The 60,948-nt window shown below is 44.5% G+C and overlaps 3 protein-coding genes across 3 annotated transcripts; all 3 read left to right on the forward strand.

Moving 5' to 3' along the window:
• Positions 1 to 16,500: 16,500 nt before the first annotated feature.
• On the forward strand, positions 16,501 to 18,599 carry LOC130128308 (replication protein A 32 kDa subunit-A-like). Its single transcript, XM_056297947.1, has 8 exons — positions 16,501 to 16,559; positions 16,688 to 16,784; positions 16,897 to 17,010; positions 17,090 to 17,164; positions 17,337 to 17,456; positions 17,567 to 17,683; positions 18,336 to 18,430; positions 18,524 to 18,599. Exons 1-8 carry the CDS (start codon positions 16,501 to 16,503, stop codon positions 18,597 to 18,599), a joined length of 753 nt encoding a protein of 250 aa, XP_056153922.1.
• Positions 18,600 to 33,273: 14,674 nt separating this feature from the next.
• On the forward strand, positions 33,274 to 35,373 carry LOC130128309 (replication protein A 32 kDa subunit-A-like). The gene is made up of 8 exons (XM_056297948.1): positions 33,274 to 33,332; positions 33,460 to 33,556; positions 33,671 to 33,784; positions 33,862 to 33,936; positions 34,109 to 34,228; positions 34,340 to 34,456; positions 35,110 to 35,204; positions 35,298 to 35,373. The coding sequence occupies exons 1-8, from the start codon at positions 33,274 to 33,276 to the stop codon at positions 35,371 to 35,373; spliced, it is 753 nt and encodes a 250-aa protein (XP_056153923.1).
• A 10,183-nt stretch (positions 35,374 to 45,556) lies between these two features.
• On the forward strand, positions 45,557 to 60,281 carry LOC130128310 (replication protein A 32 kDa subunit-like). Its single transcript, XM_056297949.1, has 10 exons — positions 45,557 to 45,615; positions 45,743 to 45,839; positions 46,146 to 46,220; positions 58,366 to 58,464; positions 58,579 to 58,692; positions 58,771 to 58,845; positions 59,018 to 59,137; positions 59,249 to 59,365; positions 60,018 to 60,112; positions 60,206 to 60,281. Exons 1-10 carry the CDS (start codon positions 45,557 to 45,559, stop codon positions 60,279 to 60,281), a joined length of 927 nt encoding a protein of 308 aa, XP_056153924.1.
• Positions 60,282 to 60,948: the final 667 nt, after the last annotated feature.

Genomic DNA, 60,948 nt, shown 5'->3' on the forward strand with positions numbered 1-60,948 from the left:
CCCCCCCAAAAAAAAAAACGTTTATTTACAACAAACAGGTATACAATTACCATACAGAGGAAAAACAAAACAGATTTGTACAGACAAGGGGAGTTCAGTGTCGACTCGTTTTAAGTCCTGTCAGAGTTCATATAAAATGTACTTGATTTAAAATATCACAAGTCTTTATACACACCTTGATTTTCAGTGAAGGTGCCATACTACTGGAGTTCAACAACAAGTGGATGAAAGCAGGGTTTGGAGTCAGACCATTTAGTTTTGTGGATGTGGAATTTACCAAGAATAACTGAAAGCTGAATTATATAAGTAATATTGTTTTCCGTCCCATAAAACACAAAATATAAAATCACATCAAATACATTAATCTGTCCCTTAGTACCCACTTTACCATTTACAAAGTCTTGCATGTCAATCTCGGTAGTAGGCTAAATGTTCAGTTGCAAGTCAAAGCCACATGTGAGATGTCACAAGAACTTGTATTAAAACAGATTAAACGGATCAAAATAAAAAGTAAAGACGGTGTTTCCTTCCCTGTTTTAAAATATACTGCTGCTACACAATATATCAACATGCAAATGAAACTTCGCAAAGGACATGACGCGACCAACACACGTCATAGTGACATGACGCGCACGATCACGTGCAAGTTAAGAGCGGTCATTTTGACCACCCGTGGTCGTTTTAGGTAGATCCTATAGCATTATTTATTTATTTGTTGCAATTGATGTAAAACTCAAATACCAATATATGCAGTTTTAGTAGAATTCAGGGAGCGGCTGGTCTGTATCTTTTTTTCCACAAAGTTTTTAAACTGAATGCGGTTTGCATTCTGAGAGATGGGCCTATTTTTTATTTAACAGAGTCCATTTTAGATCATTTTTCATTTGCATGTTGATGTATTGTGCAGCTGTATATTTTAAAACAGGGAAGGAAACCCTGTCTTTGCATTTTATTATTATTATTTATTGTAAGGGCTGCTATAGCTATCCTGATAAACTAAATAAAAGAGAAGAGCCTTGTGGCTGACACATGTTCCACTTGTCTGTTTGGTCCAAGAATGATTCTTCCTTCGCGTTTTAAGTATTTATTTAAACTTGCTTGAAGACATACAGTGAAATACTGAACTGCACCCAAGAAATAACAACTTTTAACCTGACCTAATACACGTATACACAAGGCACGAATACACGTAGGCTATGAACGGTCAGAAAAACCGTGTGGCTCCACTCTTCCATTCTAGGCAACGCCGCCTTCCGATTACTTCCTCTTCCGGAGTGCGTTAACCCAGGAACACCTTTCTCCAGTTCTTAAAGTGACATGCACCTATCTAAGACTACACAGCAAACTTAATACATACACAAAAAAGCAGTTACCTAAAGTATACGATGTGTAAAAAGTAAGTATTTAAACTAATTATTCTAATTACTAATTAAACCATTAAATATTAAACATTAGGAGACATTTGGCTCCTACATTACCGGCCCCTACTTGTTCTGATAATTCTAAAGCCTAGAACAATTACCACATCCATAACAAATTCCTATTAAATTACATCAATACATACAATGAACAGGCATTTGTATTATCAAACATCTGATGTTACAAAATATGAAAAGGAAGTGCTTGGTAAGCACACTGACCAATATTTCGCCAGTCAGCTGGACAGGTCCGTTTTCTGAAAGAAAAAAGAAACAGAGAGAGAGAGCCAGAGGTTTCCAGCACATGCCTCATCGTAGGAGCTCAGTCTCTACCACCTGCTCATTTAGATTCCATGAGGAGACGGATCTTTGTGATGGGTCTGTCCAAGATGTTGGTCTCTGTCTTGATGCGAACTCTGCGAACAAGCCCCGTCTTGTCTGGAATTGTTTCAGTGACTTTTCCCATAATCCACGAATTTCTTGGAGCACAGTCATCCGTCAGAAGAACCACATCACCTTCTGCAAAGTTTCTTGATGCTGTGGACCATCGTTGCCGCTCCTGGAGTGGAGGTAGGTACTCTTTTATCCATCTCTTCCAAAACAAATATGACACATATTGTACCTGCCTCCATCTATGCCGTGAGTAGAGATCATCCTTGTCGAATAATCCTGGTGGTAATGATGGTTTCACCTTCAGCAGCAGGAGCTGATTGGGCGTCAGTGCCTCCAAGTCATTTGGGTCACTAGATGCCTTTGTGATAGGTCGGCTGTTGATGATCGACTCAACCTCACATAAGACTGTGTGAAGGCTTTCTTCATCAAGGACTTGTTCTCTCACAGTGGAATTCAGCACCTTTCCAACTGATCTTATTAACCACTCCCGCACTCCGCCATGATGAGAAGCTGTGGCTGTCTTCAGCTCACGATTGGCCCCAACAAAGTTTGTCTCATTATCTGAACGAATCTCTTTCACTTGTCCTCTCCTTGCTATAAAGCGCTGGCCTGCGTTTATGCACGAGTCTGTGTCCAATGATGAGGCAAGCTCAATGTAAACTACGCGAACAGCTAAACAAGTGAATATAACGCCAAATCTTTTTGTGAGGCTTCTTCCACGTTTCACCTCAAATGGTCCAAAATAGTCCATCCCAGCTCTGGTGAAGGGTGGATCATCTGGTATCAACCGATCTCGCGGAAGACCATCCATTAGTTGTTTCCCAACTGTTCCATGTAAGCGACGGCATGTAACAAGAGTCTGAGAGAACCTTTGGAATGGCTGTGTTGGCACTAGGGATCCAAAATCCCTACCGCAGTTCGGAGAGCATATGATTGCGGCCTCCATCTCCAGTTTCCTCATGGATCTGTCATAGAACTTCAACAATGGGAAAGTCTCCAGACAGAATGACAGGCTGCTTACAACTTTCTGGCATAGCCACTCGACAGCCTTCCACCAACTCGCAACAGACCATCTTGAAACACAGCGTTCAGCTTTTCTTTTTTTTGTTTACATTTATTTCTGATTATTCCCTTTTTCTCCCAATTTAGTGGCCAATCGATCCCTATTTTAATTCAAACACCCCCCCTCGTACTGCATGCGTTTGCCAACTGCATCTCTCCGGCCGGCAGTCTCGAAGGAGACCGCCTCCCCACTTTCATGACAAGGCGAATCCAGGCCGAACCACTGCTTTTTCCGACACACACAGAGATGCATTCATGTGACGAACACAAGCCGACTCCGCCCCCCTCCCGAAGACAGCGTTGCCAGTTATTGCTGCTTCGTCGAGTCCGGCCATAGTCGGATCTGACGAGACCGGGGTGTGAACCCCAGTCCACAGTGGGCAACTGCATCGACACAAAGCCGATGCTTAGACTGCTACACCACCGTGGACCCTTAGCGTTCAGCTTTTACAAGTGGCTACTGCGCTTCACATTATGTCCCTTGAGAAGAGCTAAAATCTCATCAGAGAACTTCTCTTTCTGACAGAATTTGATCACGTCTTGTCCTGACACATGGGTATGGCTGTTTCATCTGTAGCAACAGCTTTCAGGCAGTCATCCATGTAGACATTTTCAACACTGTCTCTACGACTTCAGCTTTGAACTACCCACTCTGGTCTTCAGCACACTTTCTCAGAGCAAAACTGGCACAGGTAGGTGAAGACGTAGCCCAAAACAACAGTACAGTCACTTTGTGCTCAGTCAAGGCTTGGTTATAGTCATCACCGATCCACCAAAGGAAACTGAGTAAATCAAAGTCTTCATCAGGCTCTCTAACCTGGTGGAACGTTGCTTCCACATCTGCCATGATTGCAACGGGGTCTGAATCGGATTACAACGCCAGTTAGACTACTGGTCATGTCTGGTCCTTGAAGAAGCTGCTCATTTAAGGATGTGCCCTGATAGGGTGCAGCGCAGTCGAACACAAGTCTCAGTTTCTGTTTCACTGGGTGGTATACTGCATGGTGCAGTATATACCACACTTTCCCTTCCATGTCAATTCTTCATTGGACATCTGCACTGCATAGCCCTTTTGAATAGGCTGTTCCATGAAATCTGTTTATTCCTGTTGAAAGCAGGCATTCCTGATGAACTTCCACTGTAAGTTGTGTGCTCGCTGTTCAGCTATCTTACGATTAGTTCTTTGCGCCCCAGACACTCCCACTTTTATTGGCGGTGAATTGGTATTGTTTTAATGTTTTTTGATCTAATGTGATTGGACAATTCTCATGACTGTCAATCATCTTCACACCCACCACGACGCCTCGTCTTGACTGTCAATCATCCACCGTCTACAAACCCTGATAAACTCTATAGGCTACACTGTCCTTCTTAATAACTCTGTGGACATTAAAGCAGTTGTCAGGTGTGCTGCACCAAGGTAAATTGCTGCCCCCCCCTAAAAAAAATAAAGAAATAGCACCAGCCACCGCTGGTTTAAATGCGCTGAGTGATACTGGGGTTTGTGTGACTTTTAAGTGGAAAGTAGTCATTTGGGACCAAGGTAAGATTTAAGAAGACCAGATTAGAAAATGTGCAGCATAAGTTTGGCCTACTAGTTTATGTTTTTTTTTTCAAATTTTCATTGTGTTTTGCTCAGTGGCGTGTGATGTTGTCACAAACTGTAGTTGAAATAGAATACATTTAAGTTTTTTTGACACAGGATACAGGTGCTCAGAAATGGACAAAGAGGATCAACAAGTGGGCAAAAGCAGGCAGACCGGCCAAGAAAGGGAAAGGTGTGTTAGCTGCTGATGAGCACTGACTAATTTCATGGACTATCGATGGTGTTTAGAAAATGAGTTGATATGTCATCTGTGTGGACTGTATGGAAAACGTGATACTTATGACTTGTTCCTGGCACAGAGGGCGACTTCAGATGATGCCGTGCACAGTGTCTCAGCTCCTGTCCACTGCAGAGGTCAATGGTGCTTTCCGTATTGGCGACTTGGAGCTCAACCAGGTAGGAAGAAATGAACAAAAACCTTAAACCTAAACTGCACAATGGCTAAGATCAAGTTGTGTGAACTTGTGAGTGTGTGTGTGAGTGTGTGTGTGTGTGTATGTGTTAAAATAGATATCTGTAGTGGGCGTTGTCAGAAGATGTGTTCCTTCGGAGGTCAAAATCCAGTACTCTGTGGATGACATGACTGGCCCACCTATAGACGTGACACAGTGGGTGAATTCAGAGGCGAGTACTTTCTACAAAGATGTGTCGAGAAATACTGCAAACATCCTTGTTAAACATGTTTTTTTTGTTCCTACCAGGCTCCAGGTGTGCCGTGCAGTTCAGATGTCCTTGGACAATATGTGAAGGTTATAGGACGTCTCAGGAACATTAAGGTAGATGAAGGTAGATTTTAGGTATTAAGTAAATATGAGTACGTCAGTAGTTTTTTTGTTTATTCAAATGATTATCATATGGCCTTGTTCCTGTATTCTACATTGTGCAACAAGTAGAATCTGTCGTACTTTGTTTTTTTAATAACATGGAGTAATTTTCCCTGAGAATTAGGGACAGAGATCACTGCTGGCAGGGAACGTCCGTCATGTTGAGGATCTCAATGAAATCACATCCCACATGTTGGAAGTTGTCCAAGCCCATATGCAGCGTTCCAGAATTGCTCATGAAAGGGTATTGGAGCCTGTGTTCATCTAAAAAGAAATCCTTTGAACTTTTACTTATGTGAAATCACTGACAAATCACTGACAAATGCTGGATGTTTTTTTTTTGTATTATTATTAGGTGGGTGACATGCATACCAACAGGATGGATATACCTGGAACAGTCAACAGTGACAGACGTGTTGATGGTCATTCTGAGGAGAAGGCAGCTTATGGTTTATCCACCATCCAGAGGCAGGTTAGTCCTGTGTTTCAGTTTGATAGGACACTTCTGCTTACATAATAGACACCACAAGGAGACTCAGCAATGGGGGGTCTGGGTGGCGTGGTGGTCTATTCCATTACCTATCAACACGGGGATCGCTGGTTCCAATCCCCGTGTTACCTCCGGCTTGGTCGGGCGTCCCTACAGACCCAATTGGCTGTGTCTGCGGGTGGGGAGCCAGATGTGGGTATGTGTCCTGGTTGCTGCAGTAGCGCCTCCTCTGCTTGGTCGGGGCACCTGTTCGGGCGGGAGGGGGATAGTGTGATCCTCCCATGCGATCCGTCCCCCTGGTGAAACTCCTCATTCTCAGGTGAAAAGAAGCGGCTGGCGACTCCACATGTATCGGAGGAGACGTGGTAGTTTGCAGCCCTTCTCGGATCGGCAGAAGGGGTGGAGCGGTGACCAGCATGGCTCGGAAGAGTGGGGTAATTGTCCGGATACAGCTGGGGAGAAAACCTAGAAATCACACGGGTCATCTTTCCATGTACATTTCCCTCATGGTATTAAGTGATATGCCTGATTTCTAAATTATCGTGATATCACAATTTACTCCCCAGTATTGTCCTGGTTATCTCCTTTTTCTCCCCAGGAGGAGCTGGAGGGCGTTGCTTGGGAGAGGGACGTCTGGAGTGCCCTACTTAGCTTGCTGCCACCGTGACCCGATCCTGGAGAAGCGGCTGATGATGAATGAATGAATGAATGAATGAATGAATATCTCGTTTTTGTTTCACAGATGATGATCTGACATGTTTTATTAATTTCTACAAAGATTATAATCCCATGCCTTTACAAACGTATTGTTTGTAGTTCTTTTTTAAAATATTGTATTATACTGATTTCCAGGAATCCTTACGGTAGTCTTTTGAACATTGTTGGTAGTAGTTGTGCACAACTGTTTTTTTTCCGGACATAAGTTTTTGTTCTATTCCACGAAATAGGAACGGAGTTAAATATATGCGTGGTGAACTGAATCACTAACGAGACTGCACGTGAAGAATGTGTGCAAAGTGTGGGTCAGAGTCTGTGCCTGTCGCGAGCAGGGGCTGATTTGCATCAGAGCTCTTGAACTGACCGGGATTCACACTTGCGTTGTCGTGGAACTCTCTTCTGTAATTCATTGGGTCGCTCCCACAACACATCAAGCGCACCACCGTACGTAGGCCTACCAGTATCTCGGGTTTAAGTTATAGTAAAGAGCTCCAGTTTATTTTATTTGACTGGGTGCACTCATTTTTGGGAATTACTGGTTGATGTTTTAAGATAATATCAATAATATTCAAGGGGTCAGTGTTAAAAGGGTTTCAAAGTTAAGAGAGTTAACATGTTTTTTTTCTTCTTTTCATTGGAAGTGATTTGAGTTGATTAACTATAGACCAATTCAGTGTCTTGTATAGGTAAAACACCTCTCTAATTACAAGAGTCATGGGGTTATTATTTTACTGTATTACAGTCCATCTTGTAAATCACTATACATGTCATTTTTGAGTAACCCAATTCTTTTGTGTTTGAGTTCTATGAGTCAGGTGGTTTATCTAAAACACCTTGTGGGGTTTTAGAAGATATATTCCTGTCACTCTTTTATATCCTGGGAGGCAGTTAGACACATAGTAGTGTTCCTAGTCACTCCAGGTGGAGGCACCGCGCTAAGCATCACTGAGGGTAACACTCTGTCCTCTCAGATTAGAAGGGGCATTGGAAGGGGGTTACATTTTGGAAATATGTACGATGATGTTTGAGCAAAATAAATCATCCATTCAAGAGGACAGTTATGTTGAGGACCTACCTGTGAAGGAGGCTGCCCTTTCACCTGTCCCAAGTGAGCACAGCAGGACCAGTGAGTAGGGGCCTCAGCAGAACAGACGACCTAAGGTCTTCACATGTGATCGACTTGGCTCACCAGCTTGCTGCAGTTTGAGGACACCGCCACATCATACAATCTTTAAGGTGCCATGGACACAGACTGTGCAGCCAGACTACTACCAGCAACCCTGTGGACATGGACGGCAGGAACATTGTTATCACACTCGAGTCACCACACATCGCTGGACTGTGTTAAGTGTATGTAGCTAAATGGAGGCTGTAGGTAACACAGACCAAAAGAGAATGTGAAGGACTCTGGGTATTGACCCATATGAAAGAATGTACCAGAAGAGTTCCAGTCTGTAACCAAACTGCGAAAGTGACTGAAAAGAACTGAATGTATCAAAGGAGTTCCAGTCTGTAAACCAGTGTTTTGTACATGGTTGGTGGTATTCGAGCACTTCAGGTTAAAGGTAATGATGTTGAGGAGAACATTAATGTTGAGGGGTAGTATGTGACCGATGGAATAATGTTCATTACCAGCATTTCATGTTATATTTTATCTTGTGTTTAAAATGTTTGTCGTCAGCTGCAGCAGTTTGAGAACAGCAATTCCTGTTTCCATATGTTTTGTGTTGACAATGTCACCCCAGTCCGACTCGAGTCTTGTTTTTGTGGAATCCTGACTCGACTTGGACTTGAGCACTGATGACTCGGACTCGAACACTGGGGACTCGAGACTCGACTCGGACTCGAGGTTTATTGACTCGACTACAACACTGTCACCCTAACACCAGCAGCACTGAGTAGTTGTAGTTACCAGACGGTTCCAGCAGGGGCAATGTAGCGCTGTTGTGCTCAGTGCCGTCTTGTGGTCAGCGCCGTGTGGTCAGAGAGAGTCTGGCCAACTGTCTACACGGGCGCCATATTGCCTACCAACTGGTAGACGGCGCCATGCGCGCTCTTCAAAATCGGGCTGACTTCATGATCTGTCAAGCTGCTCTTTCAAAGAAATAAGGGAAAACAGAGACGGGTTGCCGGAGAGGTTCTCAGGCGCGGTGGGCGTGGCTATGGTGCGGTAGGCGTGGCAAACGTAGCGGCGGGCATAATGGGAAGGACGCTGGTACCTTTCGAGTGTTGTGAGTGAAGTTGGAGTCAGCGGGAGTGAACTGGACGGTACTGGTGGTAACTAGATATACCTAGAACATGCGATGATCCAGGGGGCGCACCGGACCGACCGTGAATCTTTGTTTCGTCAAACGACGTAACAATGGAGGACACATTGGCCTAGAGCAGTGATACTCAACCCGCGGCTCCTTTAAGACTAATTGTGGATCTTTTAAGTCCTACTTAAAAAATAAATAAAAACTAAAAAATATTGTCAGCAGAATTCATCAACGTTTCATTCTCATTCATTCGCAAGACACATCAATCTATTACGCTCCCACCCCTCAACCACCTGAACTACCAATTAGCCCATTGGAGTATATGGAGATACACACGAAAGCAAACGTTTTTATTTGCAGTAACATGTATTTTATGTTTGACCTCTGACCCTCTATGTCTATTGGTTGTGTATGTTGTATAAATGTCCGCGCGCTACTCTGGTGCGCGCCCTTGGAAGAAGACAGAGCAAGAGGGTCACTCATGTGTTTTCGTGCCTGCTTAACGCAGTCGTTTTGTAATGTTACTACGGTCTAGCAAATAAAAGAGGAAGACCAAGATGCACCTTGATCGTTGTGGTGTAACGTGCATGGATAAGTAGACACGTTGGTCCTTGACTAACGGGTCGGACCCTTTAGTCGACTGGTTAATGTTGTCGCTTGTGGTGTGGGAGACACGGGTTCGCGTCCCGGTTGTGACGACGATATCCCGGACTGCCCCCCCGAATTCGCTACAATATTTCAGTTATCCTGTAGATACACGAGAACAACAGTATAAGTTCCACTTGGGAAAGGGGACAGATAAGCAGCATTAAGAGGAAAGAAATGGAGATATGGCAGAAACGCTGGGCGGAAGACCAGAAAAGTAAGGGGTTGCGGTGATACACATTTGAGGGTAGATTCACCAGGGGCTGCTGCTCCTTTAAGGCAGACATTTCAGAGTGTTGACGTAGGCACTGTTTCCGGTTTCCGGGGTGAGCCATGTTTTGCAGCAGCCTAGCGGTTAGCCGGTTGCCACGGGAGATTGCGCTGTATCGGTGTTGTTTTGTGTGGCGAGTAAACGGAATTGACTCGACTCGATCTCTCCGTCTCCTCATTCCTGCATTCCTGCAGGTTATTACACAATACCAAAATCTGTCACAACAAAGAGCTATAAATAAAGGAAGAGAAGGGAGGAAATCATAGTAACAAGACTGATTGGATCACACAGGATTAAGTGGCACGTTGTTTATAATGGGGAAAAGGGACGGTGGTAAGTGTGAGAACTGTGGAGTTAAAGAAAACGCTGAACATGTAATATTGCGTTATAACATGTATGACGTGGAAAGAGAAAGGTTACAGTCCAAGAGGCGGGACGGGAGTGGAATCTGATGAGGAAACTGGGAACAGAAGGAGAGGCAGAGGGGAGTAAAATCACCAGGAAGGCACTCTTTACTTGCTTAAGTGACACTGCAGATGGGTCTAATTTAAGAAATAAGGTAAAATGACCTGTTGTTACCCACTCTTGTACAGTAGATGGCGGTATGGACGTTAAAGGCGTTTGCGATCAGCTATTATAATGAGAGAAGAAGAAGCAGAAGTAGACGACGTGTCACTTCAGATCAGCTGTTGGTGTTCAGAGGTGTGTTAAATGTGTATATGTGCTCTGGGAAGTATCAGTATTATGTTATATCCGTGTATTGTGGAGTAATGAAGTTAATTACATGACGACGGATAAGCTAACGATGCTAACTTTGTGTAATGCTAACGGCGACGAATTAGCTAACGATGCTAACGTCATGAAATGCTAACCGATTTGTAGTGTGTAGGGGAAACAGAGCGGACACTGTGCTACATCGACCTTTTACGTTATATTCTGTTTGCGTTATTTTCAGACAAGATATAGAATGAGACGGTACCGTTTATATCGATATAGTTTGTTGTGTAAAATACATAACCTGTAAATGACCCTCTAGTGTCATTGGTTGTTTGTGATTTGAGTGACTTTTATTTTGAAAACCGCAAACGGAAGTAGAGACATCAGGCGGGATTCTGTCAGCAATCCTTCGTCATTCAATGAAAATGTGAACGTTTCTCTGAATCTTGTAAGAAGAATTTCCCTCGTTATTACTGGATTGATTACAAGGTATTTACTGTGCCTTTTTTCTGTAATCTGATGGTATTGATTTCGTTTTGTACCTGTTCTATATTTTGCTGGATATAACTCAAATGTTACTCTTTAGAGAGTGGTGATTTCTTTGCTAGTAAACCTGATTTCTAATGCCTGGCTAGGCAACGTCATTCTACATTGGGTACTGCTCTGCGCAGCATGCATGCTCATTGGAAGTTTATTTTTCTGTAGATTGTGGGAAGAGAAGTTGCATCTTATTTTGGTTAGCCCACAGTTGGAGAGAGAGAACAAGGTATGTCATATTGTCTTGTTTTCAGTGGGATAGGATTGTGTATTTGTTCTACTGTAGGCTATTTTTCTATGTAACTGACCTAATTTACTGCACTGTTCAAGAAAAGCCATTAATGCAAAGAAAATTCTATGTTGATGTTTGGATTGTATATTATTATTTATAAGAGATCTAAGAGTATTTTCTGTTTTTTCATCTCAGCTCTTACGTTGTGGATTGTTAAATAAACACATGAAACATCAGTAAAAAAGAGTACGACCATCTGCCTTCTGGGGACGCTACATAACCCGTTTCTAACACGTGGGGCGTCCTGACGGACGACCTAGACGAGGTGGGGCGAGGTTCTTAAAACGTTTCTTGCCATTTTGACCGCCGCTGTTTTTAAACTATATTCTGTCAAGATAGATACCCAGTTGAGATATTAATGCAGTACATATGTTAGTATGTCTGTTAAGGAACTAACTGGCACCAAAATTATCATTTTAACAACTTTTAAAACCGTTTTTCAAACAATTTAAAATGGCCGCCGTCCAACGCCTGTAAGCACTGCAACACCTCGGTGGTTCATGGTGCGTCTGAAATGGCGGCTGTTACCAGACATGTTGGCAATAATCACAAATCAAGTTTAGACCATTTCTCTGTACTGGGGAACGCTAGTGTGTTTCTAGGACAGAGCAGCGAACCCCCCCCCCCCCAAAAAAAAGAAAAAAAGTTTATTTACAATAAACAGGTATACAATTACCATACAGAGGAAAAACAAAACGGATTTGTACAGAAAAGGGGAGTTCAGTGTCGACTCGTTTTAAGTCCTATCAGAGTTCATATAAAATGTACTTGATTTAAAATATCACAAGTCTTTATACACACCTTGATTTTCAGTGAAGGTGCCATACTACTGGAGTTCAACAACAAGTGGATGAAAGCAGGGTTTGGAGCCAGACCATTTAGTTTTGTGGATGTGGAATTAACCAAGAATAACCGAAAGCTGAATTACATAAGTATTATTGTTTTCCGTCCCATAAAACACAAAATATAACATCACTTCAAATACATTAATCTGTCCCTTAGTACCCACTTTACCATTTACAAAGTCTTGCATGTCAATCTCGGTAGTAGGCTAAATGTTCAGTTGCAAGTCAAAGCCACATGTGAGATGTCACAAGAACTTGTATTAAAACAGATTAAACGGATCAAAATAAAAAGTAAAGACGGTGTTTCCTTCCCTGTTTTAAAATATACTGCTGCTACACAATATATCAACATGCAAATGAAACTTCGCAAAGGACATGACGCGACCAACACACGTCATAGTGACATGACGCGCACGATCACGTGCAAGTTAAGAGCGGTCATTTTGACCACCCGTGGTCGTTTTAGGTAGATCCTATAGCTTTATTTATTTATTTGTTGCAATTGATCTAAAACTCAAATACCAATATATGCAGTTTTAGTAGAATTCAGGGAGCGGCTGGTCTGTATCTTTTTTTCCACAAAGTTTTTAAACTGAATGCGGTTTGCATTCTGAGAGATGGGTCTATTTTTATTTAACAGAGTCCATTTTAGATCATTTTTCATTTGCATGTTGATGTATTTTGCAGCTGTATATTTTAAAACAGGGAAGGAAACCCTGTCTTTGCATTTTATTATTATTATTTATTGTAAGGGCTGCTATAGCTATCCTGATAAACTAAAAAAAAGAGAAGAGCCTTATGGCTGACACATGTTCCACTTGTCTCTTTGGTCCAAGAATGATTCTTCCTTCGCGTTTTAAGTATTTATTTAAACTTGCTTGAAGACATACAGTGAAATACTGAACTGCATCCAAGAAATAACAACTTTTAACCTGACCTAATACACGTATACACAAGGCACGAATACACGTAGTCTATGCACGGTCAGAAAAACCGTGTGGCTCCACTCTTCCATTCTAGGCAACGCCCCCTTCCGATTACTTCCTCTTCCGGAGCACGTTAACCCAGGAACACCCTTCTCCAGTTCTTAAAGTGACATGCACCTATCTAAGACTACACAGCAAACTTAATACATACATAAAAAAGCAGTTACCTAAAGTATACGATGTGTAAAAAGTAAATATTTAAACTAATTATTCAAATTACTAACTAAACCATTAAATATTAAACATTAGGAGACATTTGGCTCCTACATTACCGGCCCCTACTTGTTCTGATAATTCTAAAGCCTAGAACAATTACCATATCCATAACAAATTCATATCAAATTACATCAATACGTACAATGAACAGGCATTTGTATTATCAAACATCTGATGTTACAAAATATGAAAAGGAAGGGCTTGGTAAGCACACTGACCAATATTTCGCCAGTCAGCTTGACAGGTCCGTTTTCTGAAAGAAAAAAGAAACAGAGAGAGAGAGCCAGAGGTTACCAGCACATGGCTCATCGTGCGAGCTGTCTTTACCACCTGCTCATTTAGATTCCATGAGGAGACAGATCTTTGTGATGGGTCTGTCCAAGATGTTGGTCTCTGTCTTGATGCGAGCTCTGCGAACAAGCCCCGTCTTGTCTGGAATTGCTTCAGTGACTTTTCCCATAATCCATGAATTTCTTGGAGCACAGTCATCCGTCAGAAGAACCACATCGCCTTATGCAAAGTTTCTTGATGCTGTGGACCATCGTTGCCGCTTCTGGAGTGGAGTTAGGTACTCTTTTATCCATCTCTTCCAAAACAAATCTGACACATATTGTACCTGCCTCCATCTACGCCGTGAGTAGAGATCATCCTTGTCAAATAATCCTGTTGGTAATGATGGTTTCACCTTCAGCAGCAGGAGCTGATTGGGCGTCAGTGCCTCCAAGTCATTTGGGTCACTAGATGCCTTTGTGATAGGTCGGCTGTTGATGATTGACTCACATAAGACTGTGTGAAGGCTTTCTTCATCAAGGACTTGTTCTCTCACAGTGGAATTCAGCACCTTTCCAACTGATCTTTATTAACCACTCCCGCACTCCGCCATGATGAGAAGCTGTGGGAGGGTTAAATGTCCATTTAATCCCATATTGATGAAACAAATGCTGAAATTTGGAGGCGTTCCAGTCAGCAATGGCTGTCTTCAGCTCACGATTGTCCCCAACAAAGTTTGTCTCATTATCTGAACGAATCTCTTTCACTTGTCCCCTCCTTGCTATAAAGCGCTGGACTGCGTTTATGCACGAGTCTGTGTCCAATGATGAGGCAAGCTCAATCTAAACTGCACGAACAGCTAAACAAGTGAATATAACACCAAATCTCTTTGTGAGGCTTCTTCCACGTTTCACCTCAAATGGTCCAAAATAGTCCATCCCAGCTCTGGTGAAGGGTGTATCATCTGGTATCAACCGATCTCGCGGAAGATCATCCATTAGTTGTTTCCCAACTGTTCCATGTAAGCGACGGCATGTAACAGGAGTTTGAGATAACCTTTGGAATGGCTGTGTTGGCACTAGGGATCCAAAATCTCTGCCGCAGTTCGGAGAGCATATGATTGCGGCCTCCATGACCAGTTTCCTCATGGATCTGTCGTAGAACTTCAACAATGGGAAAGTCTCTAGACAGAATGACAGGCTGCTTACAACTTTCTGGCATAGCCACTCGACAGCCTTCCACCAACTCGCAACAGACCATCTTGAAACACAGGGTTCAACTTTTCTTTTTTTTTACATTTATTTCTGATTTTTCCCTTTTTCTCCCAATTTAGTGGCCAATCGATCCCTATTTTAATTCAAACATCCCCCCTCGTACTGCATGCGTTCGCCAACTGCATCTCTCCGGCTGGCAGTCTCAAAGGAGACGCCTCCCCACTTTCATGACAAGGCGAATCCAGGCCGAACCACTGCTTTTTCCGACACACAGAGATGCATTCATGTGACGAACACAAGCCGACTCCGCCCCCCTCCCGAAGACAGCGTTGCCAATTATTGGTGCTTCGTTGAGTCCGGCCATAGTCGGATCTGACGAGACCGGGGTATGAACCCCGGTCCCCAGTGGGCAACTGTATCGACACAAAGCCGATGCTCAGACTGCTACACCACCGTGGACCCTTAGGGTTAAGCTTTTACAAGTGGCTACTGCGCTTCACATTTTGTCCCTTGAGAAGAGCTAAAATCTCATCAGAGAACTTCTCTTTCTGATAGAATTTGATCACGTCCTGTCCTGACACATGGATATGGCTATTTCATCTGTAGCAACAGATTTCAGGCAGTCATCCATGTACAAATTTTTCAACACTGTCTCTACTACTTCAGCTTTGAACTACCTACTCTGGTCTTCAGCACACTTTCTTAGAGCAAAACTGGCACAGGTAGATGAAGACGTAGCCCAAAACAACAGTACAGTCACTTTGTGCTCAGTCAAGGCTTGGTTATAGTCATCACCGATCCACCAAAGGAAACTGAGTAAATCAAAGTCTTCATCAGGCTCTCTAACCTGGTGGAACGTTGCTTCCACATCTGCCATGATTGCAACGGAGTCTGAATCGGATTACAACGCCAGTAAGACTACTGGTCATGTCTGGTCCTTGAAGAAGCTGCTCATTTAAGGATGTGCCCTGATAGGGTGTAGCGCAGTCGAACACAAGTCTCAGTTTCTGTTTCACTGGGTGGTATACTGCATGGTGCGGTATATACCACACTTTCCCTTCCGTGTCAATTCTTCATTGGACAACTGCACTGCATAGCCCTTTTGAATAAGCTGTTCCATGAAATCTGTGTATTCCTGTTGAAAGCAGGCATTCCTGATGAACTTCCACTGTAAGTTGTGTGCTCGCTGTTCAGCTATCTTGCGATTAGTTCTTTGCGCCCCAGACACTCCCACTTTTATTGGCGGTGAATTGGTATTGTTTTAATGTTTTTTGATCTAATGTGATTGGACAATTCTCATGACCGTCAATCATCTTCACACCCACCACGACGCCTCGTCTTGACTGTCAATCATCCACCATCTACGAACCCTGATAAACTCTATAGGCTACACTGTCCTTCTTAATAACTCTGTGGACATTAAAGCAGCTGTCAGGTGTGCTGCACCAAGGTAAATTGCTGCCCCCCCCCCAAAAAAAATAAAAAAATAGCACCAGCCACCGCTGGTTTAAATGCGCTGAGTGATACTGGGGTTTGTGTGACTGTTAAGTGGAAAGTAGTCATTTGGGACCAAGGTAAGGTTTAAGAAGACCAGAGGAGAAAATGTGCAGCTACTAGTTTATTATATATTTCTTCAAATTTTCATTGTGTTTTGCTCAGTGGCGTGTGGTGTTGTCACAAACTGTAGTTGAAATAGAAAACATTTAAGATTTTTTGACACAGGATACAGGTGCTCAGAAATGGACAAAGAGGATCAACAAGTGGGCAAAAGCAGGCAGAGCGGCCACGAAAGGGAAAGGTGTGTTAGCTGCTGATGAGCACTGACTAATTTCATGGACTATCGATGGTGTTTAGAAAATGAGTTGATATTTCATCTGTGTGGACTGTATGGGAAAACGTGATACTTATGACTTGTTCCTGGCACAGAGGGCGACTTCAGATGATGCCGTGCACAGTGTCTCAGCTCCTGTCCACTGCAGAAGTCAATGGTGCTTTCCGTATTGGCGACTTGGAGCTCAACCAGGTAGGAAGAAATGAACAAAAACCTCAAACCTAAACTGTGCAATGGCTAAGATCAAGTTGTGTGAACTTGTGAGTGTGTGTGTGAGTGTGTGTGTGTGTATGTGTTAAAATAGATATCTGTAGTGGGCGTTGTCAGAAGATGTGTTCCTTCGGAGGTTAAAATCCAGTACTCTGTGGATGACATGACTGGTCCACCTATAGACGTGACACAGTGGGTGAATTCAGAGGCGAGTACTTTCTACAAAGATGTGTCGAGAAATACTGCAAACGTCCTTGTCAATAATCTTTTTTTTTTGTTCCTACCAGGCTCCAGGTGTGCCGTGCAGTTCAGTTGTCCTTGGACAATATGTGAAGGTTATAGGACGTCTTAGGAACATTCAGGTAGATGAAGGTAGATTTTAGGTATTAAGTAAATATGAGTACGTCAGTAGTTTTTTTTGTTTATTCAAATGATTATCATATGGCCTTGTTCCTGTATTCTACATTGTGCAACAGTAGAATCTGTCGTACTTTGTTTTTTTAATAACATGGAGTAATTTTCCCTGAGAATTAGGGACAGAGATCACTGCTGGCAGGGAACGTCCGTCATGTTAAGGATCTCAATGAAATCACATCCCACATGTTGGAGGTTGTCCAAGCCCATATGCAGCGTTCCAGAAATGCTCATGACAGGGTATTGGAGCCTGTGTTCATCTAAAAAGAAATCCTTTGAACTTTTACTTATGTGAAATCACTGACAAATCACTGACAAATGCTTGATGTTTTTTTTTGTATTATTATTAGGTGGGTGACATGCATACCAACAGGATGGATATACCTGGAACGGTCAACAGTGACAGACGTGTTGATGGTCATTCTGAGGAGAAGGCAGCTTATGGTTTATCCACCATCCAGAGGCAGGTTAGTCCTGTGTTTCAGTTTGATAGGACACTTCTGCTTACATAATAGACACCACAAAGAGACTCAGCAATGGGGGGTCTGGGTGGCGTGGTGGTCTATTCCATTACCTATCAACACGGGGATCGCTGGTTCCAATCCCCGTGTTACCTCCGGCTTGGTCGGGCGTCGCTACAGACCCAATTGTTTGTGTCTGCGGGTGGGGAGCCAGATGTGGGTATGTGTCCTGGTTGCTGCAGTAGCGCCTCCTCTGCTTGGTCGGGGCACCTGTTCGGGCGGGAGGGGGATAGCGTGATCCTCCCATGCGATCCGTCCCCCTGGTGAAACTCCTCATTCTCAGGTGAAAAGAAGCGGCTGGCGACTCCACATGTATCGGAGGAGACGTGGTAGTTTGCAGCCCTTCTCGGATCGGCAGAAGGGGTGGAGCGGTGACCAGGATGGCTCGGAAGAGTGGGGTAATTGTCCGGATACAGCTGGGGAGAAAAAGGGGGGAGTGCTCAGCAATCACCTGTCAATACCAGCTGCCCTGAGGATTCAATGTTACCATAAGCATCAACTGGCAATCCCCCACCACTAGCTCCTCTGGAGTAGAAATGAAAACTGCTCCATAAATGTGTTGGACTGGAATTTGACTTTTTTTCTTGCCTTTTGTAAGGTACGGATGGTGATAAAGAGTTGCTCCCTCCAAGATGGCATCAGTTTCATGGACTTGAGCATGGAGCTTGGGTTCCTCAGCAGGACATCCATCAGGTATCCTCTTAGCTGAACACTGATATTTTTGATTTTCATCCAAACGTTAGAACAAAATGCTTCAACTGCTGAGTTTTGCCTGTTCTCATGCAGAAGGACCTTGCAGTTTCTCCTCCATGAAGGTCTCATCTATTCAACTATTGATGAGGACCACTTCAAGTCCATTTGATAACCTAGAGATCACACAGGTAATGTTTCCATGTACCTTTCCCTCATGGTATTAAGTGATATGCCTGATTTCTAAATTATCGTGATATCACGTTTTACTCCCCAGTATTGTCCAGGTTATCTTGTTTTTCTCCCCAGGAGGAGCTGGAGGGCGTTGCCGGGGAGAGGGACGTCTGGAGTGCCCTGCTTAGCTTGCTGCCAGCCTGACCCGATCTTGGAGAAGCGGCTGATGATGAATGAATAAATGAATGAATGAATGAACATCTCGTTTTTGTTTCACAGATGATGATCTGACATGTTTTATTAATTTCTACAAAGATTATAATCCCATGCCTGTACAAACGTATTGTTTGTAGTTCTTTTTTTAAATATTGTATTATACTGATTTCCAGGCATCCTTACGGTAGTCTTTCAAACATTGTTGGTAGTAGTTGTGCACAATTCCTGTTTTTTTTCCGGACATAAGTTTTTGTTCTATTCCACGAAATAGGAACGGAGTTAAATATATGCGTGGTGAACTGAATCACTAACGAGACTGCACGTGAAGAGTGCGTGCAAAGTGTGGGCCAGAGTCTGTGCCTGTCGCGAGCAGGGGCTGATTTGCATCAGAGCTCTTGAACTGACCGGGATTCACACTTGCGTTGTCGTGGAACTCTCTTCTGTAATTCATTGGGTCGCTCCCACAACACATCAAGCGCACCACCGTACGTAGGCCTACCAGTATCTCGGGTTTAAGTTATAGTAAAGAGCTCCAGTTTATTTTATTTGACTGGGTGCACTCATTTTTGGGAATTACTGGTTGATGTTTTAGGATAATGTAAATAATATTCAAGGGGTCAGTGTTTAAAGGGTTTCAAAGTTTAGAGAGTTAACATGTTTCTTTTCTTTACTTTGGAAGTGATTTGAGTTGATTAACTATAGACCAATTCAGTGTCTTGTATAGGTAAAACACCTCTCTAATTACAAGAGTCATGGGGTTATTATTTTACTGTATTACAGTCCATCTTGTAAATTACTATACATGTCATTTTTGAGTAACACAATTCTTTTGTGTTTGAGTTCTATGAGTCAGGTGGTTTATCTAAAACACCTTGTGGGGTTATAGAAGATATATTCCTGTCACACTTTTATATCCTGGGAGACAGTTAGACACATAGTAGTGTTCCTAGTCACTCCAGGTGGAGGCACCGCGCTAAGCATCACTGAGGGTAACACTCTGTCCTCTCAGATTAGAAGGGGCATTGGAAGGGGGTTACATTTTGGAAATATGTACGATGATGTTTGAGCAAAATAAATCATCCATTCAAGACGACAGTTATGTTGAGGACCTACCTGTGAAGGAGGCTGCCCTTTCACCTGTCCCAAGTGAGCACAGCAGGACCAGTGAGTAGGGGCCTCAGCAGAACAGACGACCTAAGGTCTTCACATGTGATCGACTTGGCTCACCAGCTTGCTGCAGTTTGAGGACACCGCCACATCATACAATCTTTAAGGTGCCATGGACACAGACTGTGCAGCCAGACTACTACCAGCAACCCTGTGGACATGGACGGCAGGAACATTGTTATCACACTCGAGTCACCACACATCGCTGGACTGTGTTAAGTGTATGTAGCTAAATGGAGGCTGTAGGTAACACAGCCCAAAAGAGAAGGTGAAGGACTCTGGGTATTGACCCATATGAAAGAATGTACCAGAAGAGTTCCAGTCTGTAACCAAACTGTGAAAGTGACTGAAAAGAACTGAATGTATCAAAGGAGTTCCAGTCTGTAAACCAGTGTTTTGTACATGGTTGGTGGTATTCGAGCACTTCAGGTTAAAGGTAATGATGTTGAGGAGAACATTAATGTTGAGGGGTAGTATGTGACCGATGGAATAATGTTCATTACCAGCATTTCATGTTATATTTTATCTTGTGTTTAAAATGTTTGTCGTCAGCTGCAGCAGTTTGAGAACAGCAATTCCTGTTTCCATATGTTTTGTGTTGACAATGTCACCCCAGTCCGACTCGAGTCTTGTTTTTGTGGAATCCTGACTCGACTTGGACTTGAGCACTGATGACTCGGACTCGAACACTGGGGACTCGAGACTCGACTCGGACTCGAGGTTTATTGACTCGACTACAACACTGTCACCCTAACACCAGCAGCACTGAGTAGTTGTAGTTACCAGACGGTTCCAGCAGGGGCAATGTAGCGCTGTTGTGCTCAGTGCCGTCTTGTGGTCAGCTCCGTGTGGTCAGAGAGAGTCTGGCCAACTGTCTACACGGGCGCCATATTGCCTACCAACTGGTAGACGGCGCCATGCGCGCTCTTCAAAATCGGGCTGACTTCATGATCTGTCAAGCTGCTCTTTCAAAGAAATAAGGGAAAACAGAGAAGGGTTGCCGGAGAGGTTCTCAGGCGCGGTGGGCGTGGCTATGGTGCGGTAGGCGTGGCAAACGTAGCGGCGGGCATAATGGGAAGGACGCTGGTACCTTTCGAGTGTTGTGAGTGAAGTTGGAGTCAGCGTGAGTGAACTGGACGGTACTGGTGGTAACTAGATATACCTAGAACATGCGATGATCCAGGGGGCGCACCGGACCGACCGTGAATCTTTGTTTCGTCAAACGACGTAACAATGGAGGACACATTGGCCTAGAGCAGTGATACTCAACCCGAGGCTCCTTTAAGACTAATTGTGGATCTTTTAAGTCCTACTTAAAAAATAAATAAAAACTAAAAAATATTGTCAGCAGAATTCATCAACGTTTCATTCTCATTCATTCGCAAGACACATCAATCTATTACGCTCCCACCCCTCAACCACCTGAACTACCAATTAGCCCATTGGAGTATATGGAGATACACACGAAAGCAAATGTTTTTATTTGCAGTAACATGTATTTTATGTTTGACCTCTGACCCTCTATGTCTATTGGTTGTGTATGTTGTATAAATGTCCGCGCGCTACTCTGGTGCGCGCCCTTGGAAGAAGACAGAGCAAGAGGGTCACTCATGTGTTTTCGTGCCTGCTTAACGCAGTCGTTTTGTAATGTTACTACGGTCTAGCAAATAAAAGAGGAAGACCAAGATGCACCTTGATCGTTGTGGTGTAACGTGCATGGATAAGTAGACACGTTGGTCCTTGACTAACGGGTCGGACCCTTTAGTCGACTGGTTAATGTTGTCGCTTGCGGTGTGGGAGACACGGGTTCGCGTCCCGGTTGTGACGACGATATCCCGGACTGCCCCCCCGAATTCGCTACAATATTTCGGTTATCCTGTAGATACACGAGAACAACAGTATAAGTTCCACTTGGGAAAGGGGACAGATAAGCAGCATTAAGAGGAAAGAAATGGAGATATGGCAGAAACGCTGGGAGGAAGACCAGAAAAGTAAGGGGTTGTGGTGATACACATTTGAGGGTAGATTCACCAGGGGCTGCTGCTCCTTTAAGGCAGACATTTTAGAGTGCTGACGTAGGCACTGTTTCCGGTTTCCGGGGTGAGCCATGTTTTGCAGCAGCCTAGCGGTTAGCCGGTTGCCACGGGAGATTGCGCTGTATCGGTGTTGTTTTGTGTGGCGAGTAAACGGAATTGACTCGACTCGATCTCTCCGTCTCCTCATTCCTGCATTCCTGCAGGTTATTACACAATACCAAAAACTGTCACAACAATGAGCTATAAATAAAGGAACAGAAGGGAGGAAATCATAGTGAGACTGATTGGATCACACAGGATTAAATGGCACGTTGTTTATAATGGGGAAAGGGACGATGGTAAGTGTGAGAACTGTGGAGTTAAAGAAAACGCTGAACATGTAATATTGCGTTATAACATGTATGAAGTGGAAAGAGTGTGGTGACCCACATCTATATATCGAGAGACATTCACCTAAGAGGACGGTGTACCTTTAAGGGAAGAGGCGAGGGGTCAGATAATGCACTTCCGCTTCCGGTTCACAGTCAGTTCAGTGTCGTTGTCGAACGTATGACATGCAAAGTTGGAGCTAGTAAACTACCTCGACTACGTCTACTCTCACGTCTCCTGTCTCGTTGTTTTCTAACTCCACATTGGTGACCCCGACGTGATCGAACTACTAATACGAGTATGTCTGACAACGACGACGCCGGTGCTAACAACATGGCTATTGCTAACGCTAGCATTTACACCACTACTGTGAAGCTACCAGACTTTTGGCAGCATAATCCACGGTCGTGGTTTCAACATGTGGAAGCCCAGTTCCAGCTGAGAGGGATAACGCAGGATGCAACGCAGTACTTCCACGTAGTGGCGGCGTTAGACGCATCGACAACGGCGCGAGCAATGACGCTGTTGGAAGCTCCGCCAGCTGCTGGCAAGTACGATGCTATAAAGACATTCCTCCTGAAACTATTTGAACTGTCGGAGCTGGAGAAGGCAGACCGTTTACTGTCCCCGAATGGCCTCGGCGACGGCAAACCGTCTGAGTTAATGGAAAAAATGCTGTCTGTGCTGGGATCGGCTGATCCGGCCTTTCTTTTCACACACATTTTTCTGAGGCAGCTCCCCGCACCTGTACGCACAGCACTGGCCAGTTCTCCTCTCGCCGCCTCCAAGGACTACCGTTCTCTGGCTGCTGAAGCAGACAGGGTTTTCCTGGCCAACCGGCAACAGTTTGTGCATGCCCTGCTACCCCACCAGACCGCCCCACCACCACCTGTGTACGACTATATGGACACCGCGGCTGCGGTGACAGCCCGCCGCCAACCTGACGACGGGCTCTGTTATTACCATGCCAGGTTTGGGGCAAAAGCAAAACGGTGTCGCAAACCCTGCAGTTACAGGGTTCAGGGAAACGCCAAGGCCGGCGCTCGTTAACGGCTATGGGCGCCGGTCGTGACTGCAAGCTGTTGTTCATCAGAGACTCCTTGTCGGGCCGGCGGCTGCTGGTTGACTCTGGCGCTCAACGCAGCATACTACCAGCACAAGCTGTGGACACGATGACCGACAGTCACGGCCCCCAGATGGACGCCGCCAACGGCACGTCCATTCGGACGTACGGTATCAGACATGTGGACGTGTGTTTTGGCGGCCGACGTTTCGGCTGGGACTTTGTGATGGCTGCTGTATCCACCCCGCTCCTAGGTGCGGATTTCCTCTGTGCTTTCAACCTGCTGGTGGATGTTAAAAACTGTCGCGTGATTGATGCCGTCTCTTTTGCGTCATACCCCTGCACGCTTGGGGGCGCTGGAGCGCTGTGCCTCGCTAACACACTCTCCACCGGGGATCCATACCAACGCCTGCTCGCAAATTTCCCCGAGCTCACCACACCCACCTTCTCCTCGGCGGTGGCCAAGCACGGCGTGGAACATCATATCACCACAGTGGGCCCCCCAGTTTACGCCCGGGCCCGACGCCTCGACTCGGCCAAGCTCGCAATAGCCAGGGAGGAGTTTTCGACTATGGAGCGCCTCGGCATTGTCCGCCGTTCTGACAGCCCGTGGGCTTCCCCTCTTCACATGGTTACTAAGGCCGACGGGGGTTGGCGCCCGTGCGGGGACTACCGTCGCCTAAACAATGCCACGACCCCCGACCGGTACCCCATACTGCACATACAAGATTTCTCTACCCACCTGGCGGGCGCTGCCATCTATTCCAAAATCGACTTAGTGCGGGGGTATCACCAAGTGCCGGTCCACCCACTGGATGTCCCAAAAACGGCTGTCATCACACCCTTTGGGCTCTTTGAGTTCTTACGTATGCCTTTCGGTCTTAAAGGGGCGGCGCAGACGTTTCAACGCCTTATGGATTCTGTGCTCCGCGACATGCCATTTTTGTTTGTGTACTTAGACGACATCCTCGTGGCCAGCGCGTCGGCGGAGGAACACATGACGCACCTCAGACAGCTGTTCGACAGGCTCAGCGAACACGGCCTCATCATCAACCCAGCTAAGTGTCAGTTCGGGGAGTCGTCCATCACCTTCCTCGGGCACCACATCACTCCACAGGGGGCCGTTCCCCTCCCTGCCAGGGTTGAGGCTGTCACCATGTTCCCCCGCCCCCGCACTGTACAGTCGCTGCAGGAATTCCTGGGCATGGTGAACTTTTATAACCGTTTCCTGCCCCGTGCCGCCCACATCATGCGTCCCCTGTATGAGGCCCTGCGGGGTAAGAAGTCTAAGGACGAGCTGGACTGGTCTTCGGGGATGGACGAGGCTTTTGTGGCCGCCAAGACCGCGCTGGCCAACGCTGCGCTGCTAGCTCACCCGTCGCCTGCCGCCCCCATAGCCCTTACAACGGATGCCTCCGACTACGCCGTGGGGGCCGTGTGTGAGCAGTGGGTGGAGGGGGGTTGGCAGCCGTTGGCGTTCTTCAGTAAACAACTCCGTGAGAGCGAGCGCAAATACAGCACCTTTGATAGGGAACTACTGGGTCTCTTCCTCGCAACCAGACACTTTAGGTTTCTATTGGAGGGCCGACAGTTCACCGCTTTCGTGGACCACAAACCGCTGACGTTCTGTATGGCCAAAACCTCAGAACCGTGGTCTGGGCGTCAGCAGCGCCATCTCGCGGCGGTTTCCGAGTTTACCACGGACATACAACACGTGTCGGGCAAGGATAACTTCGTCGCCGACTGCCTTTCACGGGCAGTTGTTAACGCCGTTCACTTGGGACTCGACTACGCCGCTATGGCAGCGGACCAAGCCAAGGACGCGACCGTTCAAGACTACCGGTCGACCCCTACGGCGCTACGGCTGGAGGAAGTGACGTTCGACGCGGCCAACACCACCCTCCTCTGTGACATCTCCACCGGTCAACCGCGCCCCCTGGTGCCTACTTCCTGGCGGCGCCGAGTTTTCGACACCGTCCATGGCCTTTCCCACCCGGGAGTGAAGGCCTCGACCAAGCTGGTGAGCGTCAAGTTCGTTTGGCCTGGGCTCCGTAAGGATGTTAGAGCCTGGGCCGGCTCGTGTGTGGCGTGCCAACGCGCCAAGGTGCACCGCCATACCAAGGCCCCTTTGGCGCCGTTTGTGGTTCCAGAGAGGCGGTTTGACCACGTCAATGTTGACCTGGTGGGTCCCCTGCCCCCCTCCCGTGGTTATACGTTCCTCCTCACTATTGTGGACAGGGCCACCAGGTGGCCAGAGGCTATTCCCTTGTCCTCCACGACGGCAGCAGAGGTAGCGCGGGCGTTCATCGGCTGCTGGGTGGCCCGTTTCGGCACGCCTGGTGACATCACAAGCGACCGGGGCTCCCAGTTTACCTCGGAGCTCTGGACGGCGGTCGCTGAGCACCTGGGGATGAAGATCCACCGCACTACGGCGTACAACCCGCAGAGCAACGGACTTTGTGAGCGGTTCCATCGGGACATGAAAGCCGCTCTGCGGGCAAGCCTCACTGGCTGCGACTGGATGGACCGGCTCCCGTGGGTCATGCTCGGCCTGCGTTCGGCCCCGAAGGAAGACCTCCAGACCTCCTCCGCTGAGCTGGTGTATGGCCAGCCCCTGCGGGTTCCGGGGGAGTTTCTTCCGGATGCTACGGCTCCCTGGTCGGCCGCCTCTCACCTCAGTGCGTCCCGGAGCGCTGCCGGTGCCTTCGCTCCCGTTCCGATGTCTCAACACTGCCTCCCCCGGTCCTACGTCCCCAAGGATCTGCCATCGGCGAGGTACGTCTTCATTAGGCACGACAGCCATCGGTCCCCGCTGCAGCCCCCATACGACGGGCCCTTCCGCGTCCTGGAGGCGGGGGATAAGAACTTTGTGGTGGACATGGGGGGCAGGCCGGAGCGGGTCGCTATAGACCGTCTCAAGCCCGCTCACTTGGACATTGGGGAGCCAATGCAGTTGGCCCTACCCCCGCGGCGGGGGCGCCCTCCTAGGTCGGCCCCGGCACCTGCCTCTGTTCCTGCTTCGGCCCCGCCTATGGCCCGGGTTTCGGCCCCATCTGTTTCCCCTCCTGTGAAGCGCAGCCGTTATGGTCGCAGGGTCCGCCCTCCGACTCGTCACCTGTTTTCCCCGTGACTTTGCACTATGTCATTGACTGTTCTGTTGTAGAGTCTATTTTTATGTTCATGACTTGCACTTTTGCTGTTTTGCATTGTTTTGTTTAGGTGAATTCTGGGGGAGCCTGTGTGGTGACCCACATCTATATATCGAGAGACATTCACCTAAGAGGACGGTGTACCTTTAAGGGAAGAGGCGAGGGGTCAGATAATGCACTTCCGCTTCCGGTTCACAGTCAGTTCAGTGTCGTTGTCGAACGTATGACATGCAAAGTTGGAGCTAGTAAACTACCTCGACTACGTCTACTCTCACGTCTCCTGTCTCGTTGTTTTCTAACTCCACAAGAGAAAGGTTACAGTCCGAGAGGCGGGACGGGAGTGGAATCTGATGAGGATACTGGGAACAGAAGGAGAGGCAGAGGGGAGTAAAATCACCCGGAAGGCACTCTTTACTTTCTTAAGTTACACAAGGTTGATGGGAAGAAATAGGGTGAAATGACGTGAAGGTTACACACTCTTGTACAGTAGGTGGCGGTATGCACCTTAATGCTGTTTCCGAGCCACCATTACACCGAGAGAAGAAGAAGAAGCAGAAGCAGACGACATATCACTTCAGATCAACTGTTGGTGTTCACAGGTATATTAAATGTGTATATGTGCTCTGGGAAGTATCAGTATTATGGTATATCCGTGTATTGTGGAGTAATGACGGATAAGCTAACGATGCTAACGTCATGAAATGCTAACCGATTTGTTGTGTGGAGGGAAACAGAGCGGACACTGTGGTACATCGACCTTTTACGTAATATTCTTTTTGCGTTATTTTTAGAGAAGATATAGGATGAGACGGTACCGTTTATATCGATATAGTTTGTTGTGTAAAATACGTAACCTGTAAATGACCCTCTAGTGTCATTGGTTGTTTGTGATTTGAGGGACTTTCATTTTGAAAACCGCAAACGGAAGTAGAGACATCAGGCGGGATTCTGTCAGTAATCCTTTGTCATTCAATGAAAATGTGAACGTTTCTCTGAATCTTGTAAGAATAATTTCCCTCGTTATTAGTGGATTGATTACAAGGTATTTAATGTGCCTTTTTTCTGTAATCTGATGGTATTGATTTCGTTTTGTACCTGTTCTATATTTTGCTGGATATAACTCAAACGTTACTCTTTAGAGAGTGGTGATTTCTTTGCTAGTAACCCTGACTTCTAATGCCTGGCTAGGTAACGTCATTCTGTACATTGGGTACTGCTCTGCGCAGCATGCATGCTCATTGGAAGTTTATTTTTCTGTAGATTGTGGGAAGAGAAGTTGCATCTTATTTTGGTTAGCCCCCAGTTGGAGAGAGAGAACAAGGTATGTCATATTGTCTTGTTTTCAGTGGGATAGGATTGTGTATTTGTTCTACTGTAGGCTATTTTTCTGTGTGACTGACCTAATTTACTGCACTGTTCAAGAAAAGCCATTAATGTAAAGAAAATTCTATGTTGATGTTTGGATTGTATATTGTTATTTATAAGAGATCTAAGAGCATTTTCTGTTTTTTCATCTCAGCTCTTACGTTGTTGATTGTTAAATAAACACATGTAACATCAGTAAAAAAGAGTACGACCATCTGCCTTCTGGGGACGCTACATAACCCGTTTCTAACACGAGGGGCGTCCTGATGGACGACCTAGACGAGGTGGGGCGAGGTTCTTAACACGTTTCTTGCCATTTTGACCGCCGCTGTTTTTAAACTATATTCTGTCAAGATAGATACCCAGTTGAGATATTAATGCAGTACATATGTTAGTATGTCTGTTAAGGAACTAACTGGCACCAAAATTAACATTTTAATAACTTTTAAAACCGTTTTTCAAACAACTTAAAATGTCCGCCGTCCAACGCCTGTAAGCACTGCAACACCTCGGTGGTTCATGTTGCGTCTGAAATGGCGGCTGTTACCAGACATGTTGGCAATAATCACAAATCAAGTTTAGACCATTTCTCTGTACTGGGGAACGCTAGTGTGTTTCTAGGACAGAGCAGCGAACCCCCCCCCCCCAAAAAAAGAAACCCAAACGTTTATTTACAAAAAACAGGTAGACAATTACCATACAGAGGGGAAAAAAACAAAGCAAATGTGTACAGACAAGGGGAGTTCAGTGTCGACTCGTTTTAAGTCCTGTCAGAGTTCATATAAAATGTACTTGATTTAAAATATCACAAGTCTTTATACACACCTTGATTTTCAGTGAAGGTGCCATACTGCTGGAATTCAACAACAAGTGGATGAAAGCAGGGTTTGGAGCCAGACCATTTAGATTTGTGGATGTGGAATTTACCAAGAATAACTGAAAGCTGAATTATATAAGTATTATTGTTTTCCGTCCCATAAAACACAAAATATAACATCACATCAAATACATTAATCTGTCCCTTAGTACCCACTTTACCATTTACAAAGTCTTGCATGTCAATCTCGGTAGTAGGCTAAATGTTCAGTTGCAAGTCAAAGCCACATGTGAGATGTCACAAGAACTTGTATTAAAACAGATTAAACGGATCAAAATAAAAAGTAAAGACGGTGTTTCCTTTCCTGTTTTAAAATATACTGCTGCTACACAATATATCAACATGCAAATGAAACTTCGCAAAGGACATGACGCGACCAACACACGTCATAGTGACATGACGCGCACGATCACGCGCAAGTTCCGAGCGGTCATTTTGACCACTCGTGGTCGTTTTAAGTAGATCCTATAGCATTATTTATTTATTTGTTGCAATTGATCTAAAACTCAAATACCAATATATGCAGTTTTAGTAGATTTCAGGGAGCGGCTGGTCTGTATCTTTTTTTCCACAAAGTTTTTAAACTGAATGCGGTTTGCATTCTGTGAGATGGGCCTATTTTTATTTAACAGAGTCCATTTTAGATCATTTTTCATTTGCATGTTGATGTATTGTGCAGCTGCATGTTTTAAAACAGGGAAGGAAACACTGTCTTTGCATTTTATTATTATTATTTATTGTAAGGGCTGCTATAGCTATCCTGATAAACTAAATAAAAGAGAAGAGCCTTATGGCTGACACATGTTCCACTTGTCTGTTTGGTCCAAGAATGATTCTTCCTTCGTGTTTTAAGTATTTATTTAAACTTGCTTGAAGACATACAGTGAAATACTGAACTGCATCCAAGAAATAACAACTTTTAACCTGACCTAATACACGTATACACAAGGCATGAATACACGTAGGCTATGCACGGTCAGAAAAACCGTGTGGCTCCACTCTTCCATTCTAGGCAACGCCCCCTTCCGATTACTTCCTCTTCCGGAGCGCGTTAACCCAGGAACACCCTTCTCCAGTTCTTAAAGTGACATGCACCTATCTAAGACTACACAGCAAACTTAATACATACATAAAAAAGCAGTTACCTAAAGTATACGATGTGTAAAAAGTAAATATTTAAACTAATTATTCAAATTACTAATTAAACCATTAAATATTAAACATTAGGAGACATTTGGCTTCTACATTACCGGCCCCTACTTGTTCTGATAATTCTAAAGCCTAGAACAATTACCACATCCATAACAAATTCATATCAAATTACATCAATACATACAATGAACAGGCATTTGTATTATCAAACATCTGATGTTACAAAATATGAAAAGGAAGTGCTTGGTAAGCACGCAGTCCAATATTTCGCCAGTCAGCTTGACAGGTCCGTTTTCTGAAAGAAAAAGGAAACAGAGAGAGAGAGCCAGAGGTTTCCAGCACATGGCTCATCGTGGGAGCTCAGTCTCTACCACCTGCTCATTTAGATTCCATGAGGAGACAGATCTTTGTGATGGGTCTGTCCAAGATGTTGGTCTCTGTCTTGATGCGAACTCTGCGAACAAGCCCCGTCTTGTCTCGAATTGCTTCAGTGACTTTTCCCATAATCCATGAATTTCTTGGAGCACAGTCATCCGTCAGAAGAACCACATCGCCTTCTGCAAAGTTTCTTGATGCTGTGGACCATCGTTGCCGCTCCTGGAGTGGAGGTAGGTACTCTTTTATCCATCTCTTCCAAAACAAATATGACACATATTGTACCTGCCTCCATCTACGCCTTGAGTAGAGATCATCTTTGTCGAATAATCCTGGTGGTAATGATGGTTTCACCTTCAGCAGCAGGAGCTGATTGGGCGTCAGTGCCTCCAAGTCATTTGGGTCACTAGATGCCTTTGTGATAGGTCGGCTGTTGATGATCGACTCAGCCTCACATAAGACTGTGTGAAGGCTTTCTTCATCAAGGACTTGTTCTCTCACAGTGGAATTCAGCACCTTTCCAACTGATCTTATTAACCACTCCCGCACTCCGCCATGATGAGAAGCTGTGGGAGGGTTAAATGTCCATTTAATCCCATATTGATGAAACAAATGCTGAAATTTGGAGGCGTTCCAGTCAGCAATGGCTGTCTTCAGCTCACGGTTGTCCCCAACAAAGATAGTCTCATTATCTGAACGAATCTCTTTCACTTGTCCCCTCCTTGCTATAAAGCGCTGGACTGCGTTTATGCACGAGTCTGTGTCCAATGATGAGGCAAGCTCAATGTAAACTGCACGAACAGCTAAACAAGTGAATATAACACCAAATCTCTTTGTGAGGCTTCTTCCACGTTTCACCTCAAATGGTCCAAAATAGTCCATCCCAGCTCTGGTGAAGGGTGTATCATCTGGTATCAACCGATCTCGCGGAAGATCATCCATTAGTTGTTTCCCAACTGTTCCATGTAAGCGACGGCATGTAACAAGAGTCTGAGAGAACCTTTGGAATGGCTGTGTTGGAACTAGGGATCCAAAATCTCTGCCGCAGTTCGGAGAGCATATGATTGCGGCCTCCATGACCAGTTTCCTCATGGATCTGTCGTAGAACTTCAACAATGGGAAAGTGTCAAGACAGAATGACAGGCTGCTTACAACTTTCTGGCATAGCCACTCGACAGCCTTCCACCAACTCGCAACAGACCATCTTGAAACACAGGGTTCAGCTTTTCTTTTCTTTTTTTACATTTATTTCTGATTTTTCCCTTTTTCTCCCAATTTAGTGGCCAATCGATCCCTATTTTAATTCAAACATCCCCCCTCGTACTGCATGCGTTCACCAACTGCATCTCTCCGGCCGGCAGTCTCGAAGGAGACGCCTCCCCACTTTCGTGACAAGGCGAATCCAGGCCGAACCTTTTCCGACACACTCAGAGACGCATTCATGTGACGAACACAAGCCGACTCAGCCCCCCTCCCGAAGACAGCGTTGCCAGTTATTGCTGCTTCGTCGAGTCCAGCCATAGTCGGATCTGACGAGACCGGGGTGTGAACCCCAGTCCACAGTGGGCAACTGCATCGACACAAAGCCGATGCTTAGACTGCTACACCACTGTGGACCCTTAGGGTTCAGCTTTTACAAGTGGCTACTGAGCTTCACATTTTGTCCCTTGAGAAGAGCTAAAATCTCATCAGAGAACTTCTCTTTCTGACAGAATTTGATCACGTCTTGTCCTGACACATGGGTATGGCTGTTTCATCTGTAGCAACAGCTTTCAGGCAGTCATCCATGTAGACATTTTCAACACTGTCTCTACGACTTCAGCTTTGAACTACCCACTCTGGTCTTCAGCACACTTTCTCAGAGCAAAACTGGCACAGGTAGGTGAAGACGTAGCCCAAAACAACAGTACAGTCACTTTGTGCTCAGTCAAGGCTTGGTTATAGTCATCACCGATCCACCAAAGGAAACTGAGTAAATCAAAGTCATCATCAGGCTCTCTAACCTGGTGGAACGTTGCTTCCACATCTGCCATGATTGCAACGGGGTCTGAATCGGATTACAACGCCAGTTAGACTACTGGTCATGTCTGGTCCTTGAAGAAGCTGCTCATTTAAGGATGTGCCCTGATAGGGTGCAGCGCAGTCGAACACAAGTCTCAGTTTCTGTTTCACTGGGTGGTATACTGCATGGTGCAGTATATACCACACTTTCCCTTCCGTGTCAATTCTTCATTGGACAGCTGCACTGCATAGCCCTTTTGAATAAGCTGTTCCATGAAATCTGTGTATTCCTGTTGAAAGCAGGCATTCCTGATGAACTTCCACTGTAAGTTGTGTGCTCGCTGTTCAGCTATCTTACGATTAGTTCTTTGCGCCCCAGACACTCCCACTTTTATTGGCGGTGAATTGGTATTGTTTTAATGTTTTTTGATCTAATGTGATTGGACAATTCTCATGACTGTCAATCATCTTCACACCCACCACGACGCCTCGTCTTGACTGTCAATCATCCACCGTCTACAAACCCTGATAAACTCTATAGGCTACACTGTCCTTCTTAATAACTCTGTGGACATTAAAGCAGTTGTCAGGTGTGCTGCACCAAGGTAAATTGCCCCCCCCCAAAAAAAAATAAAGAAATAGCACCAGCCACCGCTGGTTTAAATGCGCTGAGTGATACTGGGGTTTGTGTGACTTTTAAGTGGAAAGTAGTCATTTGGGACCAAGGTAAGATTTAAGAAGACCAGAGTAGAAAATGTGCAGCATAAGTTTGGCCTACTAGTTTATGTTTTTTTTTTCAAATTTTCATTGTGTTTTGCTCAGTGGCGTGTGATGTTGTCACAAACTGTAGTTGAAATAGAATACATTTAAGTTTTTTTGACACAGGATACAGGTGCTCAGAAATGGACAAAGAGGATCAACAAGTGGGCAAAAGCAGGCAGACCGGCCAAGAAAGGGAAAGGTGTGTTAGCTGCTGATGAGCACTGACTAATTTCATGGACTATCGATGGTGTTTAGAAAATGAGTTGATATGTCATCTGTGTGGACTGTATGGAAAACGTGATACTTATGACTTGTTCCTGGCACAGAGGGCGACTTCAGATAATGCCGTGCACAGTGTCTCAGCTCCTGTCCACTGCAGAGGTCAATGGTGCTTTCCGTATTGGCGACTTGGAGCTCAACCAGGTAGGAAGAAATGAACAAAAACCTTAAACCTAAACTGCACAATGGCTAAGATCAAGTTGTGTGAACTTGTGAGTGTGTGTGTGAGTGTGTGTGTGTGTGTATGTGTTAAAATAGATATCTGTAGTGGGCGTTGTCAGAAGATGTGTTCCTTCGGAGGTCAAAATCCAGTACTCTGTGGATGACATGACTGGCCCACCTATAGATGTGACACAGTGGGTGAATTCAGAGGCGAGTACTTTCTACAAAGATGTGTCGAGAAATACTGCAAACATCCTTGTTAAACATGTTTTTTTTGTTCCTACCAGGCTCCAGGTGTGCCGTGCAGTTCAGATGTCCTTGGACAATATGTGAAGGTTATAGGAAGTCTCAGGAACATTCAGGTAGATGAAGGTAGATTTTAGGTATTAAGTAAATATGAGTACGTCAGTAGTTTTTTTGTTTATTCAAATGATTATCATATGGCCTTGTTCCCGTATTCTACATTGTGCAACAAGTAGAATCTGTCGTACTTTGTTTTTTTAATAACATGGAGTAATTTTCCCTGAGAGTTAGGGACAGAGATCACTGCTGGCAGGGAACGTCCGTCATGTTGAGGATCTCAATGAAATCACATCCCACATGTTGGAAGTTGTCCAAGCCCATATGCAGCGTTCCAGAATTGCTCATGAAAGGGTATTGGAGCCTGTGTTCATCTAAAAAGAAATCCTTTGAACTTTTACTTATGTGAAATCACTGACAAATCACTGACAAATGCTTGATGTTTTTTTTTTGTATTATTATTAGGTGGGTGACATGCATACCAACAGGATGGATATACCTGGAACAGTCAACAGTGACAGACGTGTTGATGGTCATTCTGAGGAGAAGGCAGCTTATGGTTTATCCACCATCCAGAGGCAGGTTAGTCCTGTGTTTCAGTTTGATAGGACACTTCTGCTTACATAATAGACACCACAAAGAGACTCAGCAATGGGGGGTCTGGGTGGCGTGGTGGTCTATTCCATTACTTATCAACACGGGGATCGCTGGTTCCAATCCCCGTGTTACCTCCGGCTTGGTCGGGCGTCCCTACAGACCCAATTGGCTGTGTCTGCGGGTGGGGAGCCAGATGTGGGTATGTGTCCTGGTTGCTGCAGTAGCGCCTCCTCTGCTTGGTCGGGGCACCTGTTCGGGCGGGAGGGGGATAGTGTGATCCTCCCATGCGATCCGTCCCCCTGGTGAAACTCCTCATTCTCAGGTGAAAAGAAGCGGCTGGCGACTCCACATGTATCGGAGGAGACGTGGTAGTTTGCAGCCCTTCTCGGATCGGCAGAAGGGGTGGAGCGGTGACCAGCATGGCTCGGAAGAGTGGGGTAATTATCCGGATACAGCTGGGGAGAAAAAGGGGGGGGATGCTCAGCAATCACCTGTCAATACCAGCTGCCCTGAGGATTCAATGTTACCATAAGCATCAACTGGCAATCCCCCACCACTAGCTCCTCTGGACTAGAAATGAAAACTGCTCCATAAATGTGTTGGACTGGAATTTGACTTTTTTTCTTGCCTTTTGTAAGGTATGGACGGCGATAAAGACTTGCTCCCTCCATGATGGCATCAGTTTCATGGACTTGAGCATGGAGCTTGGGTTCCTCAGCAGCACATCCATCAGGTATCCTCTGAGCTGAACACTGATATTTTTGATTTTCATCCAAACGTTAGAACAAAATGCTTCAACTGCTGAGTTTTGCCTGTTCTCATGCAGAAGGACCTTGCAGTTTCTCCTCCATGAAGGTTTCATCTATTCAACTATTGATGAGGACCACTTCAAGTCCATTTGATAACCTAGAGATCACACAGGTAATGTTTCCATGTACCTTTCCCTCATGGTATTAAGTGATATGCCTGATTTCTAAATTATCGTGATATCACCATTTACTCCCCAGTATTGTCCCGGTTATCTCGTTTTTCTCCCCAGGAGGAGCTGGAGGGCGTTGCTGGGGAGAGGGACGTCTGGAGTGCCCTACTTAGCTTGCTGCCACCGTGACCCGATCCTGGAGAAGCGGCTGATGATGAATGAATGAATGAATGAATATCTCGTTTTTGTTTCACAGATGATGATCTGACATGTTTTATTAATTTATACAAAGATTATAATCCCATGCCTTTACAAACATATAATTTGTAGTTCTTTTTTAAAATATTGTAATATACTGATTTCCAGGCATCCTTACGGTAGTCTTTTGAACATTGTTGGTAGTAGTTTTGCACAATTCCTGTTTTTTTCCGGAGATACGTTTTTGTTCTATTCCACAAAATATGAACGGAGTTAAATATATGCGTGGTGAACTGAATCACTAACGAGACTGCACGTGAAGAGTGCGTGCAAAGTGTGGGCCAGAGTCTGTGCCTGTCGCGAGCAGGGGCTGATTTGCATCAGAGCTCTTGAACTGACCGGGATTCACACTTGCGTTGTCGTGGAACACTCTTCTGTAATTCATTGGGTCGCTCCCACAACACATCAAGCCCACCACCGTACGTAGGCCTACCAGTATCTCGGGTTTAAGTTATAGTAAAGAGCTCCAGTTTATTTTATTTGACTGGGTGCACTCATTTATGGGAATTACTGGTTGATGTTTTAGGATAATATCAATAATATTCAAGGGGTCAGTGTTAAAAGGGTTTCAAAGTTAAGAGAGTTAACATGTTTTTTTTCTTCTTTTCATTGGAAGTGATTTGAGTTGATTAACTATAGACCAATTCAGTGTCTTGTATAGGTAAAACACCTCTCTAATTACAAGAGTCATGGGGTTATTATTTTACTGTATTACAGTACATCTTGTAAATCACTATACATGTTATTTTTGAGTAACCCAATTCTTTTGTGTTTGAGTTCTATGAGTCAGGTGGTTTCTCTAAAACACCTTGTGGGGTTTTAGAAGATATATTCCTGTCACACTTTTATATCCTGGGAGACAGTTAGACACATAGTAGTGTTCCTAGTCACTCCAGGCGGAGGCACCGCGCTAAGCATCACTGAGGGTAACACTCTGTCCTCTCAGATTAGAAGGGGCATTGGAAGGGGGTTACATTTTGGAAATATGTACGATGATGTTTGAGCAAAATAAATCATCCATTCAAGAGGACAGTTATGTTGAGGACCTACCTGTGAAGGAGGCTGCCCTTTCACCTGTCCCAAGTGAACACAGCAGGACCAGTGAGTAGGGGCCTCAGCAGAACAGACGACCTAAGGTCTTCACATGTGATCGACTTGGCTCACCAGCTTGCTGCAGTTTGAGGACACCGCCACATCATACAATCTTTAAGGTGCCATGGACACAGACTGTGCAGCCAGACTACTACCAGCAACCCTGTGGACATGGACGGCAGGAACATTGTTATCACACTCGAGTCACCACACATCGCTGGACTGTGTTAAGTGTATGTAGCTAAATGGAGGCTGTAGGTAACACAGCCCAAAAGAGAATGTGAAGGACTCTGGGTATTGACCCATATGAAAGAATGTACCAGAAGAGTTCCAGTCTGTAACCAAACTGTGAAAGTGACTGAAAAGAACTGAATGTATCAAAGGAGTTCCAGTCTGTAAACCAGTGTTTTGTACATGGTTGGTGGTATTCGAGCACTTCAGGTTAAAGGTAATGATGTTGAGGAGAACATTAATGTTGAGGGGTAGTATGTGACCGATGGAATAATGTTCATTACCAGCATTTCATGTTATATTTTATCTTATGTTTAAAATGTTTGTCGTCAGCTGCAGCAGTTTGAGAACAGCAATTCCTGTTTCCATATGTTTTGTGTTGACAATGTCACCCCAGTCCGACTCGAGTCTTGTTTTTGTGGAATCCTGACTCGACTTGGACTTGAGCACTGATGACTCGGACTCGAACACTGGGGACTCGAGACTCGACTCGGACTCGAGGTTTATTGACTCGACTACAACACTGTCACCCTAACACCAGCAGCACTGAGTAGTTGCAGTTACCAGACGGTTCCAGCAGGGGCAATGTAGCGCTGTTGTGCTCAGTGCCGTCTTGTGGTCAGCGCCGTGTGGTCAGAGAGAGTCTGGCCAACTGTCTACACGGGCGCCATATTGCCTACCAACTGGTAGACGGCGCCATGCGCGCTCTTCAAAATCGGGCTGACTTCATGATCTGTCAAGCTGCTCTTTCAAAGAAATAAGGGAAAACAGAGACGGGTTGCCGGAGAGGTTCTCAGGCGCGGTGGGCGTGGCTATGGTGCGGTAGGCGTGGCAAACGTAGCGGCGGGCATGATGGGAAGGACGCTGGTACCTTTCGAGTGTTGTGAGTGAAGTTGGAGTCAGCGGGAGTGAACTGGACGGTACTGGTGGTAACTAGATATACCTAGAACATGCGATGATCCAGGGGGCGCACCGGACCGACCGTGAATCTTTGTTTCGTCAAACGACGTAACAATGGAGGACACATTGGCCTAGAGCAGTGATACTCAACCCGAGGCTCCTTTAAGACTAATTGTGGATCTTTTAAGTCCTACTTAAAAAATAAATAAAAACTAAAAAATATTGTCAGCAGAATTCATCAACGTTTCATTCTCATTCATTCGCAAGACACATCAATCTATTACGCTCCCACCCCTCAACCACCTGAACTACCAATTAGCCCATTGGAGTATATGGAGATACACACGAAAGCAAATGTTTTTATTTGCAGTAACATGTATTTTATGTTTGACCTCTGACCCTCTATGTCTATTGGTTGTGTATGTTGTATAAATGTCCGCGCGCTACTCTGGTGCGCGCCCTTGGAAGAAGACAGCAAGAGGGTCACTCATGTGTTTTCGTGCCTGCTTAACGCAGTCGTTTTGTAATGTTACTACGGTCTAGCAAATAAAAGAGGAAGACCAAGATGCACCTTGATCGTTGTGGTGTAACGTGCATGGATAAGTAGACACGTTGGTCCTTGACTAACGGGTCGGACCCTTTAGTCGACTGGTTAATGTTGTCGCTTGCGGTGTGGGAGACACGGGTTCGCGTCCCGGTTGTGACGACGATATCCCGGACTGCCCCCCCGAATTCGCTACAATATTTCGGTTATCCTGTAGATACACGAGAACAACAGTATAAGTTCCACTTGGGAAAGGGGACAGATAAGCAGCATTAAGAGGAAAGAAATGGAGATATGGCAGAAACGCTGGGCGGAAGACCAGAAAAGTAAGGGGTTGCGGTGATACACATTTGAGGGTAGATTCACCAGGGGCTGCTGCTCCTTTAAGGCAGATATTTCAGAGTGCTGACGTAGGCACTGTTTCCGGTTTCCGGGGTGAGCCATGTTTTGCAGCAGCCTAGCGGTTAGCCGGTTGCCACGGGAGATTGCGCTGTATCGGTGTTGTTTTGTGTGGCGAGTAAACGGAATTGACTCGACTCGATCTCTCCGTCTCCTCATTCCTGCATTCCTGCAGGTTATTACACAATACCAAAAACTGTCACAACAATGAGCTATAAATAAAGGAAGAGAAGGGAGGAAATCATAGTGAGACTGATTGGATCACACAGGATTAAGTGGCACGTTGTTTATAATGGGGAAAGGGACGATGGTAAGTGTGAGAACTGTGGAGTTAAAGAAAACGCTGAACATGTAATATTGCGTTATAACATGTATGAAGTGTAAAGAGAAAGGTTACAGTCCGAGAGGCGGGACGGGAGTGGAATCTGATGAGGAAACTGGGAACAGAAGGAGAGGCAGAGGGGAGTAAAATCACCCGGAAGGCACTCTTTACTTTCTTAAGTTACACAAGGTTGATGGGAAGAAATAGGGTGAAATGACGTGAAGGTTACACACTCTTGTACAGTAGGTGGCGGTATGCACCTTAATGCTGTTTCCGAGCCACCATTACACCGAGAGAAGAAGAAGAAACAGAAGCAGACGACATATCACTTCAGATCAACTGTTGGTGTTCACAGGTGTGTTAAATGTGTATATATGCTCTGGGAAGTATCAGTATTATGGTATATCCGTGTATTGTGGAGTAATGACGGATAAGCTAACGATGCTAACGTCATGAAATGCTAACCGATTTGTTGTGTGGAGGGAAACAGAGCGGACACTTAGGTACATCGACCTTTTACGTTATATTCTTTTTGCGTTATTTTTAGAGAAGATATAGGATGAGACGGTACCGTTTATATCGATATAGTTTGTTGTGTAAAATACGTAACCTGTAAACGACCCTCTAGTGTCACTGGTTGTTTGTGATTTGAGGGACTTTTATTTTGAAAACCGCAAACGGAAGTAGAGACATCAGGCGGGGTTCTGTCAGTAATCCTTCGTCATTCAATGAAAATGTGAACGTTTCTCTGAATCTTGTAAGAAGAATTTCCCTCGTTATTACTGGATTGATTACAAGGTATTTAATGTGCCTTTTTTCTGTAATCTGATGGTATTGATTTCGTTTTGTACCTGTTCTATATTTTGCTGGATATAACTCAAACGTTACTCTTTAGAGAGTGGTGATTTCTTTGCTAGTAAACCTGATTTCTAATGCCTGGCTAGGCAACGTCATTCTACATTGGGTACTGCTCTGCGCAGCATGCATGCTCATTGGAAGTTTATTTTTCTGTAGATTGTGGGAAGAGAAGTTGCATCTTATTTTGGTTAGCCCCCAGTTGGAGAGAGAGAACAAGGTATGTCATATTGTCTTGTTTTCAGTGGGATAGGATTGTGTATTTGTTCTACTGTAGGCTATTTTTCTGTGTGACTGACCTAATTTACTGCACTGTTCAAGAAAAGCCATTAATGTAAAGAAAATTCTATGTTGATGTTTGGATTGTATATTGTTATTTATAAGAGATCTAAGAGCATTTTCTGTTTTTTCATCTCAGCTCTTACGTTGTTGATTGTTAAATAAACACATGTAACATCAGTAAAAAAGAGTACGACCATCTGCCTTCTGGGGACGCTACATAACCCGTTTCTAACACGTGGGGCGTCCTGACGGACGACCTAGACGAGGTGGGGCGAGGTTCTTAACACGTTTCTTGTCATTTTGACCGCTGCGGTTTTTAAACTATATTCTGTCAAGATAGATACCCAGTTGAGATATTAATGCAGTACATATGTTAGTATGTCTGTTAAGGAACTAACTGACACCAAAATTAACATTTTAACAACGTTTAAAACCGTTTTTCAAACAATTTAAAATGGCCACCGTCCAACACCTGTAAGCACTGCAACACCTCGGTGGTTCATGGCGCGTCTGAAATGGCGGCTGTTACCAGACATGTTGGCCATAATCACAAATCAAGTTTAGACCATTTCTCTGTACTGGGGAACGCTATTGTGTTTTTAGGACAGAGTAGCGAACCCCCCCCCCCAAAAAAAAGAAACCCAAACGTTTATTTACAAAAAACAGGTATACAATTACCATACAGAGGGGAAAAAAACAAAGCTAATGTGTACAGAAAAGGGGAGTTCAGTGTCGACTCGTTTTAAGTCCTGTCAGAGTTCATATAAAATGTACTTGATTTAAAATATCACAAGTCTTTATACACACCTTGATTTTCAGTGAAGGTGCCATACTACTGGAGTTCAACAACAAGTGGTTGAAAGCAGGGTTTGGAGTCAGACCATTTAGATTTGTGGATGTGGAATTTACCAAGAATAACCGAAAGCTGAATTATATAATTAATATTGTTTTCCGTCCCATAAAACACAAAATATAACATCACATCTAATACATTAATCTGTCCCTTAGTACCCACTTTACCATTTACAAAGTCTTGCATGTCAATCTCGGTAGTAGGCTAAATGTTCAGTTACAAGTCAAAGCCACATGTGAGATGTCACGAGAACTTGTATTAAAACAGATTAAACGGATCAAAATAAAAAGTAAAGACGGTGTTTCCTTCCCTGTTTTAAAATATACTGCTGCTACACAATATATCAACATGCAAATGAAACTTCGCAAAGGACATGACGCGACCAACACACGTCATAGTGACATGACGCGCACGATCACGTGCAAGTTAAGAGCGGTCATTTTGACCACCCGTGGTCGTTTTAGGTAGATCCTATAGCATTATTTATTTATTTGTTGCAATTGATCTAAAACTCAAATACCAATATATGCAATTTTAGTAGAATTCAGGGAGCGGCTGGTCTGTATCTTTTTTTCCACAAAGTTTTTAAACTGAATGCGGTTTGCATTCTGAGAGATGGGTCTATTTTTATTTAACATAGTCCATTTTTCATTTGCATGTTGATGTATTTTGCAGCTGTATATTTTAAAACACGGAAGGAAACCCTGTCTTTGCATTTTATTATTATTATTTATTGTAAGGGCTGTTATAGCTATCCTGATAAACTAAATAAAAGAGAAGAGCCTTGTGGCTGACACATGTTCCACTTGTCTGTTTGGTCCAAGAATGATTCTTCCTTCGCGTTTTAAGTATTTATTTAAACTTGCTTGAAGACATACAGTGAAATACTGAACTGCACCCAAGAAATAACAACTTTTAACCTGTCCTAATACACGTATACACAAGGCACGAATACACGTAGGCTATCCACTGTAAGAAAAACCGTGTGGCTCCACTCTTCCATTCTAGGCAACGCCCCCTTCCGATTACTTCCTCTTCCGGAGCGCGTTAACCCAGGAACACCCTTCTCCAGTTCTTAAAGTGACATGCACCTATCTAAGACTACACAGCAAACTTAATACATACATAAAAAAGCAGTTACCTAAAGTATACGATGTGTAAAAAGTAAATATTTAAACTAATTATTCAAATTACTAACTAAACCATTAAATATTAAACATTAGGAGACATTTGGCTCCTACATTACCGGCCCCTACTTGTTCTGATAATTCTAAAGCCTAGAACAATTACCACATCCATAACAAATTCATATCAAATTACATGAATGAACAATGAACAGGCATTTGTATTATCAAACATCTGATGTTACAAAAGATGAAAAGGAAGTGCTTGGTAAGCACGCAGTCCAATATTTCGCCAGTCAGCTTGACAGGTCCGTTTTCTGAAAGAAAAAAGAAACAAAGAGAGAGAGCCAGAGGTTTCCAGCACATGGCTCATCGTGCGAGCTGTCTTTACCACCTGCTCATTTAGATTCCATGAGGAGACAGATCTTTGTGATGGGTCTGTCCAAGATGTTGGTCTCTTGTCTTGATGCGAACTCTGCGAACAAGCCCCGTCTTGTCTGGAATTGCTTCAGTGACTTTTCCCATAATCCATGAATTTCTTGGAGCACAGTCATCCGTCAGAAGAACCACATCACCTTCTGCAAAGTTTCTTGATGCTGTGGACCATCGTTGCCGCTCCTGGAGTGGAGGTAGGTACTCTTTAATCCATCTCTTCCAAAACAAATATGACACATATTGTACCTGCCTCCATCTACGCCGTGAGTAGAGATCATCCTTGTCGAATAATCCTGGTGGTAATGATGGTTTCACCTTCAGCAGCAGGAGCTGATTGGGCGTCAGTGCCTCCAAGTCATTTGGGTCACTACATGCCGTTGTGATAGGTCGGCTGTTGATGATTGACTCAGCCTCACATAAGACTGTGTGAAGGCTTTCTTCATCAAGGACTTGTTCTCTCACAGTGGAATTCAGCACCTTCCAACTGATCTTTATTAACCACTCCCGCACTCCGCCATGATGAGAAGCTGTGGGAGGGTTAAATGTCCATTTAATCCCATATTGATGAAACAAATGCTGAAATTTGGAGGCGTTCCAGTCAGCAATGGCTGTCTTCAGCTCACGATTGTCCCCAACAAAGTTTGTCTCATTATCTGAACGAATCTCTTTCACTTGTCCTCTCCTTGCTATAAAGCGCTGGCCTGCGTTTATGCACGAGTCTGTGTCCAATGATGAGGCAAGCTCAATGTAAACTACGCGAACAGCTAAACAAGTGAATATAACGCCAAATCTTTTTGTGAGGCTTCTTCCACGTTTCACCTCAAATGGTCCAAAATAGTCCATCCCAGCTCTGGTGAAGGGTGGATCATCTGGTATCAACCGATCTCGCGGAAGATCATCCATTAGTTGTTTCCCAACTGTTCCATGTAAGCGACGGCATGTAACAAGAGTCTGAGAGAACCTTTGGAATGGCTGTGTTGGCACTAGGGATCCAAAATCCCTACCGCAGTTCGGAGAGCATATGATTGCGGCCTCCATCTCCAGTTTCCTCATGGATCTGTCATAGAACTTCAACAATGGGAAAGTCTCAAGACAGAATGACAGGCTGCTTACAACTTTCTGGCATAGCCACTCGACAGCCTTCCACCAATTCACAACAGACCATCTTGAAACACAGGGTTCAGCTTTTCTTTTTTTTTACATTTATTTCTGATTTTTCCCTTTTTCTCCCAATTTAGTGGCCAATCGATCCCTATTTTAATTCAAACACCCACCCTCGTACTGCATGCGTTCACCAACTGCATCTCTCCGGCCGGCAGTCTCGAAGGAGACCGCCTCCCCACTTTCATGACAAGGCGAATCCAGGCCGAACTACTGCTTTTTCCGACACACACAGAGATGCATTCATGTGACGAACACAAGCCGACTCCGCCCCCCTCCCGAAGACAGCGTTGCCAGTTATTGCTGCTTCGTCGAGTCCGGCCATAGTCGGATCTGACGAGACCGGGGTGTGAACCCCAGTCCACAGTGGGCAACTGCATCGACACAAAGCCGATGCTTAGACTGCTACACCACTGTGGACCCTTAGGGTTCAGCTTTTACAAGTGGCTACTGAGCTTCACATTTTGTCCCTTGAGTAGAGCTAAAATCTCATCAGAGAACTTCTCTTTCTGACAGAATTTGATCACGTCTTGTCCTGACACATGGGTATGGCTGTTTCATCTGTAGCAACAGCTTTCAGGCAGTCATCCATGTAGACATTTTCAACACTGTCTCTACGACTTCAGCTTTGAACTACCCACTCTGGTCTTCAGCACACTTTCTCAGAGCAAAACTGGCACAGGTAGGTGAAGACGTAGCCCAAAACAACGGTACAGTCACTTTGTGCTCAGTCAAGGCTTGGTTATAGTCATCACCGATCCACCAAAGGAAACTGAGTAAATCAAAGTCGTCATCAGGCTCTCTAACCTGGTGGAACGTTGCTTCCACATCTGCCATGATTGCAACGGGGTCTGAATCGGATTACAACGCCAGTTAGACTACTGGTCATGTCTGGTCCTTGAAGAAGCTGCTCATTTAAGGATGTGCCCTGATAGGGTGCAGCGCAGTCGAACACAAGTCTCAGTTTCTGTTTCACTGGGTGGTATACTGCATGGTGCAGTATATACCACACTTTCCCTTCCATGTCAATTCTTCATTGGACATCTGCACTGCATAGCCCTTTTGAATAAGCTGTTCCATGAAATCTGTTTATTCCTGTTGAAAGCAGGCATTCCTGATGAACTTCCACTGTAAGTTGTGTGCTCGCTGTTCAGCTATCTTACGATTAGTTCTTTGCGCCCCAGACCCTCCCACTTTTATTGGCGGTGAATTGGTATTGTTTTAATGTTTTTTGATCTAATGTGATTGGACAATTCTCATGACTGTCAATCATCTTCACACCCACCACGACGCCTCGTCTTGACTGTCAATCATCCACCGTCTACAAACCCTGATAAACTCTATAGGCTACACTGTCCTTCTTAATAACTCTGTGGACATTAAAGCAGTTGTCAGGTGTGCTGCACCAAGGTAAATTGCTGCCCCCCCCCCCAAAAAAATAAAGAAATAGCACCAGCCACTGCTGGTTTAAATGCGCTGAGTTATACTGGGGTTTGTGTGACTTTTAAGTGGAAAGTAGTCATTTGGGACCAAGGTAAGATTTAAGAAGACCAGAGTAGAAAATGTGCAGCATAAGTTTGGCCTACTAGTTTATGTTTTTTTTTTCAAATTTTCAATGTGTTTTGCTCAGTGGCGTGTGATGTTGTCACAAACTGTAGTTGAAATAGAATACATTTAAGTTTTTTTGACACAGGATACAGGTGCTCAGAAATGGACAAAGAGGATCAACAAGTGGGCAAAAGCAGGCAGAGCGGCCAAGAAAGGGAAAGGTGTGTTAGCTGCTGATGAGCACTGACTAATTTCATGGACTATCGATGGTGTTTAGAAAATGAGTTGATATGTCATCTGTGTGGACTGTATGGAAAACGTGATACTTATGACTTGTTCCTGGCACAGAGGGCGACTTCAGATGATGCCGTGCACAGTGTCTCAGCTCCTGTCCACTGCAGAGGTCAATGGTGCTTTCCGTATTGGCGACTTGGAGCTCAACCAGGTAGGAAGAAATGAACAAAAACCTTAAACCTAAACTGCACAATGGCTAAGATCAAGTTGTGTGAACTTGTGAGTGTGTGTGTGAGTGTGTGTGTGTGTGTATGTGTTAAAATAGATATCTGTAGTGGGCGTTGTCAGAAGATGTGTTCCTTCGGAGGTCAAAATCCAGTACTCTGTGGATGACATGACTGGCCCACCTATAGACGTGACACAGTGGGTGAATTCAGAGGCGAGTACTTTCTACAAAGATGTGTCGAGAAATACTGCAAATATACTTGTCAAACATGTTTTTTTTTGTTCCTACCAGGCTCCAGGTGTGCCGTGCAGTTCAGATGTCCTTGGACAATATGTGAAGGTTATAGGACGTCTCAGGAACATTAAGGTAGATGAAGGTATATTTTAGGTATTAAGTAAATATGAGTACGTCAGTAGTTTTTTTGTTTATTCAAATGATTATCATATGGCCTTGTTCCCGTATTCTACATTGTGCAACAAGTAGAATCTGTCGTACTTTGTTTTTTTAATAACATGGAGTAATTTTCCCTGAGAATTAGGGACAGAGATCACTGCTGGCAGGGAACGTCCGTCATGTTGAGGATCTCAATGAAATCACATCCCACATGTTGGAAGTTGTCCAAGCCCATATGCAGTGTTCCAGAAATGCTCATGAAAGGGTATTGGAGCCTGTGTTCATCTAAAAAGAAATCCTTTGAACTTTTACTTATGTGAAATCACTGACAAATCACTGACAAATGCTTGATGTTTTTTTTTGTATTATTATTAGGTGGGTGACATGCATACCAACAGGATGGATATACCTGGAACGGTCCACAGTGACAGACATGTTGATGGTCTTTCTGAGGAGAAGGAAGCTTATGGTTTATCCACCATCCAGAGGCAGGTTAATCCTGTGTTTCAGTTTGATAGGACACTTCTGCTTACATAATAGACACCACAAAGAGACTCAGCAATGGGGGGTCTGGGTGGCGTGGTGGTCTATTCCATTGCCTATCAACACAGGGATCGCTGGTTCCAATCCCCGTGTTACCTCCGGCTTGGTCGGGCGTCCCTACAGACCCAATTGGCTGTGTCTGCGGGTGGGGAGCCAGATGTGGGTATGTGTCCTGGTTGCTGCAGTAGCGCCTCCTCTGCTTGGTCGGGGCGCCTGTTGGGCGGGAGGGGGATAGCGTGATCCTCCCATGCGCTCCGTCCCCCTGGTGAAACTCCTCATTCTCAGGTGAAAAGAAGCGGCTGGCGACTCCACATGTATCGGAGGAGACGTGGTAGTTTGCAGCCCTTCTCGGATCGGCAGAAGGGGTGGAGCGGTGACCAGCATGGCTCGGAAGAGTGGGGTAATTGTCCGGATACAGCTGGGGAGAAAAAGGGGGGGGATGCTCAGCAATCACCTGTCAATACCAGCTGCCCTGAGGATTCAATGTTACCATAAGCATCAACTGGCAATCCCCCACCACTAGCTCCTCTGGACTAGAAATGAAAACTGCTCCATAAATGTGTTGGACTGGAATTTGACTTTATTTCTTGCCTTTTGTAAGGTATGGACGGCGATAAAGACTTGCTCCCTCCATGATGGCATCAGTTTCATGGACTTGAGCATGGACCTTGGATTCCTCAGCAGTACATCCATCAGGTATCTTCTGAGCTGACCACTGATATTTTTGATTTTTATCCAAAAATTTAGAATAAAATGCTTCAACTGCTGAGTTTTGCCTGTTCTCATGCAGAAGGACCTTGCAGTTTCTCCTCCATGAAGGTTTCATCTATTCAACTATTGATGAGGACCACTTCAAGTCCATTTGATAACCTAGAAATAACACGGGTAATGTTTCCATGTACCTTTCCCTCATGGTATTAAGTGATATGCCTGATTTCTAAATTATCGTGATATCACAATTTACTCCCCAGTATTGTCCCGGTTATCTCCTTTTTCTCCCCAGGAGGAGCTGGAGGGCGTTGCTGGGGAGAGGGACGTCTGGAGTGCCCTACTTAGCTTGCTGCCACCGTGACCCGATCCTGGAGAAGCGGCTGATGATGAATGAATGAATGAATGAATGAATGAACATCTCGTTTTTGTTTCACAGATGATGATCTGACATGTTTTATTAATTTCTACAAAGATTATAATCCCATGCCTTTACAAACGTATTGTTTGTAGTTCTTTTTTAAAATATTGTATTATACTGATTTCCAGGCATCCTTACGGTAGTCTTTTGAACATTGTTGGTAGTAGTTGTGCACAACTGTTTTTTTCCGGACATAAGTTTTTGTTCTATTCCACGAAATAGGAACGGAGTTAAATATATGCGTGGTGAACTGAATCACTAACGAGACTGCACGTGAAGAATGTGTGCAAAGTGTGGGTCAGAGTCTGTGCCTGTCGCGAGCAGGGGCTGATTTGCATCAGAGCTCTTGAACTGACCGGGATTCACACTTGCGTTGTCGTGGAACTCTCTTCTGTAATTCATTGGGTCGCTCCCACAACACATCAAGCGCACCACCGTACGTAGGCCTACCAGTATCTCGGGTTTAAGTTATAGTAAAGAGCTCCAGTTTATTTTATTTGACTGGGTGCACTCATTTTTGGGAATTACTGGTTGATGTTTTAAGATAATATAAATAATATTCAAGGGGTCAGTGTTTAAAGGGTTTCAAAGTTAAGAGGGTTAACATGTTTTTTTTTCTTCTTTTCTTTGGAAGTGATTTGAGTTGATTAACTATAGACCAATTCAGTGTCTTGTATAGGTAAAACACCCCTCTAATTACAAGGGTCATGGGATTATAATTTTACTGTATTACAGTACATCTTGTGAATCACTATACATGTTATTTTTGAGTAACCCAATTCTTTTGTGTTTGAATTCTATGGGTCAGGTGGTTTCTCTAAAACACCTTGTGGGGTTATAGAAGATATATTCCTGTCACACTTTTATATCCTGGGAGGCAGTTAGACACATAGTAGTGTTCCTAGTCACTCCAGGCGGAGGCACCGCGCTAAGCATCACTGAGGGTAACACTCTGTCCTCTCAGATTAGAAGGGACATTGGAAGGGGGTTACATTTTGGAAATATGTACGATGATGTTTGAGCAAAATAAATCATCCATTCAAGAGGACAGTTATGTTGAGGACCTACCTGTGAAGGAGGCTGCCCTTTCACCTGTCCCAAGTGGGCACAGCAGGACCAGTGAGTAGGGGCCTCAGCAGAACAGACGACCTAAGGTCTTCACATGTGATCGACTTGGCTCACCAGCTTGCTGCAGTTTGAGGACACCGCCACATCATACAATCTTTAAGGTGCCATGGACACAGACTGTGCAGCCAGACTACTACCAGCAACCCTGTGGACATGGACGGCAGGAACATTGTTATCACACTCGAGTCACCACACATCGCTGGACTGTGTTAAGTGTATGTAGCTAAATGGAGGCTGTAGGTAACACAGACCAAAAGAGAATGTGAAGGACTCTGGGTATTGACCCATATGAAAAAATGTACCAGAAGAGTTCCAGTCTGTAACCAAACTGTGAAAGTGACTGAAAAGAACTGAATGTATCAAAGGAGTTCCAGTCTGTAAACCAGTGTTTTGTACATGGTTGGTGGTATTCGAGCACTTCAGGTTAAAGGTAATGATGTTGAGGAGAACATTAATGTTGAGGGGTAGTATGTGACCGATGGAATAATGTTCATTACCAGCATTTCATGTTATATTTTATCTTATGTTTAAAATGTTTGTCGTCAGCTGCAGCAGTTTGAGAACAGCAATTCCTGTTTCCATGTGTTTTGTGTTGATAATGTCACCCCAGTCCGACTCGAGTCCTGAATTTCTGGACTCGTGACTCGACTTGGACTTAAGCACTGATGACTCGGACTCTGTTGTGCTCGATCCAATACACCACAGACTCGAACACTGGGGACTCGACTCGGACTCGAGGTTTAGTGACTAGACTACAACACTGGTGTGTGTGTACATGCTTGCGAGTGCATTAGTTTGGCTATTACGTCACAACGTAAATAAACTCCCTCTGAAGTGGTGACAGCTGTGTCAGTTTTGTTTAATGTAGACCTTTTTTATTTGTATGTCAGCTGTTTTACGGTGCCAGAGTAGCGCACTGGTGCCCATGTTGGAACTCGACTCAGATTCAACCTTGATGACTCGGACTCAGACTGGGGTAATGGGGCCTGACTCGAATTAGACTCGGAACCGATCTGGAACACTGGGGACTCGAGACTCGATTCGGACTCGAGGTTTAGTGACTCGACTACAACACTGTCACCCTAACACCAGCAGCACTGAGTAGTTGTAGTTACCAGACGGTTCCAGCAGGGGCAATGTAGCGCTGTTGTGCTCAGTGCCGTCTTTTGTGCAGCGCCGTGTGGTCAGAGAGAGTCTGGCCAACTGTCTACATCGGCGCCATATTGCCTACCAACTGGTAGACGGCGCCATGCGCGCTCTTCAAAATCGGGCTGACTTCATGATCTGTCAAGCTGCTCTTTCAAAGAAATAAGGGAAAACAGAGACGGGTTGCCGGAGAGGTTCTCAGGCGCGGTGGGCGTGGCTATGGTGCGGTAGGCGTGGCAAACGTAGCGGCGGGCATAATGGGAAGGACGCTGGTACCTTTCGAGTGTTGTGAGTGAAGTTGGAGTCAGCGTGAGTGAACTGGACGGTACTGGTGGTAACTAGATATACCTAGAACATGCGATGATCCAGGGGGCGCACCGGACCGACCGTGAATCTTTGTTTCGTCAAACGACGTAACAATGGAGGACACATTGGCCTAGAGCAGTGATACTCAACCCGAGGCTCCTTTAAGACTAATTGTGGATCTTTAAGTCCTACTTAAAAAATAAATAAAAACTAAAAAATATTGTCAGCAGAATTCATCAACGTTTCATTCTCGTTCATTCGCAAGACACATCAATCTATTACGCTCCCACCCCTCAACCACCTGAACTACCAATTAGCCCATTGGAGTATATGGAGATACACACGAAAGCAAATGTTTTTATTTGCAGTAACATGTATTTTATGTTTGACCTCTGACCCTCTGTGTCTATTGGTTGTGTATGTTGTATAAATGTCCGCGCGCTACTCTGGTGCGCGCCCTTGGAAGAAGACAGAGCAAGAGGGTCACTCATGTGTTTTCGTGCCTGCTTAACGCAGTCGTTTTGTAATGTTACTACGGTCTAGCAAATAAAAGAGGAAGACCAAGATGCACCTTGATCGTTGTGGTGTAACGTGCATGGATAAGTAGACACGTTGGTCCTTGACTAACGGGTCGGACCCTTTAGTCGACTGGTTAATGTTGTCGCTTGCGGTGTGGGAGACACGGGTTCGCGTCCCGGTTGTGACGACGATATCCCGGACTGCCCCCCCCGAATTCGCTACAATATTTCAGTTATCCTGTAGATACACGAGAACAACAGTATAAGTTCCACTTGGGAAAGGGGACAGATAAGCAGCATTAAGAGGAAAGAAATGGAGATATGGCAGAAACGCTGGGCGGAAGACCAGAAAAGTAAGGGGTTGTGGTGATACACATTTGAGGGTAGATTCACCAGGGGCTGCTGCTCCTTTAAGGCAGATATTTCAGAGTGCTGACGTAGGCACTGTTTCCGGTTTCCGGGGTGAGCCATGTTTTGCAGCAGCCTAGCGGTTAGCCGGTTGCCACGGGAGATTGTGCTGCATCGGTGTTGTTTTGTGTGGCGAGTAAACGGAAGTGACTCGACTCGATCTCTCCGTCTCCTCATTCCTGCATTCCTGCAGGTTATTACACAATACCAAAATCTGTCACAACAATGAGCTATAAATAAAGGAACAGAAGGGAGGAAATCATAGTGAGACTGATTGGATCAGACAGGATTAAATGGCACGTTGTTTATAATGGGGAAAGGGACGATGGTAAGTGTGAGAACTGTGGAGTAAAAAAAACGCTGAACATGTAATATTGCGTTATAACATGTATGAAGTGGAAAGAGAAAGGTTACAGTCCGAGAGGCGGGACGGGAGTGGAATCTGATGAGGATACTGGGAACAGAAGGAGAGGAAGAGGGGAGTAAAATCACCAGGAAGGCACTCTGTAATTTCTTAAGTTACACAAGGTTGATGGGAAGAAATAAGGTGAAATGACATGATATTACCCACTCTTGTACAGTAGGTGGCGGTATGCACCTTAAAGCTGTTTCCGAGCCACCATTACACCGAGAGAAGAAGAAGAAGCAGCAGCCGATAACATATCACTTCAGATCAACTGTTGTTGTTCACAGGTGTGTTAAATGTGTATATGTGCTCTGGGAAGTATCAGTATTATGGTATATCCGTGTATTGTGGAGTAAAGACGGATAAGCTAACGATGCTAACGTCATGAAATGCTAACCGATTTGTTGTGTGGAGGGAAACAGAGCGGACACTGTGCTACATCGACCTTTTACGTTATATTCTTTTTACGTTATTTTCAGACAAGATATAGGATGAGACGGTACCGTTTATATCGATATAGTTTGTTGTGTAAAATACATAACCTGTAAACGACCCTCTAGTGTCACTGGTTGTTTGTGATTTGAGGGACTTTTATTTTGAAAACCGCAAACGGAAGTAGAGACATCAGGCGGGGTTCTGTCAGTAATCCTTTGTCATTCAATGAAAATGTGAACGTTTCTCTGAATCTTGTAAGAAGAATTTCCCTCGTTATTACTGGATTGATTACAAGGTATTTAATGTGCCTTTTTTCTGTAATCTGATGGTATTGATTTCGTTTTGTACCTGTTCTATATTTTGCTGGATATAACTCAAACGTTACTCTTTAGAGAGTGGTGATTTCTTTGCTAGTAAACCTGATTTCTAATGCCTGGCTAGGCAACGTCATTCTACATTGGGTACTGCTCTGCGCAGCATGCATGCTCATTGGAAGTTTATTTTTCTGTAGATTGTGGGAAGAGAAGTTGCATCTTATTTTGGTTAGCCCCCAGTTGGAGAGAGAGAACAAGGTATGTCATATTGTCTTGTTTTCAGTGGGATAGGATTGTGTATTTGTTCTACTGTAGGCTATTTTTCTGTGTGACTGACCTAATTTACTGCACTGTTCAAGAAAAGCCATTAATGTAAAGAAAATTCTATGTTGATGTTTGGATTGTATATTGTTATTTATAAGAGATCTAAGAGTATTTTCTGTTTTTTCATCTCAGCTCTTACGTTGTTGATTGTTAAATAAACACATGTAACATCAGTAAAAAAGAGTACGACCATCTGCCTTCTGGGGACGCTACATAACCCGTTTCTAACACGAGGGGCGTCCTGATGGACGACCTAGACGAGGTGGGGCGAGGTTCTTAACGCGTTTCTTGCCATTTTGACCGCCGCTGTTTTTAAACTATATTCTGTCAAGATAGATACCCAGTTGAGATATTAATGCAGTACATATGTTAGTATGTCTGTTAAGGAACTAACTGGCACCAAAATTAACATTTTAATAACTTTTAAAACCGTTTTTCAAACAAATTAAAATGTCCGCCGTCCAACGCCTGTAAGCACTGCAACACCTCGGTGGTTCATGTTGCGTCTGAAATGGCAGCTGTTACCAGACATGTTGGCAATAATCACAAATCAAGTTTAGACCATTTCTCTGTACTGGGGAACGCTAGTGTGTTTCTAGGACAGAGCAGCGAACCCCCCCCCCCCCAAAAAAAAGAAAAAAAGTTTATTTACAATAAACAGGTATACAATTACCATACAGAGGAAAAACAAAACGGATTTGTACAGAAAAGGGGAGTTCAGTGTCGACTCGTTTTAAGTCCTATCAGAGTTCATATAAAATGTACTGGATTTAAAATATCACAAGTCTTTATACACACCTTGATTTTCAGTGAAGGTGCCATACTACTGGAGTTCAACAACAAGTGGATGAAAGCAGGGTTTGGAGTCAGACCATTTATTTTTGTGGATGTGGAATTTACCAAGAATAACCGAAAGCTGAATTACATAAGTATTATTGTTTTCCGTCCCATAAAACACAAAATATAACATCACATCAAATACATTAATCTGTCCCTTAGTACCCACTTTACCATTTACAAAGTCTTGCATGTCAATCTCGGTAATAGGCTAAATGTTCAGTTGCAAGTCAAAGCCACATGTGAGATGTCACGAGAACTTGTATTAAAACAGATTAAACGGATCAAAATAAAAAGTAAAGACGGTGTTTCCTTCCCTGTTTTAAAATATACTGCTGCTACACAATATATCAACATGCAAATGAAACTTCGCAAAGGACATGACGCGACAAACACACGTCATAGTGACATGACGCGCACGATCACGTGCAAGTTCCGAGCGGTCATTTTGACCACTCGTGGTCGTTTTAAGTAGATCCTATAGCATTATTTATTTATTTGTTGCAATTGATCTAAAACTCAAATACCAATATATGCAGATTTAGTAGATTTCAGGGAGCGGCTGGTCTGTATCTTTTTTTCCACAAAGTTTTTAAACTGAATGCGGTTTGCATTCTGTGAGATGGGTCTATTTTTATTTAACAGAGTCCATTTTAGATTATTTTTCATTTGCATGTTGATGTATTTTGCAGCTGTATATTTTAAAACAGGGAAGGAAACCCTGTCTTTGCATTTTATTATTATTATTTATTGTAAGGGCTGTTATAGCTATCCTGATAAACTAAATAAAAGAGAAGAGCCTTGTGGCTGACACATGTTCCACTTGTCTGTTTGGTCCAAGAATTATTCTTCCTTCGCGTTTTAAGTATTTATTTAAACTTGCTTGAAGACATACAGTGAAATACTGAACTGCACCCAAGAAATAACAACTTTTAACCTGACCTAATACACGTATACACAAGGCACGAATACACGTAGGCTATGCACGGTCAGAAAAACCGTGTGGCTCCACTCTTCCATTCTAGGCAACGCCCCCTTCCGATTACTTCCTCTTCCGGAGTGCGTTAACCCAGGAACACCCTTCTCCAGTTCTTAAAGTGACATGCACCTATCTAAGACTACACAGCAAACTTAATACATACACAAAAAAGCAGTTACCTAAAGTATACGATGTGTAAAAAGTAAGTATTTAAACTAATTATTCTAATTACTAATTAAACCATTAAATATTAAACATTAGGAGACATTTGGCTCCTACATTACCGGCCCCTACTTGTTCTGATAATTCTAAAGCCTAGAACAATTACCATATCCATAACAAATTCATATCAAATTACATCAATACGTACAATGAACAGGCATTTGTATTATCAAACATCTGATGTTACAAAATATGAAAAGGAAGGGCTTGGTAAGCACACTGACCAATATTTCGCCAGTCAGCTTGACAGGTCCGTTTTCTGAAAGAAAAAAGAAACAGAGAGAGAGAGCCAGAGGTTACCAGCACATGGCTCATCGTGCGAGCTGTCTTTACCACCTGCTCATTTAGATTCCATGAGGAGACAGATCTTTGTGATGGGTCTGTCCAAGATGTTGGTCTCTGTCTTGATGCGAGCTCTGCGAACAAGCCCCGTCTTGTCTGGAATTGCTTCAGTGACTTTTCCCATAATCCATGAATTTCTTGGAGCACAGTCATCCGTCAGAAGAACCACATCGCCTTATGCAAAGTTTCTTGATGCTGTGGACCATCGTTGCCGCTTCTGGAGTGGAGTTAGGTACTCTTTTATCCATCTCTTCCAAAACAAATCTGACACATATTGTACCTGCCTCCATCTACGCCGTGAGTAGAGATCATCCTTGTCAAATAATCCTGTTGGTAATGATGGTTTCACCTTCAGCAGCAGGAGCTGATTGGGCGTCAGTGCCTCCAAGTCATTTGGGTCACTAGATGCCTTTGTGATAGGTCGGCTGTTGATGATTGACTCAGCCTCACATAAGACTGTGTGAAGGCTTTCTTCATCAAGGACTTGTTCTCTCACAGTGGAATTCAGCACCTTTCCAACTGATCTTTATTAACCACTCCCGCACTCCGCCATGATGAGAAGCTGTGGGAGGGTTAAATGTCCATTTAATCCCATATTGATGAAACAAATGCTGAAATTTGGAGGCGTTCCAGTCAGCAATGGCTGTCTTCAGCTCACGATTGGCCCCAACAAAGTTTGTCTCATTATCTGAACGAATCTCTTTCACTTGTCCCCTCCTTGCTATAAAGCGCTGGACTGCGTTTATGCACGAGTCTGTGTCCAATGATGAGGCAAGCTCAATCTAAACTGCACGAACAGCTAAACAAGTGAATATAACACCAAATCTCTTTGTGAGGCTTCTTCCACGTTTCACCTCAAATGGTCTGAAATAGTCCATCCCAGCTCTGGTGAAGGGTGGATCATCTGGTATCAACCGATCTCGCGGAAGATCATCCATTAGTTGTTTCCCAACTGTTCCATGTAAGCGACGGCATGTAACAGGAGTTTGAGATAACCTTTGGAATGGCTGTGTTGGCACTAGGGATCCAAAATCTCTGCCGCAGTTCGGAGAGCATATGATTGCGGCCTCCATGACCAGTTTCCTCATGGATCTGTCGTAGAACTTCAACAATGGGAAAGTCTCTAGACAGAATGACAGGCTGCTTACAACTTTCTGGCATAGCCACTCGACAGCCTTCCACCAACTCGCAACAGACCATCTTGAAACACAGGGTTCAGCTTTTCTTTTCTTTTTTTACATTTATTTCTGATTTTTCCCTTTTTCTCCCAATTTAGTGGCCAATCGATCCCTATTTTAATTCAAACACCCCCCCTCGTACTGCATGCGTTCGCCAACTGCATCTCTCCGGCCGGCAGTCTCGAAGGAGACGCCTCCCCACTTTCATGACAAGGCGAATCCAGGCCGAACCTTTTCCGACACACTCAGAGACGCATTCATGTGACGAACACAAGCCGACTCCGCCCCCCTCCCGAAGACAGCGTTGCCAATTATTGCTGCTTCGTCGAGTCCGGCCATAGTCGGATCTGACGAGACCGGGGTGTGAACCCCGGTCCCCAGTGGGCAACTGCATCGACACAAAGCCGATGCTTAGACTGCTACACCACCGTGGACCCTTAGGGTTCAGCTTTTACAAGTGGCTACTGCGCTTCACATTTTGTCCCTTGAGAAGACCTAAAATCTCATCAGAGAACTTCTGTTTCTGACAGAATTTGATCACGTCCTGTCCTGACACATGGATATGGCTGTTTCATCTGTAGCAACAGCTTTCAGGCAGTCATCCATGTAGAAATTCTTCAACACTGTCTCTACTACTTCAGCTTTGAACTACCCACTCTGGTCTTCAGCACACTTTCTCGGAGCAAAACTGGCACAGGTAGGTGAAGACGTAGCCCAAAACAACAGTACGGCCACTTTGTGCTCAGTCAAGGCTTGGTTATAGTCATCACCGATCCACCAAAGGAAACTGAGTAAATCAAAGTCGTCATCAGGCTCTCTAACCTGGTGGAACGTTGCGTGCACATCTGCCATGATTGCAACGTAGTCTGAATCGGATTACAACGCCAGTTAGACTACTGGTCATGTCTGGTCCTTGAAGAAGCTGCTCATTTAAGGATGTGCCCTGATAGGGTGCAGCGCAGTCGAACACAAGTCTCAGTTTCTGTTTCACTGGGTGGTGTACTGCATGGTGCAGTATATACCACACTTTCCCTTCCGTGTCAATTCTTCATTGGACAGCTGCACTGCATATCCATTTTGAATAAGCTGTTCCATGAAATCTGTGTATTCCTGTTGAAAGCAGGCATTCCTGATGAACTTCCACTGTAAGTTGTGTGCTCGCTGTTCAGCTATCTTGCGATTAGTTCTTTGCGCACCAGACACTCCCACTTTTATTGGCGGTGAATTGGTATTGTTTTAATGTTTTTTGATCAAATGTGATTGGACAATTCTCATGACTGTCAATCATCTCCACACCCACCACGACGCCTCGTCTTGACTGTCAATCATCCACCGTCTACGAACCCTGATGAACTCTATAGGCTACACTGTCCTTCTTAATAACTCTGTGGACATTAAAGCAGCTGTCAGGTGTGCTGCACCAAGGTAAATTGCACCCCCTCTCCTCAAAAAATAAAAAAATTAGCACCAGCCACCGCTGGTTTAAATACGCTGAGTGATACTGCGGTTTGTGTGACTGTTAAGTGGAAAGTAGTCTTTTGGGACCAAGGTAAGGTTTAAGAAGACCAGAGGAGAAAATTAGCAGCATAAATTCGGCCTACTAGTTTATGTTTTTTTTTTCATTGTGTTTTGCTCAGTGGTGTGTGGTATTGTCACAAACTGTAGTTGAAATAGAAAACATGTAAGTTTTTTTGACACAGGATACAGGTGCTCAGAAATGGACAAAGAGGATCAACAAGTGGGCAAAAGCAGGCAGACTGGCCAAGAAAAGGAAAGGTGTGTTAGCTGCTGATGAGCACTGACTAATTTCATGGACTATCGATGGTGTTTAGAAAATGAGTTGATATGTCATCTGTGTGGACTGTATGGAAAACGTGATACTTATGACTTGTTCCTGGCACAGAGGGCGACTCTTCTGATGATGCCGTGCACAGTGTCTCAGCTCCTGTCCACTGCAGAGGTCAATGGTGCTTTCCGTATTGGCGACTTGGAGCTCAACCAGGTAGGAAGAAATGAACAAAAACCTTAAACCTAAACTGCACAATGGCTAAGATCAAGTTGTGTGAACTTGTGAGTGTGTGTGTGAGTGTGTGTGTGTGTGTATGTGTTAAAATAGATATCTGTAGTGGGCGTTGTCAGAAGATGTGTTCCTTCGGAGGTCAAAATCCAGTACTCTGTGGATGACATGACTGGCCCACCTATAGACGTGACACAGTGGGTGAATTCAGAGGCGAGTACTTTCTACAAAGATGTGTCGAGAAATACTGCAAACATACTTGTCAAACATGTTTTTTTTTGTTCCTACCAGGCTCCAGGTGTGCCGTGCAGTTCAGATGTCCTTGGACAATATGTGAAGGTTATAGGAAGTCTCAGGAACATTAAGGTAGATGAAGGTATATTTTAGGTATTAAGTAAATATGAGTACGTCAGTAGTTTTTTTGTTTATTCAAATGATTATCATATGGCCTTGTTCCCGTATTCTACATTGTGCAACAAGTAGAATCTGTCGTACTTTGTTTTTTTAATAACATGGAGTAATTTTCCCTGAGAATTAGGGACAGAGATCACTGCTGGCAGGGAACGTCCGTCATGTTGAGGATCTCAATGAAATCACATCCCACATGTTGGAAGTTGTCCAAGCCCATATGCAGTGTTCCAGAAATGCTCATGAAAGGGTATTGGAGCCTGTGTTCATCTAAAAAGAAATCCTTTGAACTTTTACTTATGTGAAATCACTGACAAATCACTGACAAATGCTTGATGTTTTTTTTTTGTATTATTATTAGGTGGGTGACATGCATACCAACAGGATGGATATACCTGGAACGGTCCACAGTGACAGACATGTTGATGGTCTTTCTGAGGAGAAGGAAGCTTATGGTTTATCCACCATCCAGAGGCAGGTTAGTCCTGTGTTTCAGTTTGATAGGACACTTCTGCTTACATAATAGACACCACAAAGAGACTCAGCAATGGGGGGTCTGGGTGGCGTGGTGGTCTATTCCATTGCCTATCAACACGGGGATCGCTGGTTCCAATCCCCGTGTTATCTCCGGCTTGGTCGGGCGTCCCTACAGACCCAATTGACTGTGTCTGCGGGTGGGGAGCCAGATGTGGGTATGTGTCCTGGTTGCTGCAGTAGTGCCTCCTCTGCTTGGTCGGGGCGCCTGTTGGGCGGGAGGGGGATAGCGTGATCCTCCCATGCGATCCGTCCCCCTGGTGAAACTCCTCATTCTCAGGTGAAAAGAAGCGGCTGGCGACTCCACATGTATCGGAGGAGACGTGGTAGTTTGCAGCCCTCCCCGGATCGGCAGAGAGGGTGGAGCGGTGACCAGGATGGCTCGGAAGAGTGGGGTAATTGTCCGGATACAGCTGGGGAGAAAAAGGGGGGGGGGATGCTCAGCAATCATGTCAATACCAGCTGCCCTGAGGATTCAGTGTTACCATAAGCATCAACTGGCAATCCCCCACCACTAGCTCCTGTGGACTAGAAATGAAAACTGCTCCATAAATGTGTTGGACTGGAATTTGACTTTTTTTCTTGCCTTTTGTAAGGTATGGACGGCGATAAAGAGTTGCTCCCTCCATGATGGCATCCGTTTCATGGACTTGAGCATGGAGCTTGGGTTCCTCAGCAGCACATCCATCAGGTATCCTCTGAGCTGACCACTGATATTTTTGATTTTTATCCAAAAGTTAGAACAAAATGCTTCAACTGCTGAGTTTTGCCTGTTCTCATGCAGAAGGACCTTGCAGTTTCTCCTCCATGAAGGTCTCATCTATTCAACTATTGATGAGGACCACTTCAAGTCCATTTGATAACCTAGAGATCACACAGGTAATGTTTCCATGTACCTTTCCCTCATGGTATTAAGTGATATGCCTGATTTCTAAATTATCGTGATATCGCGATTTACTCCCCAGTATTGTCCCGGTTATCTCCTTTTTCTCCCCAGGAGGAGCTGGAGGGCGTTGCTGGGGAGAGGGACGTCTGGAGTGCCCTGCTTAGCTTGTTGCCACCGTGACCCGATCCTGGAGAAGCGGCTGATGATGAATGAATGAATGAATGAATATCTCGTTTTTGTTTCAGAGATGATGATCTGACATGTTTTATTAATTTATACAAAGATTATAATCCCATGCCTTTACAAACATATAGTTTGTAGTTCTTTTTTAAAATATTTTATTATACTGATTTCCAGGCATCCTTACGGTAGTCTTTCGAACATTGTTGGTAGTAGTTTTGCACAACTCCTGTTTTTTTCCGGAGATACGTTTTTGTTCTATTCCACGAAATAGGAACGGAGTTAAATATATGTGTGGTGAACTGAATCACTAACGAGACTGCACGTGAAGAGTGCGTGCAAAGTGCGGGCCAGAGTCTGTGCCTGTCGCGAGCAGGGGCTGATTTGCATCAGAGCTCTTGAACTGACCGGGATTCACACTTGCGTTGTCGTGGAACTCTCTTCTGTAATTCATTGGGTCG

This window comes from Lampris incognitus, chromosome 18 (genome assembly GCF_029633865.1).
Source record: "Lampris incognitus isolate fLamInc1 chromosome 18, fLamInc1.hap2, whole genome shotgun sequence".
Taxonomy (NCBI): Eukaryota; Metazoa; Chordata; class Actinopteri; order Lampriformes; family Lampridae; genus Lampris; species Lampris incognitus.

Excerpts from the sequence above, each read along its gene's own strand:
- LOC130128308 (XM_056297947.1), top strand. The coding sequence starts at position 16,501 with ATGGACAAAGAGGATCAACAAGTGGGCAAAAGCAGGCAGAGCGGCCAC. Across the intron at positions 17,165-17,336 it reads GACGTCTTAGGAACATTCAG|GGACAGAGATCACTGCTGGC; the intron begins GTAGATGAAGGT and ends CCTGAGAATTAG. Across the intron at positions 17,457-17,566 it reads CCAGAAATGCTCATGACAGG|GTGGGTGACATGCATACCAA; the intron begins GTATTGGAGCCT and ends TATTATTATTAG.
- LOC130128309 (XM_056297948.1), top strand. The coding sequence starts at position 33,274 with ATGGACAAAGAGGATCAACAAGTGGGCAAAAGCAGGCAGACCGGCCAA. Across the intron at positions 33,937-34,108 it reads GAAGTCTCAGGAACATTCAG|GGACAGAGATCACTGCTGGC; the intron begins GTAGATGAAGGT and ends CCTGAGAGTTAG. Across the intron at positions 34,229-34,339 it reads CCAGAATTGCTCATGAAAGG|GTGGGTGACATGCATACCAA; the intron begins GTATTGGAGCCT and ends TATTATTATTAG.
- LOC130128310 (XM_056297949.1), top strand. The coding sequence starts at position 45,557 with ATGGACAAAGAGGATCAACAAGTGGGCAAAAGCAGGCAGAGCGGCCAA. Across the intron at positions 45,840-46,145 it reads GCGACTTGGAGCTCAACCAG|GCTCCAGGTGTGCCGTGCAG; the intron begins GTAGGAAGAAAT and ends TGTTCCTACCAG. Across the intron at positions 59,366-60,017 it reads TATCCACCATCCAGAGGCAG|GTATGGACGGCGATAAAGAG; the intron begins GTTAGTCCTGTG and ends GCCTTTTGTAAG.